Source organism: Lepisma saccharinum, chromosome 1 (assembly GCF_977018435.1).
Source record: "Lepisma saccharinum chromosome 1, izLepSacc3.1, whole genome shotgun sequence".
NCBI lineage: Eukaryota > Metazoa > Arthropoda > Insecta > Zygentoma > Lepismatidae > Lepisma > Lepisma saccharinum.
The window spans coordinates 98,850,518-98,915,044 of NC_139229.1; the positions used below are offsets into that span (position 1 = coordinate 98,850,518).

At 36.6% G+C, this 64,527-nt stretch overlaps 1 protein-coding gene across 2 annotated transcripts; it reads right to left on the bottom strand.

Annotated features, from left to right (window-relative positions):
• Positions 1-4,472: 4,472 nt before the first annotated feature.
• On the bottom strand, positions 4,473-55,827 carry LOC145998608 (adhesion G protein-coupled receptor A2-like). Of its 2 annotated transcripts, XM_083135063.1 has the most exons (18): positions 55,671-55,827; positions 51,505-51,594; positions 48,135-48,437; positions 46,960-47,031; positions 46,216-46,287; positions 44,941-45,012; positions 43,723-43,794; positions 36,942-37,319; positions 36,208-36,344; positions 35,130-35,344; positions 30,019-30,174; positions 28,209-28,355; positions 26,510-26,659; positions 22,526-22,718; positions 20,846-21,089; positions 18,123-18,311; positions 16,340-16,444; positions 4,473-14,286 (listed from the first exon to the last, which is right to left on the bottom strand). In XM_083135063.1, the coding sequence occupies exons 3-18, from the start codon at positions 48,356-48,358 to the stop codon at positions 12,273-12,275; spliced, it is 4,440 nt and encodes a 1,479-aa protein (XP_082991189.1). In that variant the 5' UTR covers positions 48,359-48,437; positions 51,505-51,594; positions 55,671-55,827; the 3' UTR covers positions 4,473-12,272. The 2 variants fall into 2 exon arrangements, with proteins under 2 accessions (XP_082991189.1, XP_082991197.1); XM_083135071.1 differs by lacking the exon at positions 51,505-51,594.
• Positions 55,828-64,527: the final 8,700 nt, after the last annotated feature.

Consider the following 64,527-nt stretch of genomic DNA (forward strand, 5'->3'; position numbering starts at 1 on the left):
AGGACGGAGGGTTTGTCGTCCGAAACTCACCCCTTAGGCGAAACTGGCCTTCTCTCTGGAGAACGGTAAACAATGAAGAGTTGCCAGAAGCAACGAAGTTAACAGAAGATAGAAAATTACCAACAGTTGAAAAAAATCATTCTGTATTCCATAATCTTATTCTCTTATGACATAAGAGTAGAGAAATAAATAACGCAATTTCCAAGGAGGAAAGAAAATATCGGTAACTGAAAATGTACAGACTCTTGCTTGATTTTTGTTATTTACCGTCGCTTTCTGCTACTTTTCGGTAATCACGACGATGAGGATGAACGATGATATAATGAAATTGATGGAAGAGCACTCACAAAGAACACACATACCCATGCCGGGATTCGAACCCAGGAGCCCTGGCTTTGTAATGCGGTATGCTAGCCACGGAAGTCGGCTATAGATTCTTGTTACACGCAAAATTATCGTATAAATGTGTTGTATTTTTTCTGAGTTTAGTGAAAAGTACATTTGGATTACAATGATGTGGAGTACATCATGTAGATTTAATTACATGTTTTGATTAGCACGTTTGAAAAAAATCCCGATAATGTGACAAAGTTCTCCAATTTATTTTCAAGGCGGATGTTAAATAAATTAGAAACTCGTCATCTAAACTCACCAAGAGCCGCTACAGGAACCTGTGAACTACAAATTTCTGAAAATTTGGCAAAATTGCCTGGCAACCCCGAAGCAATAAAACGACGGGATGGTTGGGAAGACTATAGTATTGACACTTGTTGTTTTTCGTTTTCCATGGAAAAGTGAAGCTTTTTCGGTAGTTGTGTTCTGTAGTTGTGTATTTGTCGCGATGAACAGTGTGGAGAAATTGTTGGTGCGAAGTTTTTCTACCAGTCTGGATGCAAAAATAAACATAAAAAATCTAGTCCGAATTTGAATCTAGAACAAGCGTCAAAGAAGGGAGGTCGTGAGTTCACTCGCAAATTTCGCGTTGAAGGACAGAAGGATGAATTTCAGTTACAAGCATGACTGAAGATTTCTGGTAAGTTTGAAGTTTTTACTTTAGAGCTTCTGGTAACGCAGATATCACCTTTCCAGTGAGATATTTATTTTGGTGCCCTATTTCACACATCAATTAGTAATGTTGGACAGGAAACTTTTTCTGTGTAACTTTTTTACTAGAACTTTTCACGATCAATGCACGTAAATATTCGTAATTGTGCTTATCAAGTTGTGTAAAAATTAATATCCTTTCTTCTGAATTTTCCCCTCTGTTAAACGACTAAATCTGTTAGAATTCTATTTCTTCTTCCATCTTCTTCGCATTACTGTTAAATAATTATTAATTTATTATAATATGTGCAAACGTGTAAAACATGATATTCGGTAAACACGAACGTATCAGTTTCTTATCACGTTGGCTGTTATACGAAATTCACCATTTAAACTCACATTACTAGTAGAGCAAATTTGTGTCGGCCCCCGTGGCTGAGTGGAGTCGACCTCCGTGGCGGAGTGCTTAGCAGAGCGCGCTACAACGCCAGGGGTTCCAGGTTAGAGTCCCGGGTAAGGCATGGGTATTTGTGTTTGTCTAGATGATAAGAAACTGAGAAACTGTAACAATTGAAAAGTGTAAAGGAGAGAAAAAGTGTAAATGGTGGGGGATACCTCCGTGTAAGGGGTATTTCCTTTTTTTTTTTTTAAAAAAAAAAAAAAGTGGTTAGCACATCGCGCTACGACGCCGGGGGTCTCGGGTTCGAATCCTGCCTGGGTATGGATGTTTGTGAGTACCCATTCATCAATTTCATCATATCACACATCCCCATCTTCGCAAATTAGCCAAATGTAGCACAAAAGGCAAAGTAAAATAAAGCAAATCAATAGAGCAAATTTGTGAGTTATCGCCCCTCCACTTTGGTTCACCACGAGCCGCCACTGTAGTTTCAGCCCATAATCATCTATTCATTTTCATACATTGCCATGTGTTGAAAAGATGGGACTAAATTACATTTAACATGAAAATGATGACTATATAGTGCTAGGACCACGTGTGAAACATAAAGTTATAGCAGTGCGTTATGTGGATGTCAGGATTATAATGGTGAAACTTCAAGGAAAGAAGAAAGACTTAGTGTTAATTCAAGTGTATATGCCACATAGTGGGTTGTCAGAAGAAGTGGAGGAAAACTATGAGAAGATAGAGGAATTGATGGAAAAAGAGAGAAAGGGTTCGTGCATTATCGTAATGGGTGATTGGAATGCTGTAGTAGGAGAAAGGCAGGATGGAAGTACAGTAGGAAGATATGGATTAGGCGAGAGAAATGAGAGAGGGGAAAGCCTGGTAAATTTCTGTAAAAGAAACTCCCTAATTGTTGGAAACACACTGTTCCAGCAACATAAGAGAAGGAGGTACACCTGGATATGTCCAAGAGATTGTAAAAGATACCAGATAGATTACATACTGGTACAAGAAAGATTTCGAAATTGTTTGAAAAATGCGAAGACATTGCCAGGAGCTGACATTAATTCAGACCACATCTTGCTAATAGGAGAAATCAATCTTACATTGAAGAAGATAACCCAAAACCAGGTGAGCAAGAAACCCCACTTAGAGAAGCTAAGGGAAGAAGAAGAAAGACAAAAATTTGCAGAACATTTCCAAGGAAACTTTAATAAGTTTAAAGCTAGTTGTAACAATAAGGATGAGATGTGGGATGGAATAAAAAGCTGCTTACAGAAGGCAGTGGATGAAACAATAGGCTACAGGGAAAGGAAAAGTGCAAACAAACCATGGATTACTGAAAGTATGCTGGAAAAAATGGAGGAACGGAGAAAATGGAAGAATGTAAATACAGAAGAGGGAAGACAATTACAAGATACTGAATAACCAGCTAAGAAGAGAAACTGACAGGGCAAAAGAACAATGGATGAAACAAAAATGTGAAGAAATTGAAGAACTGGAAAACAATGTGGATGATAGAAGACGAGGAAGGATGTGAAATCACAGACAAAAAAGGAATATCGAATGTGTGGGGAAAGTACGTTGAAGAGCTCTACCAGAAAGAGAATCGCCCAGACAGTCTGAATGTAGAAAATGAAGACGACGTGCCTGACGATGAGAAAGGATACTATATCCTGAATGAAGAATTTGAGCAAGCACTCAAAGAAATGAGGAATGAGAAAGCAACGGGCACTGATGAAATTCCTGTTGAACTTATCAAATGCCTGGGAGATGGAAAAAGAGAAATACTGCACTTATGCAATGAAATCTATGAGAAAGGGGATTGGCCACAAGATTTCACGGAGACTGTTTTGGTACCTCTGCAGAAGAAAAGCAATGCCACAAAATGTTCTGAGTACAGGACAATCAGCTTGATATCTCACTCGGCAAAAATTCTTCTAAGAATTCTGAACAGACGCCTATACTCGAAGGTCAGTGGCGAGTTAGAGGAAGAACAGTTTGGTTTCAGGAAAGGAAGAGGTACAAGGGATGCAATTGGTTTACTGAGGACCATTGGGGAAAGATATTTAGAGAAAGGAAAGGAGGTGTTTGTAGTATTTGTAGACCTGGAGAAAGCCTTTGATAGAGTGAATTGGGTTAAACTTTTAGAAATTCTGAAGAAAATTGGTGTAGATTGGAAAGAGAGAAAACTTCTAAGCAACTTATACACGAATCAACGAGTTAAAGTGAGAACAGGAGACGAAATGACAGAAGGCTGTGAAATTGGAAGAGGAGTACGACAAGGATGCTGCCTATCGCCTACTTTGTTTAATATTTATTTAGAAGATATAGTGAAAACTTGTTTCCAGGGCACAGGAGGTGTCAAATTAGGAGGAAGAAGAATAAACTGCATAAGATTTGCTGATGACATGGCATTATTCGCCAAGGATGAAATAACCATAAATAGTATGTTAGAAGAGTTAAACAGCAGCTGTGAGCAGTATGGGATGAAGATTAATGTAAAGAAGACAAAGGCAATGGTTATAGGACGGAAACCAAGGAATATTAATGTGAGAGCAAACAGTGAAAGAATCCAGCAAGTGGATAGCTTCAAGTACCTCGGATGCACTATAAGCAGTGACATGAGCTGCAACCAAGAAGTGAAAATGAGAATCGCAATAGCAAAAGAAGCTTTCAATAGAAGAAAAAATGTTTTTTGTGGACCCATGGACATAGGTCTAAGGAAGAGATTAGTGAAATGTTTCGTGTGGAGTGTAGCACTATATGGTGCAGAAACCTGGACGTTGAGAAGAAATGAAGAGAAACGACTCGAAGCTTTTGAAATGTGGACATGGCGAAAAATGGAGCGTGTAAAATGGACGGACAAGGTAAGAAACGAAGCCGTACTGAAAAGAGTTGGTGAAAAAAGATCTATACTGGAGACCATCAAGAAGAGGAAAAGAAACTGGTTAGGACACTGTCTAAGAAGAAACTGCCTGCTAAGAGATGCCTTGGAGGGAATGGTTGAAGGAAGAAAAGTCCGTGGAAGAAAGAGATATCAGCTTATGGATGATATTAAATTAACTGGGTCGTATGCTATTACGAAGCGTAAGGCAGAGAACAGGGAAAGCTGGAGATTGCAGTGAAAAACCTGCCAATTAGGCAGAAAACAATGAATGAATGAATTCACTTCAGTTTCAAATTCACTGCATCTTTCACTTCACGATCCATGTTTGAAGGGCCAATACTACAGAAAAATTATGGTTACACGTGAACTACTGGGTTTCGAGTGTATACCGATCGTTTTGCCTGTTCGAGCGAAATTCGCTGGTGATCAAAGCTGTCAGTTCCTAACGCTATTTAGTGTCATCCGTTCAAACTATTTGCCAGTTGAGCAAAAAACCCACGTTCCATCACTCTAGTGTGCACATACATATACATACTTTATGCTGTTTCAACATGTCAAAAAAATCTGCATATTACATTTCCAGTGTTACATCTTATTGTATGCTTGTAGCATATTATGTGCCCCTCCCAGGAAAAAATCTAGATCCGCCTATGATTCAAACCATACATGTACAATGCATTTTAATGAGATATGGGAAGAGCACAGGCATAATCATCTTTACATGTTCTGTAATCTTTATTTGCAGTTTAATTCCAGGTAGCACCCACGTATGCAACACACATGATTTATATTTTTACAAAGTATATGTTAATGCACATCACATTAACATTCCTTCAGTAAACAATTGCACACACTGACAAAAATATACATATAAACATACCAAGTTAATTTCACAAAATGTAACTGTAACAAAAATATTTCATTTAATGTATTGTATATTACTGTTCATCTCATCAAAAAGACAATTTCATATAAAAAATTCCAAGTGAAAGTTTTGACATCAATTCACAAACTTGCATAGCTCATTATAATGAACTCTTTCCTTCAAATATATTAGAAGCACCTGATCAAATTCATACCTAACACGTCCGTTGCAACAATTAAAATTTAATTTTGAAATATTAAGAGTTACTGTTAGTAACAAAGAAAGAAAGTTTTTTGAGGAAGCCAGTCATACAGCAGTTTGCTATTTTCTCAAATGTCCAATTTTTGATTCAATCTTTGCTTTTAATCAGGTAAAAGAAAATACAGAAGTGTACATGCTATACAACTTATGACATTTGACAATCCATAATTGTGTGTGGTCGGACTAATATACAGTTTCTGTACATTTAATTTTTCAAGACGCAGCGAAAAAGATAAAATAGACAGGCATATGCTGGGACAGAGATAAAGCCCCCTGCCCCCTCTTCCATATTAACCAGCTGGAAATGTTTGTGTGTAATTGAAGGAAGTTTTCCTACCAACTGACTCTACAGGGTGTACCCCATTACAGGAATAGCATAACAGATCCTTAAAGTGGTGAAAATATGTCTTCACACTGAAAAGACTGAGAGGAATATAAAGATCAAGTTTCTTTATGTCTGTCCCAAAATTTATAAATCACATTTTGAAAATTGAATTAGCATATGCTTTGTTATATTAGTTTTAAAAAGAGAGATTATAAGCAATAATGCTTAGCATGCTATATGCCCTTCTGCATTAAGAATGATTGTTGGTGATTTGTAAAAATACTTTGAAGTTGAGAACTAAATGCATATTTTTTCCTGTGTACAGCTGAGAAGATCGCTTGCAGAAGAAAAGTGATGTAGCGGTAGAGGACTTCACTGTTTGGGAGGGGAGTGTGCTGTGTGAAATACACACACTGGGTTCACTGGTGTTTGCATTCTTCCAATTTATTTCAGCGCAGGGCCAGGTCTCCCCGATGGCATAGTAGTAATGTTGTTGCCTTCTAATCAAGGTTTGATACCTGGTAAAACACAGTGGTTCAGATCCCAATTTAAACTATAGGTCCAGTCCCGATTAGCTTTTCTGTGCATAAAGTGGACTAAAAACGAAAACTCAATACAGGCCCAAAACATATGGATGTTTCATGCGAAAGTTTGGTGTTTCCGCATTGCATATGAAACAGGAATGGGACAGATTAATCCGTACTCTATCACTATCGGCCGATATAGGTGTATTAGTTTATCGGTAAAATTACCGATCCAATATATCTATAAATATCTTATAATTTAGTGCAAAATTCTGCCATTTTGATATAATTTTTTATGGATGATCTCCATGCCCTACTTTTTAAAAAACTAAATGTCTAAATATGTAACTTCTTTTGCACTGCAGTCACCTCAAAACATGCCTTTATTAAGGTCGTCAATGATTCCTTCAGGATCTGCAAGGACCGTTTAGAATTTGATATCGGATTGGTACAATATCGGCTATTGGTAAATTTTATATCAAACTGTATCGGTATCGGCCCATCCCTAATATAAAATATTAAAACCACGTTTACAGCATCCTCATGAATATGGACATAATCTTCTGTACACTGCACGAAGCAGGTTCTGTGGAAGAAAACCAAAATCACCTGAATGTAATTCCACTTGCTTTTAATGACCAATGATCTGGCAGACAACATTTCATGCTACCCCTAAAATATGAAAATGAATCTGACCTTGCTTTCTCTTGGTACACCATCCCTTCCACCAGGGATCAACTTGCAACATGACAGCTGTAGTTTTACAGTATCTACCATGAATGGTGGCTAATGTCCTAAGAACTGACTCAACATGTACACATACAGCCAGAAATGCATCGTTATTGAGTTAAGTGATGGAAAAATACTGGTAATTGTTCAGAACAGTGCCAGAATGCTAGTAAATTACAAAGAAATAGGTACAACATAGAATCTAAAATTTGATAATGTTTTTATATGGCACAAAAATGTCTCTTGACAGATCCTCAATTATATATATTTTTTTAGGGTAGTGGCCAAAACAATGTGGAAAATGTAAAATTGCTGCATCACTGTATTCTTTCATTTCTGGATGGCCCTAACAAGCTTTACTTAGCAGTACTCCCCCAAAGAATGTAATAATATGATGATGCAGTTTCTGAAATAACATTTTGATTACCACCATGTTAAAACAGTAACCAACCATTATTTAGGGCAGTCTATATAATAAACAACTGTCATTTAAATTGCTGCCTTCATCTTCTACAAAAACTGATACGTATTAATACCAACAGAATAGAAGATTGAAAGCATTTTAATATAATGTAAGCAAGGTCTATTCTATTTACATTTGAAATTTACATGTCTATTATAAGCTGACTGAAAAAGTATGCTTTTCAGTAGTAATAGTATAAATAAGAAAAAGGAGAAAGTACCACCTGGTGCTGGTCATAGATATAGGAAAATTCAGTATAGTTTATAATTTATATTGTTAACAACTGTATGAAATTTAGCCATTCACATCAAATAGTATGTGATGCCTACCACTATATTTTAATACAGTACTTACTTTACATTAGATTACAATGACTTGTATGAAACGAATAGTACATTTTTATAAATACAAATATATATGTAGATATATACTTGTTTACAGCATGCAAATTTTAACTTCTTTTCATCCTTTACATATACAATGTGCAACTTGTAAACAAGGGGGGGGGGGGGGTTGAAGGGGAATTCCTCTGGTTGCTAATTTTTGGCTATTGGGGAGAAACTACATAAATGATTTATATAGAATCCAGGTGCTTCAAGAGTAGCTACTGGATCCATTTTCAAATTCTACACTGCTTGTACATGATATAAATGAAACCTATTTGTTACTTGCATATTTATAAAGCTTTTCCCTGCAAGAATTCAGGACCGTCTATGACAAGAGAGTTATTATTTGTTTGCATATTATTTTCATCATATAAATATAAAGCTGCCTATAAAAAATGATAGGAAACAAAAGTATGGTGATTTGTCAAATTAATCTATAAATTCAAGAAGAATATTCTCTCTAGAAATAATTTTTGTCAGGATAGGTTTCAACCTATTTCCTACATAAACAATCACTATGAACATGTATCCATACTCATATCCTTTTTGATACATCATTAAATGGTCGTGTGAGAACCAGAGGAGGGATAACTCCAATTTATCAAATTTACTGAAGAGGAAATAATACAGGGTCTCCTAGAATGAATGGTGGGGTTTCGTGACGTGTCTGTGAAGTATCGGCACAACTGCTGAATTTGGAGCTCTGAAAATCCACATGTGACACCAAACACATTTGAGATTCTCCTAAGGTCAATGTCTGGTGTGGCCTAATGCACAACAAGATTTTTGGGCCACTGCATACAAGGACATGCTACAGAACTTTGTGTTTCCTCAAATCGAGAAAATGGAAATTGAAGACGCCAAGTTGCAGATCCTCTTTCAACAAGATGGAGCACCACCCCAGTACCTTTGCTAATCATGTGCGAGAAAAGTTGAATCGTCGATTTCCAGAATGGTGGATTGGCAGAAGTGGACCCATCCTATGGCCCATAAAAGTCCTGCTCTTACTCCATTAGACATCTTCCCCTGGGGTTAAGTCAAAAATGACGTTTACAGAGAAAGAATTGATAATCTTGACCACCTAAAGGAATGAATTAGACAAGCAATTGCAAGCGTTACTCTAGATGTTCTTACCAGTGTGTGGATCAAAACTGAATATCACTATGACGTGTGTTGTGCTGTTAATGGTACACATATTGAAACTTACTAATGTTGTTTGTAATAGATTTGAGCGACTGAATAAATTAAAAGCACTTTCAATCCATTACACACAATACTATACTTCACAGAGACCTCAGGAAACCCCATTCATTCATTCTTGGAGACCCTGTACATTCTTAGGAATATGTCTTAAAAAGAGTCAGTAAATTGGAGATATGTGACTCCATCTCACTGCTATCTACATGACACCTACATTAGATAAAACTGGAAACCACATTCTTTTTTGGAGTTATGTTCCTCTGGTTTTCATATAATGAAATATAATCACTGAAAAAAATTAAAATTCTTTTTTTTTGTACTGAATCCAATCGGCATTTTCAACTTAGTGACACTTTAATTACATGTTTTTTTCTGAAGCATTTCTCCAGTAATTTGAATACCATCGATTTAATATTTTACATTAACATATGCTATATACAGATTATGCTACTACTATCTATCACATGTACTTATTCAAAATAATAAGAGAGCATGTTGCCAGCCAATAGTGGCAAACATATATACATATGTACACATGAAAATCAATATCTAAAAATATCATACACGTGAAGAGGAAATACTGAATAAGGTATGTACTGTGTTTTGTATGTTTTGATTGCATAATTTGTACATACTTTATATTGCACACTGTGTCCTTAGTGAGTTATAAGAAAGAAACTTAATTGTTAAGCTGTTACAAAGTTTTCCAGAAGTATATCTGGGTTTAGAGTGAACTTCAAAAAAACTGTCACAATCATATAATGAATCCAGAAATGTGTGTATTAAATGTATTGTTTCATATATATACTGTTTGTTACATCAGTCACCATGCCTAACATTTTCAGGCTTCATTTTTGCACAATTTTCTTCTATTTTTATGAACAGAAACTACAATGCACACTAATTTTCTTCCGAATGATCTAGGAGGAACTCAAAATATTATTTTTTCTGTATTTTGAATCAGGGTTCCAACTGAAGAGGCATGGTATACTCCAGCTAGCAGAATTTTCGCAAAGCATCCTCCTCCAGCTAACCCCAAGGCTCAACCAAACATCCTCCCCAGCTAACATTTTTCATTTCAAGCACCGTTTAGAATACTGTATGCAATTCTAAATGAACTTAATGAATTTTAGGAGAAAATTGGATCTCCACCAGTGATGAAAGCAAGCCAACCTTTAGCCTCCCCACAATCCCTCAACTTAGATCCCTGGGTAACTCAAAATGTCCATTCCAGATATACTACAACTTCCCATTGAACACCATTGCACATGTGAACACTAATGCCATCTCTCTGCAAGTGAGGGAACTTATTTCACTGAACTAGCTACAAAAAAATATGGCACACACAGGATATTGCAGGTTGGTCTAAGTAGTTGGGGAAGCCAGATGATGGCTTGGTTATGGCACGGAATTCTAGTTGAGTCAGAATTTTCATGATTAAAAATTACCTTATGTAAAAGCATCTTCATAATTTAATGCTGCATCTTTAATCACAATAGAGCCATAATGAAATGTGCTTGTATTAGGCGACCTCTGTGGTGCAGTGGTTAGCACAGTAGTCCCAGGTTCGAATCCCAGCCTGGGGGTGGGCATTCTTTGTGAGTGTCCATCAATTTCATCATGTCATCACTCATCCTCATCTTCGCTATTAGCCAAAAGTGACAGAAAAGCAAAGTAAAATAAAAATGAATTAATCAAGGCCAATGATAGGTAACGGTACATGTACTAAAGCTATCAAACTTGTAAACTGAAGTAAAATTTAACAGTGGTTAATTTTTTTATATATACAAGAAATAATTAATGTGTGTTGGTAATATGACACTTTTAGAAATTTGAGAAGCTAAATAAAAATGATTAATTTTACACTATTCCAGACACACGATAATAGAATAATAGGAGCCAAAGTGCAACAATACACACTAGCCTCGGGGAAATACTGTATTAAAGCTGTCAACTTCACTTTCTTCCCTGAAAACAAGAGACATGGCACGGCAACCCAGAAATAAACACGAATCTACAGAGGAACATTATGTCTCTCCTGTAGATCGTTTTAACTTTAACTATTAAAATACCATAGCATCAGTACCTATGTTTATACAGATACTCGTACAATGTAATTTTGGTTAAGCCCTGGTAAGATATTGATTTAAAAAAAAATCATGCCATGTGATATCATAAGTAGGTGATGTTAAATATCTGGAACACAACACATACACACACACCTGCACAACTAGCAACATGTCCTGTTATATCTTGTTACAATCTAAACATAACCAAATATTTCATTCTTTAGTTATAAATCCTTTCCAACCAGCTGCATAATGGATGCAAAGTTCTTACAGTAATGTACGGTACCATATATTCATGAACAAAAGGCACTACGTATGTGAAAGTTATAAAAGTTTAGCAAGTGATCAACACAATAATAGATAAAAATTTTCAGTTTTGCTATTTCTCTTTGTTCAACGTGTTCTTCAGCCTTCAACAAACGTCTGGTCTCACAAAAAAAAAAAAAAACATTCTTATGAATATTCACAATCAATGCAAATAAAAACTCAACTCTAGCAGATACAAATCACTCTCCTTTTGTCTATAATTTTAAAAACCACTGTGTTCCAAACATGTCACAGAGGATGTTAACAAACTTCAATCCATAATTAACATTGAGTTCAAAGATATGTTACAGTGTTTTTTTTTATTTTTTATGCTTACTAACACTACACTACACACACACATACAAATACACCATACTCGTTAATGCTTGAAATACTCTTTCCTACACAGGAAACCAATGCATAGTTCACACATCATTGTCATGTGTTATTTCATTGCATAAAATTTGACTAGGGTTTAAGAAAATGAGGTAAGTAGATGTCAACTGTATATCGTGTGAATATAACCTTAATATCAGATTCACTCTTTAAAACTGCAAGTTATAACTACACAATAAACATTCAACAGCAAGCTAACATTAACAAAAAAGGCAATAATGTATTGCATATAAATTCAACTCTCAATAAAAAATACGTACAAAATTACAAAGAAAAATCGTGGAATGAGTAATAAATAAATATCTGAGCATCTTGTGATGTTACATACATACAATATAACTTCTATTTACCTTGGCTACAAATTTCATATATACTTTACTAAAAATGACTTTTTACAAAATACATAGTTCATACACTTGTTTCTTTTTTTGATGCTTTGCCGTGCTTTTCTTTGGACGATGTCTCACGGTCTATACTGAACCTACCTATTTCACAATTATCTTCGTTACCGTTCGGCAAAGAATCCACGTCTGCAGCAAAATCATCCTTTGATTTCTGCTGAAAGTGGTCACCATTGTGCTTACTTGAGTAATGCAACCTGTCCTTGTGCTCACGTCTGTGGTGTTTCCGATTTTGGGGAGAACGAAAAGAGTGCTTATTTCGAAGACTTGCCGACTTATGCTTATCTTCCGTCTTTTTGCACGGAGGAGGGTCATAGAGTATGTCCGACTTCTCTGTTTCAGAATCTAACACTGGAACATTAAGCCATGGAACTTTCTTCTTGTCTCCGCCATCCAACTGAAGTGGCCGTGGCATGGGCAGAGGAACTTCAACTTCGCTTGGTTCTGAAATCTCACAGTCTAGAGTACGGCAACATATTTCCGGAACATTCTCACGCATTCTTTTGGTTATGGGTTCTATTACTGCACACTGGTAATCCCATTCACTGTAGTCACAATTTTCTGAGGTCACACAACTAACTGTGTCGGGAAATGTATCTCGATGTTCACTAATATCACTGGGTATCTGAGTGCCTATTTCGCATACAATACTGCTGTGGTCGTTTTTATCAGAACATGTGTTGCTGTCAATATTTTCAGATATTACACTAGGAACGGAACCTCTACGAACAGGTAGTTCTACATTTGTCTTGTGACGGTACGGTAAAGTACAGTATTTTCGCTCTGCGCCAATCACCATTCTGCCTCCTGTTCCGCTTCCCTTCGAAAACCTTAATTCTTCCAAACCGTGATGTTTCGAACGTGACTTCTTGGCCTCCTGCATATTTTGGCTTCCAACATGATTCTGAGCAGCATTAGTCAAACCTTCCACGTCAGGCGGAGAGAAAATGTTCATCTGAACATTAGATGGTAAGGAAACATTATCGCTGTCAACATGAGCATTTCGGCACGGCAAGCTGTTTTGCTTTAGCTGTCTCTGCTTGCGGAAAAACTTTCGTGCGACGCCGCTCTGGTGAGGGTTGTAGAATATATCGGCACCACTTACGGAACCTTCGGTAATACTGTTTGACTGCATGAACACTAGGTTAATATTTGAAATTTTGCCTCCGGAATCTGTTTTCGATGTAGGACCACTCTTCTGCGTTGTGCTGTTAGACTTATTGGTGTGGGCTGAGTTTATGCTGTTGGAACTGGCCATAATCTGTATGTTAGGATGTGCCAAATTCATTACAGGAAGTGGATGAGTATCCGAAATACTACGACTCCGACAGCAACGACCTCTTTTCTCGCACTTAAACTTACTCCATGCAACACGCACATCGTTCCTTGAAATACAGAAGAAGAGAAGCACAAAAATACCAAGTGCTATGGAAAATAGGCAGTAGAGAACACCGAAAATTGCTTCTTCATATGGCACATAATCTCGCAAAGGGCATGAGGTTGCCATGGCTGCGGAGATCCAAGTAAGAAGAAATAAAACTAGAGTAACGATATGGGCTTTTAACTGTGATGCAGGTGGATGTTCTTGGTCTTCTTCATCACTGGAGAGTGACTGAACACTTCTAATGCTCGCTCGCTCGGCATTGGACGGGTTCGTCTCCAGAAGCTCCAAATCGACATTCTCCGTAACTTGCGTACCTTCCGAAAACTGTCCGTTTTCCTCGATATTGTGCAATACACATTTTATAAGGAGAAAGAATATCAGCAGGAAAGACAGCACCATACCGATAGGTATGTACACTGCACTTATGCTCGGTCCAAAAGTAAGGAAGCAGTACGAGTACCCTCCGTACTCGGTCATGTTAACAGCCCCAGATATTCCACATACTATGAGAGCAATTCCCCAACCAACTAAATAAAACCCAAGCATTGGCTGCTGAGGTATAGGTTGATCTGGTAAAGGCTCGTCATCTGGGGTAGCTTCCAGAACATCTGGTTTTGTCAACTTCTTATACAAGTTACTGAAATGGATACCAAATGAACAACTTTACACAGTGTAAGATGACTACATGAAAAAACTTAAGTCTAAGTACAACAAGCAGTAACTGTTCTCATAGTAGACAAATATATTGTATTGTATATGAGAAAAACTAGGGACCAATATGAAATTTTTGTCGATAGTGATAGTAAGGATATATAATTTACGAATACTAATAACCAATATTCTATCCATCCAATGTACAAAAGCAAATGTTTCGTGATGAACAAAAAAATGGTTCCATTATTTCCTTAATTAATGAATGTAACTACACTTCTGCTGCCGTACTGACCAGTGTGCAATCACAGCGCAGAACGGTTATTTTGACAAAATCCTGTTTTCCTACTGGCTGCTCTGGGGAGGGGGACTTTTAACGTTGTTGGTTCTTGCAGAACCACTAGGCCTAATTGTTTGTTTGACTGCGAGCTCCTTCGTAGGGAAACGCAGCAACAGAGGGTCACTGCCGTAAAGGAGGTTACCGTGCCGGATATAAGGACGGCATGCCTGTAGTAAACTAGCAACAGGTTTTCCTTTTAGAAAAAAAAATAAGTTTAGAAATTTACATTACAGTAAAACCTAATTAATCCAGACTAATGGGGGGATAAGTTGAGCAGTTTAACGAAAGTCCAGATTAACTGAAATAATCTAAAAGAACAGTAGAAAGTGCATTAAAACTCCATTTATAGCAACAAAACAAGTTTATTATGATGTATTCAAAGGGCATAGGCCTAAATACCTTATACAGTAATATAATATTACTGTAATATTTGTAATATTTCATCAGTGGTTGACTGCCTTTTCTTTGGGAAGTTCTCTTGTTGACTTCTAGCCATATTTAAAACCTTGCATTCTGTTGTTTTTTTTTTTGTTGTTTTTTTTTTGTCCAGATTAAGCGAAGTCTGGCTTAGCAGGGTATGGATTAAAGAGGATGACAATATCACATGATATCAGATTAGTAAAATTGATATCAGATACAATATTTCTTAGCGCACACAGATTAATTAATGTAGAGATGTAGTGAAAAAGTGCAGACTGACCATGACTCAGACCCAGGTGTCTGGCATACTGTGTCATACCTCTACAATCTGTGTTGGCTTGGTAGCTCAGTTGGTAGAGAGACACCACCTTGAACTGACACCCATACCTAAAGGCACATATTTTTGTTAATAAAAAAGCAAAATTTCGGTACAAAAACAGTCAATTTCGGGTTAACAAGCGGTAAATAAAATTAAAATTTGCTGTTATAGCTGTGAAAAAGTGCCATATAAAATGACATTTTGGTTTTAAAAAATGTGAATATAATCCCAAATTTAATTTAAAAACTGCACTATTACACAAAATACACATATCCCTTCTAATAGCACATTAAATCATTACCAGAATATAAAGTTTATTCCTGTATAAAGGGGTCCATTTTTGCTTCTCAAATATTACAGCAGAATTAATCAATTTTCCGTGAATTGCATGACTCACAGGATAATTCAGACTTCAGAAAGTGTCACGTCTGTATATAAATGATAAATTTCGTGTTTAAAAATCTATTTCGCATCATTTCGTGACAAAACAGGGCAGGAAAATGCACCTCACACCTTTCAAAAACATAAAAAATTAACATTAGAATGTGTTATTTCAAGTTTCGTGTTTTCGTCAAAAACTAAATATGCATGCCTCTACCCATACCGATATTGATACTTATTCCAATTCCCACAGATACCAATAATGATGCTTGAAAACTGTATTAATTAAAAGTTGTCTTAATATTGATTAATATTATTTTATAAGCATTCCACTCCAATGATATGCCTTAAATTCCTTCCATTTACCAAGAGTTTTGCTTTAAAATATTCAAAAATACATCAGAATACGAAATTGGTACAAAATAAAAAGGATCTTTGAATTTTGCATAATTCCCATTGCCACATGGCACTTTGGAGACAAAAACTTATTTTACCAGGCAATGAAACCAAGCATGCAATTTAGAAAGACAATTACAGAAAATTTCAAAAATTAACCTTAATGCTGTAAAAAATACCCACCTAGTAGTTATAGCCATCCAAAGAAGAGAGCACAGACTCAGATAATGCAACATCAATCCAACTCCTTGGCAAATTTTTGGATTTTCTGTTTGGTATATGCCTAAGCTAAGTGTTCATAAAAGAGAGGAAACAAAGGAAACACTACAGTTAACTACAGTAGTTTTATGGTTGCAAAATATGTTATCTTTGAAATATGCATATTCTTCAAATAAAAGATTTACCTACAACAAATACAGTAGAGCATCGATTGTACGTTTTTCAGGGAACCAAGATGAAAAAACTTTAGAAATGTAAAATCTGGGAAAATTTTATTAAGTTTACTCTCTTGGGAAGATAAAAGATGAATGAGAATATAAAATTCAGAAGCATACACACTTCTTACAAATGTAAAAATAAAAAATCATATTTTACAGTCTTATAAATAATAATTTGCAGGCTGCAAGATGTAACAGTTTAAAATTACTACAGTGCTTCAATGTACAGGACTAGGGCATAATTCTTCAAACAATAAGAAACACAGTTGAATACGTATGTCAAGGTGAAGAGAAAATAATATGTATAACTGAGAAACATTTACAAATCAGATTTAGATACCATGTCATATCATTAAAATATTGTAATTGTATATATTTTGGAGAACAAGATATATGCAATACAGGTTATTTCTGTCAAAGTGGTAAATCAACGAATCTAAAAGTTTGATTCTTAAATACATTACACTTGCCACTTTATTAGTGAACACTTTGACACTGAAATACTACAGTAGACACTATAGTTTCATAGTTTTACTACCCAATTCTAAAAAATCATCTAAATTAACATTTCTTTTACTAATGAATGTGCAAAGTGTGGTATAAGCGATGTGTAATTCTGCAGCTATTTCAGTTTTAGTTTTATGTGGATTGCATCCACTTCCACTATAAATTTCAGTCTCTGGTCAAGCATTTAACTTTTCCTCTTTCTGTTCTCCATGACCGATCAGTAGCAAGTGCAAACTGTCACATCTGTGACATTATTGTAACTTGGTTACATACAAATCAACTGTATTTTATGAAAATTATTATAACACCGAATTACGTATAAATGCATTACGTACAAATAAGGTTTAATTAACAAGTTTTTAAATTATATTTTGCTGGGACCTACAGTAATTTACGTATAAAACAGAATTATGCAGAACTGAGTTAAAAACAGAATTATGCAGAACTGAGTTACGTATAAAGCAGTCTCAACTGTACTATAACTTACGGGAAAAAGGCACGAAATTGTGATTCCACCAGGAAATACCAAGGAACCTAGTTTGATAGCACCTTTCTTTCTAAAGTGAGCAAATAGTCAGGCCATGAAATACTGAAATCTTAATTTTGTATGGTAAGTATTTGAGGTTTTCTTCCATTTTGAATTATGCCAATTTCAACATAAAGTTTACCATTGCCAACCAATGACATTCTACCAATATGATATAAAATTGCAAAATGTTCCACGAAGAACATGAACAGTTTGTTAAGCTCCTTAATGATAGGTTTTGCTTCTAAAACAACTTGCATAATTTCAACATTTACTTTACAAAATTAAGGATTAATATGTTTTCATCCATCAAAATAACAATTCAGCACTATTTTGCACTAAATAACAGGCTATTTAGAAATATGATAGATCGGTAAAGATGAGAAAGTTCTCAAACTGGAAGGAAATTTCTTTACAGAAAATACTTTTAAAATTAGAATTATGGCAATATCTGTAATAAATTACTGCAGGCAGGCAATTTGGTTGGATCACCTACCTGAACATGAAGTAAAGAAGTGCAATGGCTGTCCACGTATTCACCAATGAGTGCTTTGCTTTCCTTGACATCTGAATAGATGCATGGCAGATAATGTAGGTTATAACAGTCACTAGCATGCAAAATACTCCAACAATGCTCCCAACATACACAGCAGGATGAGAGAAACGAAATTCAGCTCCACCAATTCTGCAAAAACAAAATCTTCAATTAGTAGGGTATTGATTGGTAATGAAAAGGTAAAATATTTATTTTCCCCTCTCAATTCAATACACTGTAACTTACAAATTCACATGATAATGTAAACGAGAAGTTTATGGAAGAGTAACTGCTATAAAATAATGTAGATGTGGTTTATAGTATATACGTAGTAAATAATTTAGGACACTGATTGATGGACTGAATTGAAAATTTTTGGGTGGATCAGCAGACTGTGTGTACCATCACATTTGTACCAAACCCTTTACTGTAACTAAAATCAACGTACATGTCTCAGAGGACAAAAATATCCTTACCTAGTTAAAAGCCGAGGCTGTAAAGGGGGCTCAGTACATGTAAGGACACAACACAGGACCCTATGGAGGATTATAATGGCAGCAGATCCAGATGCCAGAGCCCCTTACACATCAATAATTTAAGATGTTCTGTTCTTTTTGCAGGAAAAAAATACAACAGAGAAAAAATTATGCTTGCAACATCAAGTTTCAATTCTTCTTTGTAGCTGATCAGCGGTGATTCATTCATTTTAAGTTTTGGACTTTTAACCACTGTGTTAATTTTAAAATATCAATGTTTCGGAGGCCAAATCTGCTTCCGTCTTCAGGGTAGTGTGTGATCTACTAAATCATACTACCCTGAAGACGGAGGCAGATTCGGCCTCCGAAACGTTGGTATTTTAAAATTAACACAGTGGTTAAAAGTCCAAAACTAAAAATAAAATTTCAAGTAATTTAATCATCACACTCAACTTCTGCTACTATTATTATTATTAGAGATAGGATAACCTAATTTTACAAAGAATAGGAAGATGATCATTCTGGTGCAGCCCTATGATCCAAGACCTATCGCCTGACCAGAGTCTGCTACAGCTTTTCTTCCAGTAGCTCCCCCAATCGCTCTCATGAAGCTGGGTCAACACCAAAATTTTGAGCCTTCACCCAGGACCACTCATACCGAAGACAAGAGTGCTAATCATTTGCTGCTTTATATGAATTCGATACTTTTGTAAGCAATTTGCCAACAAGTGTGAAATTCTTGTATTCTATTATTTATTACTATCCTCAACGATTTTTAATTGCTACAACATTCAAAAATCAGTAATGGCAGTGCTTGATAGTGATACTAGTACTTTTCACTTGTATTTGCACTTTTGTTATTTTACATCTCATTTTTGCACTGTTGGCTAATCGCAACGATGTGGATCAGTAACAATTAGATGAAATTGATGAAAGGACAATCGCAAAGAACACCCATGGCCACGTCAGGATTCAAACCTGGGAATTTTGGAGGCAAAATTGAAAGTTATTCGCTAGAGCCAGATATTTATGGTACAAAAACTGGGCACATTTTGGGAACAAGAGTGGGTCATTTCATGTCAAATCAACAGATAAAAAAAATATTTTTGAACCTTTAGGATTCAGATTTTTTTGTTTATTCATTGTATCTATCAAGAGGACAAAAACTCAAATTTCAGAGATTTGGGCAGTTAGTTTTTGAGTTATTGACTTTCAAAATATAAAAAATCCCAAAATTTGACAACATTTTGAAATCTTTAAACAGATGTAGATCGAAAACTATTTGACCTAGGGATATCATATAGGTGAATTTGAATTTTGGAATTTTTAAAAAACTCAAAAGAATGTTTTCTTGAAAATCTCAAAAACAGCCATTATTTTTTTAAATATATATTTTGAAGACATCATTTTACTAGTTGTGTGCAAAATTTCATAATGGGACAGCAATGTGGAAATTAATTTTTTTGTATTGTAATGTGAGTGAAATTTGATAAATTTGTTGGCTTCTATGTTAAAACCATAAGCTTAGTGGTTGATGTTCAAGTCTTCATATTAATCTATTTATAGTTTTTGTCAACTTTACTGGTACCACCACTGTACCAAAAATTATGAATTACTGAAAAATCAAGGTTCAGATCATTGGTTGATTTGACATGGAATGACCTGTGTGGTATATAAAATTGCATTTTAGGGTTACAATGGTGAACATAACCCTAAATTTGATTAAAAAACTATACTTATTACACAAAATAAACTTTCCTCTTCCATGAGCACATTTATGTAGTTATCCGAGTATTAAGTTTATATATGTGTAAAGGAGTCCATTTTTTGCTTCTCAAATATTTACAGTAGAATTAATAAATTTCCATGATTTGCATAACTGCAGGATAATTCAGACTTCAGAAAGTATTACGTCGGTAAATAAACTCTGAATTTCATGTTTAAGAGTTCATTTCACACTTTTCAGTTCATTTCGTGACAAATCATGGTAGGAAAATGGATCTTCCACCTTCCAAAAACATGAATAATGAATATTAGTGTGTTATTTCACATTTCATGTTTCAATCAAAAACTAAATATGCATGCCTCTATCAATCCCTTAACATTCTCAGCTACTCATGGCTAGTATTGTGTCCGCCATCATCATTTGCAACAAAATAAACAAGAATTTTCTACAAATTAAACAAAACATTAACGAGGGAAACAAACCTTCCTCGATATTCCTGCAGATGAGTTACATCTTGAAGTAGCCCAAAATATCCCAAACGGTCACAATGGAAGACCAGAAGGTCAGGGAGCATATGCAACAACTTGCACCCATCCTGGTTCCAACCACCAATCCCACCATGCATTTCAGGATCCCACCACACCGGTGAGCTAGTCATTCCAGTACCCACAGATGTCCGCAACATAACAAACACAGGTTCAGTGAGATTTTGAACATTAATGTCAACTGTAATAAAGAGAAATGTAAGAAATATCAATCAAGAAAAATGATTATATTTGACAATTGAAACAGGCTCATAACAATGTCACATTTTGCCAAAAATGAATTTTTACGTAGGAAATAAATGTTCTTTGTCACTCTTGTTCTGGGTTTGGAGGTGGGCTCCAAAATTTCCCCTGATGGACTTAGAAACAACAATGCATGCCTGAGTAAGGTAAGTAGGTAAAGTTTCCAATGAATATAGCACCGTACAATGAAGGCACATTTAGGGGATGTGTGGGAGTAGGGCCCCCCACATTCTCAATCTTGGCCATTTTGGAGGTCGTGATCAGCACCATGCTTTGACCACCTTACCCATTGATGTGAGTCCCAGAGCCGCTTTATGTGGGGACAAAGCAGGAAAAATACCAGTGAATCGAACCTGGCTCTCTCAGGTGGCAGTTATATGCCCTACCGACTAGACCACCACAGCTCATAACTAATGGTCTAATGAAATATATGCAAAATGTACTATTATGGGTTAAACTGTTGTTTCCTTACATTCTTTTTTTATCTGTTTTGAAAATGACAATCTGTTGAATTTCTTCCCTTTCTTGTAATAAGTAAAAAAACAAATATCACTCTTACTAGAATACTAGACTATTACGATCATCATTTTTTTTACTTGTAAGTTCAACAGGGTGGGTGACCTTTTGATCTAAATAGCTACCACCTTCTGGCAGTCCCAGACCAGCCTTGCTAAGAAAGGTGTATATTTATTTAGTAGTGTTGAATCATAAGCATTTTTTTACACTCATATCAATTACATCACTTCTGTTATCAATCTTGATCAGTATTGTTTTGATTGATTGGGTTATTTTACTTTGCATCTGTCAAGTTCGGCTAATCACGAAGATGAGGATGAGTGATGATGTGATGAAGTGACACTCACAAAGAACACTCGTCCGCAAGCTGGGATTCGAACCTGGGACCCCTGGCATCATAGCATTTTGTGCTAACCACTCCACCATAGAGGCCAGCTTGATCAGTGTTGTGAAGAAGGTACCAGTGACTAAATGCACATCTGCCTGGGCATATGCTTATGTACCTCATTGCACTGCAAAGTTGTGTTATTTACAAGAACCGTGCTAGTTAGTTATGTGTACTAAGGGTATCTTCATTTATTGAGCTATCCTGTTATACACTGGTAATGGAATTGTGTCTTATTAGTCACTGTCTGGTGCAATGTACAGTGCAAAAAGTGGTATTAATAGTGAACCCAAGCACCTAGCCATTTGTAATGTTCCTCCATTAATGCAAGATGAACAAATCAATCTTTTAACAGGTGGAGGTGAGGAAAAAGGGATGTATATAAAGTAATCTACCTTTTCAATTGTTTATAATTTTATTCGACTTCCTGAATAGTCACATTAGATCAGATGGAAAACCTTGCTACTGCTTACCTAATTTGCTTCCTATTACACAAGAGGTCACATCTCTTCTATCTTGTTCAAGAGGATCAAGAAATATTCTTGGGAAAAACTTGTTGTTCTTGTAGACAGAAACTAAAAGCTGACTTGTAGCAGATACAGATATTCCCTGCATTTCAAGTTGATAAAACAATGACCCAGGTACTTGGATGGATGCCTCTATCATCTAAAATTAAATAAATTTAAAAATGACATTAATATATGTATATAATATCAGTGCTTGAAAAATTTTCTTCAAAATTAGGTGCCAGCTCTGGAAATCAGATACCAGGAAACTACCTACTAGCAATTGTGCATACTACAGAGTGTTTCAAAAGTCGCACAACCCAAACTTTGAAAATATATATCATGAAAACCGTAAGAGGTATTTTACACCAGTTTTTTTGCACTAAACTATCACTGGGTTAATAAATGTATGTTAGCATGTATCCAAATAAAAGCAATTACATTATTTTAAAAAAATATTGTTAATTTGCTGAAAACATCTGAGAATTGATTTTCAACAATATATACCAACATAGAAATTTTCAGCAAAAAATGCAGTTTCGACCACGATTCGAACACGCGTCTCTGTTATACCGTGCCATTGCTCTAACCACTGAGCTACTGAGCCGGCCTGGCATCGCCTGATTTTTTGCTGTCGCTGTTTTACCTGCGTGGAATCTTCTCTGCCAGTGCTACCGCAACGGGATCTGTTGCCTTTGAAATACAGGGTTATTATAAATGATGGACCCATTTTCAAAACATCATATTTATTGAGGTACAAATCCAAAGTGAACAAGCTATATACCAATGGAAAGAGGAAGGTTCAAAGTTTGTTACCACAATGTTTGTAACTGTTATAAATGTTCAATGTGGCCACCATTGGCTGCATGGCAAACATCGACGCGGTAGCCAAACTCGTTCCACACACGCGTAAGCATATCTGCTGACAGAGACGGTCCTCTCGCGAACTCTACCGGCCGCTTCCGCAACCACCACAGCCCGCCGGCCGCTGCCCGCCAGAAACTTTGAACCTTCCTCTTTCCATTGGTATATAGCTTGTTCAATTTGTATCTGTACTTCCCTACCTATGACGTTTTGAAAATGGGTCCATCATTTATAATAACCCTGTACAGTAGACTTCGACGTTGCCTGGTTCCTCCCAGCGTAGAGATGTTAATATTGAAGATCAGGCACACACACAGGAAATGTACTACGTAGAAATTTTCGACGCGGTAGCCAAACTCGTTCCACACACGCATAAGCATATCTGCTGACAGAGACGGTCCTCTCGCGAACTCTACCGGCCGCTTCCGCAACCACCACAGCCCGCCGGCCGCTGCCCGCCAGAAACTTTGAACCTTCCTCTTTCCATTGGTATATAGCTTGTTCAATTTGGATCTCTACTTCCCTACCTATGACGTTTTGAAAATGGGTCCATCATTTATAATAACCCTGTACAGTAGACTTCGACGTTGCCTGGTTCCTCCCAGCGTAGAGATGTTAATATTGAAGATCAGGCACACACACAGGAAATGTACTACGTAGAAATTTTCAGCGAAAAATGCATTAACATCTCTACTCTGGGAGGAAACAGGCAATGTCGAAGTCTACTGTGTTTCAAAGGCACATCCCGTTGCGGTAGCACTGGCAGAGACGATTCCACACAGGTAAAACAGCGACAGCAAGAAATCAGGCGAGGCCAGGCTGGCTCAGTGGTTAGAGAAATCGTACGGTATACCAGACACCCGGGTTCGAGTCCTGGTCGAGCTTGCATTTTTCGCTGAAAATTTCTACGTAGTACATCTTCTGTGTATGCCTAATCAATAATAATAATACCAACTCTTAACAATTTGTGGGATCATTTGTTGGGTGTTTGACTAGTCGTAAAAAGTTGCTTTGTGAGGTACAGCAGAAGCAGGGGATTTTTCTTGGAAAACCTCTTGCACATGAGTGTAAGAATGAGTAGTAAAATACTCTTCAGCAATGCACGCGAGCTGCTCCAAAGAATACGCCATCCTGAATCAATTAAAAGAACAGGCACAGTAACATCGAAAGTGAGCGAAGAGAATTCAGTGTAACCAGAGGCAGACTAGGATTCTCTCAAGGGTCCAATTTCGGCACAAAATCTTTGTTTATGATTTTTCACGTAAATGTATAGCCAATACTTAGGCAAATGTGGTGTGCGTCTGTTGACAATATTTCGACCTGCTAGCATTGCCATATATGTCCCAAAAATGGCACTTTTTCACTCAACCCATAAAATCGCCAATAAAAAATCCATCAAATGTTGCACATGACCAATATTGGTCGCAAATGATAGATTGACATGTCATTAGACATCTAATTATGACCCTTCGATAATTTCTTACGTATTTTTCTCATTCAAAAGTGCATTTCTGGAAAAATTTTAAAGCTGCCTTCCACCAGTTATTAATTTACCTAAATTTTCTGTACGGAGAAAACTGATAATTTTAAGCATTGAAAAATATCTCAATGGATGAGACTTTATAATACAGAAAACCCGGTGTAAATATCTCTTACGGTTTTCATGATATACATTTTCAAAGTTTGGGTTGTGCAAATTTTGAAACACTCTGTATAAGAGCCTGAGCATCACGGTATTCAAAACATCGCTAAATCATTCGAGAAAACAGGAAATGGGGTGTTGGGGGACAAAGAGTAAGAAATTATTACTGATTCTCTGGAATGTTCACAACGTTGATTTTTAAAAAAATCATTTGCTAACTTACGATGTACTGCAATTTGAACTTAGAATCATCAAAATTTCATACATATTACAGCATAAGATCACAGTCGCCAGGCTGAAATTTTTAGTCGCCATGGCGACCAGGATTTTTCGAGCCCTGTATAATATAATATATTAATATATATTTTGTTGTTAATAACAACAACCTTAATATTAGGGATGGGTCATTATTATTATTATTGCATGATAAAGGCATATCAGTAAAATTCCAATAATTTTACAGATTGATATTTCTATAAATATTGCACCAACATAATTACTATAATGAATATTTATATGTATACAGAACTTTTTGCATATGATTTCCACACTGTGTTCATTTATTATTTTTGGCACATATTATTTTGTTTTAGACAAGCTATAAAGGAGTTAAAATAAACTTGTAGCCTATGATAAATAGACCCTAGTTTAATAAATTGATGATGCCTGTTTGATACAGTTGAAATAAAGTGTAAACAGAAATATGTGCCAGATATATAGATCAAATACAGTAAATGTTCACATATTAGGGATATGACTGGACTAACTGGTACTTTTATCATTATAACATGATATAACAATACCATAACAATACCAGTGGATTCAATATAAATAGAATGTAATTTAGTGCAGATTCTGTTACTGTTTTTTATCCACATAAGTATAATTCATGTACCTTGTCTAAATATACAGGGTAAGGAGACCAGGAAAAGTCTACTGTTCTCACTTGGTTATATACATTAATTAAGCAGGTGAACAAACCATTGTAGTTCAGATCGGATCAGCAGAAATCAGTTACTGGTAAATTTTATATCAGTACCAAATTGGTATTGGCAAAAACTTCATACTATATGAAATATATATGTGTATATTTCATATAGACATTTACTCCCTAGCTATTAAGGAAATGAAACGAGTGCTAGAGTTTACACACTACTTAGATTACTGAAAGAAAAAGCTTGAGCTGTTCTTAAATGAAGATATGCTGTAGTCACACCCCCTCTACTTAGAATTTCAGAGTTTCTTCATGTACAAAAGAATTCATACTGCTGGTCAAACAAGGTAATAGATTCAATTTCTATGACCTGCGATTTATAGTTTTTCTTCTCCTCCTCCTGTACACTGGAAAATGTAAAATTGAGGTTTCACTGTATTTGGAAACAATACTGCAAATATCTAAGCTCGCATAATATTTACACAAGAATAGAATTGTTGGAATTACTAACCCTATCTTGGCTTCCTGCTAGAGTGCTCCGGTTGCTGGTAAAGCAATGGAAGAGTCTGCCTGAATCAACATCTACTTGGGAATACCACGTGCAAGTAATTCCTGTAAAGCTTTCTTTCTTGAATCTGAATTCTTCCACTGCCATGTTGATCTGAAAGTAATGATTTTTAAAAAAGGAATCTGGACATGCAAAATGGGACTTGTATGTACAAATTCAAAGAAAGAAAACATAAAAGATAAGACACAACTTGAAGAAATTTCGAAAAACTATCTAATTAAATCAGTTGTGAAGCAAACAACTTGATAGAAACAATAACAATTTACGTATATACAATTCCACAAAAGGTTCTGCATCAAATGGCATTTTTGTGAATATAATTAACTGAACTGCAAGATATGGTAATATAAAAACGTGAATCTTCATCTGAAGAAGACCCTGTTAGAGGGTGGAAACGTTACATTTTTAGTGTATATTTTTTATACAATAAATTTTGCCTTGGTTAACATTTTAATGTTTTATTAACATGGAAACAAGGCTCAACAGTGTTACCAATGGTAATATGATTCTTAACACACTAAGGCTGGGCTAATACTAGTGTACAGTTCAAGCTTCGTAAAATATCAGTTCAATTTGATCAATGATACTGGTCGACACATTTCTGGAGTTAGAGTATCTTACAAAGATGTGCAAAATGCCACACATCTTTTGCAGGGGCCAAATTACCCATAAAATTGTGCAAAATGAAGAATTTTCATTAATATTCACCCACACTTAATCGCAAAAGCCCATGGATGACTATTACAATTAAGAATCTATGTTTAAATCAATTGGGTATAGGAAGTAATGTCCTGCCTTTAGCACATACCTATTATTGTCCTGTAGTCTTCACATCATACAGTTTCATTAAGAGGCTGGGCAAGATTATTCAACTTGAAAACACATTTAAATGAGTTTAAGAAAGAGGTGAAAATAGATCCAGGTAAAACAAGAAAGAAGTTCTCCAATCTCCAGGTGAAACCACATGGTGCAGTGAACGGTAGAGGGCAATAATACACATAAGCCAACAACACGTAAGAAATAAGTTCATCTTTGTGTAAAATATTCGCCACTGATTTTGTAACATGCATTGTGTTTATGAATGTTTCGTTACAGTTGTTTTGAATGAAGTCTTTGTAGAGAAACTTTTTAATGTGCATGAGCAACATTTTCACAGAAAACAAACTCAATCGTCTAGTGTTTAGGGAACTTCTTATGACTCAACATCCATTAAAAAAAGTAGGAACGGAACAGACTAATTGGTGCTGTCAGTATCAGCTGATATAGGCATACATGCGTACCAGTTTCAAATTTTACTGATCAGATATATCTATAAATATCTAATATTCAGTGCAATATTCTGTCATTTTGCTATATTTTTTATGGATATAAACATATAATCTCCATTCCATACTTTTTAAAAGTAAACGTCCAAATATGTAGCTTATTTTGCATTGCAGTCATCTGGTAACATATATTTATTAATGAGTCATTGAATTATTCAAGTTCATCAAGAACAATTTAGAATTTTGTATTGGATCGGTAGAATATTGGTTATCCATATCGGTAAATTATATATTGGTACTTTATTGGTATCGGCCAAAAAATCATATTGGGCCATCCATACAAAAAGTATTAGTAATTCAGTTGTGTCAATATTTACCTTGTGAGAAGATGGAATGTGCTGCGCTACTGTCTCAACAGAATTCACAAGCCTGGAACAGGAAGTATCTTCTAACTGTGCTGACACCAACAAGTTGCTTGGTAACCCCATCCCAGTACTAACTATATCCATCACAACTGATCCAAGCTGAAAGATGATACATAAACAGTGTGTTTAAAATGCTGTTTTAAAACTGAAGCAGTAAAAACACTAATTTCACAGATTGTAATTCACTTCTTCCTAGCATGCATTTACAGTGGAATCTCGATATTACGTTTTGCAGGAGACCAAGCTGAGAAACATTAAAATGAGGGAAAATGTAAAATCTGGAAATGTAAATCGGGGTTCCACTGATATTTCATCACAGATCTGACGCAGGTTCAATCCTCACTGCTGACAAAAAAGAAATTTGTTCATCTGAAGATGAGAGGAGAGGTGCTCTCTTGAAATACAATCTAAGAATAAGTATAGTTAAAAGCACCAGACAGTGGACAATGTGCAATTAGTAGTATTGCATCTAAACAGTGTAATTTCACACATGAGTTAAATATGTGAAAAAGGGAATACAAAAGCAATACAGAACAAAATCTTACATCTTGTAACTATTTCTTTAATTATTGAATAAATAGGTGGAAAATGAACTTTGAATTGCTTCATTCTGTGCTATTCACAATCTTTTATGCCAGCTTCAAATCCAGACATGAGAACAATTTTCCTCTTGCTTGTTATTCATTGTACTGGTAATTACATACATTAAATAAGGTTGTGAATAATCATTCAGGTTTTCATGGAACATTTTCTTGCATATCTGATGAGTAGATATCAGCTATTAGTCAGTATTGGTAATTTTTGTATCACCATTTTACTGGTATCTGTAGTTTTTATATTGGTCTATCCCTAGTGTCAAAGGGATGAGATAGATTAATTGATGCTCTTAGGTATTGGCATATAATATAGGTGCATACATATTTTCAGTTCCAATGTCTTTTTATAAGCAACCTGTAATTTAGTGCAAAATCCTGCTATTTTGTTATCATTATGTACATACAGCATAATTAATGTATCTTAGTTTTGCAATCTAAAATTCTGAATAACAAGTTTGTTTTTTTAAGGAAACAAACATACCTTACTTTCATGCTTTGCCTTACTAAGAATGTTAACAATTCATGTTTCGGGAATAAAAGACTCAGTTGAAAATAATTAGACATCAGCAAGTTCATAACTTTTTCCGCGAAACTTACTTGTAAATGTTATATCAACATCTATGAAACTTACTTGTAAATGTTATATCAACATCTATGAAACTTACTTGTAAATGTTATATCAACATCTATCTGAACATCAACAGCGGTCGGGTTCAACACATTTGGCTCCTGCTACTTTAAAAACTTCTTCTCAGTGCACACAGCAGATGAACTGGCTACACTAGCACTCCTAGTGACACAGGGAAACGACAGGAATAAGAAGCCAGCCCGGCAGGGAAGCAACGAGTTTCCAAGCGGATGATGGCAGAGGCCACCGACATTAATAGAACCTCTACAAGTATGTTTCTCGGAAAACGTAGTAACTCACGTCTAATTATGATGTTAACACACTATTAATATTTTACATGGAATATCTATCATTTAATATTGGATTGGTAGAATATTGATTACAACCAGTATCAGCAAATTTTATACAAGCATTTATTTTATGTCAGTCTAAGTTTCATATTGAATCATCCCTAAAGTTTGTACACATAGACTTCATACAATTGGCAGATAATATCTAGTAATGAATCATACCCAAAGAATCCTCGCCAAACACTTACCTCCTTTTCTTTTGTAAGATACTCCAAATAGTTCTCAATTGTCTGTGATATAAACACTACATCCATTTTGTCTTTAACACGACTAAGATTGGCTGTATAATTTCTCAGCCTTTTTGCATTTTCCAAAACAGTAGTTTTTAATACACTAGGATCAATCTGAAAATTTTAAAAGAAAGAATTTCAATTAAATTGAACAAAATATATTGGAATCATAATCACGCATATTATTATGGGCATATGGAAAAAAAATTGTGGGAGCACTAAAAAAAAGTAAAAGTAACGTGCTCCCCTGTGTTTTGCACCATGCCATGAAGGCGTATAGGGGTGTGGGGTTAGGGCCCCACACTTTCTTGATCACGGCTGAAGGTGAGGGTGATGTGATCAGCACCATGCTCCTGGCCACCTTTACTCCCCAGAGTTTCCTCGAGGTACCCACTTTATACGACTCTGGGTGGGCACCGGAGCCACTTGAACAGGTGGAAAATATCCAGGTTTTCCCCCGCCAGGGATCGAACCTGGGTCTCTCGCATGGTAGCAAAGTGCAGAAAATAAAATATACTGTGAAAATGCAACATCAGGATCCTACAGTTGAAAATTCCAAATCTTGACAAGGATCTCTAGTAATTAACTTCACCAGTTAAAGAATGATATAGGGGAGTGGGGGAATAAGAAATACATGGGGTAATAAGAAACATGAAAAATTAGCATAGCCAACAATTTTAAATTTCTAGCTTTGATAATTTTTTCTTGCATAGTTGGTTACCCAATGTACCCAGAAAAAATAATGAACTCAATTCTGCAATAAAAAGAGCACACAAAAATTATAAAATAATTGACATTTTTTTAACCTTATTACTTCAATAGGGGTAATAAGAAACAAGCTGTGTATTTTATGCATTCTATCTATTAAACTGGCTGGAGTAAAAAGATACACTCAAAATGTGTATCTTATTTACCCACAAAATTTTGCTGCATATTTTTTAATATTTTTTTACTACAAAGGAATGAAAATGCTAGAAAATAAATGTAATGGCAAAAATTTTTATACAGCTCTATATTTTCAAAGCAAAATCAACTGACATCTTCAAATGATTATTTCCAATAGGTAAAAAAGGTAAAGTGCTCCCCTGTGCATAGCACCACGCCATGAAGGTTTTATGGTAAATGAACAAAGACTAAACAAGAAAAACATATTTGTGACTTTATAAGGTCCTTCTTCTTCTCTGCATATAGAGTTTTGATTCAAACTAGGTCTGAGCGACTTAAAGTAAATGGTCTGTTTCCGTTTAAAGATATAGGGCCACACAAGATAAAGTCTTTATATGGATGGCTCAGTGCCACAGGTGACTAAGTGCCATTAACCAAGTTTCGAGAAAACGAAGGGTAAAGTTAAGATGAAATTTAAAATTCGGTGTGCTTTCAGCGAAGTAGATTAATATGTATTTACCTTCCAAGAGGTCATCTCGCTCTTAACACGGAATCTTTCAAAAATTATTGTTATCTAGTAGTATGAGTAAATTGTTTTTGAAATCACTGAAAAATCATAGTCATATGTGGCACAATATAACTTTTCATATATAAGCACATACGCAGTTGTTAGTCATGTGTGGAGCACAAAACTATGAAAGAACAAAAAACACAGACATCAGTTATTATACAATAGTCAACATTATTAAAAAAATTACTGTGAAGCAGATTCTCATGGAAACATTTATTACATCTTAAGTGCTAAATACGTGAAAACGATATTAAGTAAAGTATCTGAACAGGTTGCACAACTACTATGATTATTAATGATGCGTTATGGACATAGTTGCTTAATAGTTCATTGATAGTAATACCGACACAAGGCTGTCTGAAAATGAAACCGTACAAAGAGCCACCACGTTTCTTGTGACCCTGGTTAGATATCTGTGCTATCTTCATCCTCTTCTGTTGCTGCAGCCGCTGTTGCAAGGTGTCTGTCAAATTCATGATACACTGGAGGTATGTACTTCAAGAGCTGCAACAGATCCTTCTTTTTTTCAGATGTAATCTTGCACCCTTGAGGGTACAAGAGTGGTGTAGTTCCCTTAAATCCACTTGGACGGCCAACTTTCGTCTTCCAGAGATAAACAAGCATGGGATTCACTTTTTGGAAGTTATAGCATGCAGTGAACATCAGTGGACTGTCTTTGCTGAGAATGATGTGATGCATTTGCACTTTTGTTCCTGCGCTACATATTTTCCTGTTTTTCCAGCTTTCTTCCGATGTCTTCGAACAGGGGTTACCATGATTGATTCCATAATGAAAGCATTTTTAGCGACCATTCCAAAGAGTAAAACTGGCGATAAATGTCCAGACGTCTTTCCCCAAGGTATCCAAGTGTTATAGTTCTTTGAACAGCAGCATTTCTTATCTGCTATTTCCTTAGCTTTAACAAGCTTTCCTCTTGAGGACATATAACGCCACTCCACATTCTCTCAGTTTTTCCTAATAATTTTTTATGACTACCAGGGTTTCTTCTCAGTTTTCGTCCACTGCGTATTTGAATTCCATCTCGAACGCCAAAGATAAAGAGTAATCAGTACTACTTCTCTGTACCAGTTAAAACACAAAATAAAGTGGAATCCACACCCAATTATGTTCCTACGTCACATAAGAATAATGTCCTGACGTCATGGTTAAGAGAAGTCAGTTGTCTACATTATGTCTACTCCTCCCCCAAAAAAATATGTCCAAAATGTAACACAGCATAGCTCTTATTACTCTTTGCTTCTTGTGTAGCTACTAACAGTGTTGGCAGCAGAGTAGACTATGGTCCCATACTAACTATTTACAAAAACTGCATACCTGGATTTTTCTAACCACCAGCACCAAATTTTAAATCACTGCAGAAAACAGACATACCTGAAACAGTACTAGAACTTTCTCCTTCCGGCTGATAAGTTTTATCGACGTCACTAGCACCAGAAATGTCTTGAGTCTGACAAGTGTATATCCATCACAGACTCCATCTTAACTCACAATAGTCATGTCTGGCGCACGACGGAAAGTGTTTGTTGTAGTGCCACACTTGCTCGGTGGTGGCAGCACGTTGCAGATAAAGTATGGTCCTTGGTCATGTTTGGCACACACAGAATATGTAATTCTCCACCAATTTCACTTCATAACTCAAAATATCCCTCGGTGGCGCTTAGTCACCTGTGGCACTGAGCCATCCATATACACTTTGTATGTCGTGGCGAGGAGGCCAATTAAAAGTACCCGAAGGTTCTTTGAGGAACTTGATTATGCAGCTGTCTTCTTGCACTTTAGTAAATCGTCCCACATACCAGCTGATGTCATAGTAAATGGCATGGTATCGTTCTGGCATAATAGTATCTGTTTCACTATCTTCTCGATCTTCACGAGATGACTGTTCTGCTTGCCATGATGAGAAATCAAAGTTGACATAATCATCCTCATCATCATTCAGAAGATTAGGGTCTAATACATCAGTATCTTATTACCCCATTTGCTTCACAATAATCACTCTTTATTTTTGTGACAGAAAATTAACAAAATACACCAGAAAGTCCTATCTTTTGTCCACAGAATCACGTAAAAATATCAAGAATGTATACTCTGTAGTTACTATAGAAAATAATATTTGTGTGAAAACGCTACTTTCCCATGGAAAAGTTTCACACAAGCATAAACAAATGATGGTAAAGGTAAAGTGCTCCCCTGTGCTTAGCACTACGCCATGAAGGCGTATAGGGGGTGTGGGAGTAACGCCCCACACTTTCTTCATCCAGTTGTGAGTGGGGGTGATGTGATCACCATCATGCCCCTGACCGCCTTTACCCCCCAGGGTTTCCCCCAGGTACCCATGTCATTCGACGCTGGGTGGGCACCAGGGCCGCTTCCGTTCCCGGATTTGAACCGGCCGGGGATCGAACCCGGGACCTTTAGCATGGTAGTCAGACACGTTACCGACTGAGCCACCGCGGCTATTAATCTTAAATATAACCACAATCTTCTTGATTATTTCTTTTACAGTGATAGACAATTAATGGGGCTAGCTTGTGAATTTTTTTCAAATTTTTACTTTCAAAAATAATGAAAAGAAAAAATAAGTTTCTTAATACCCCTGTTTCTTATTCCCCCACTCTCCCCTATTTATTCTTCAAAATCAATGAACAAAAAATCTGTCTTGAAAATCAATGAACAATAAATCAGTGTTATACAAAATATCTCCCATCAAGAAAAAAGTTAAATATAATTTCATCCCTCCTGCGAAGCACTAAAATCACTTTGTTTTCCCATCCTTTTCCTGATTTTTAGAATGTGTTTACAAAACTTCAATGATTTGGCCAAGATTTTTCACCCATAAATTGATTTCCAAGATATTTCCAGGACTTCATGTTTATAAGTTTCACAGCATGTCTAATAAACAATACGTTTGAAAACTCTTTTTGAAAATGAAATATACAGTGTTGTACAAAAGAATAAATCAAAGACGATAACATCTCCTCCCTCCCTCTTTTTCTCTCTATCTTCACCCTACCTCTTTCTCTCTCTATAGTTTATTTTAAATTAAGTGACACTGCAGAGGATGACAGAAGGCCAAAATTTTGTTTAATGAAACTTCCATTTTCTAGGAGCATACAATGCTTAACAACTATTTTTAGAGAACACATTTCACATGTTATGGGGAATATTTGCATGCAAATGAATATTGCCTGTGCATTGCATCATTCCATGAAGGTACACAGAGCCCCATGCTTTCTCGATATCAGCCACAGAGGAGGTGGTGAGATCAGCACCATGCCCCAGCATCCTTTACCCCAGATGTCCACTCATTAGATGCTGGGAGAGGTCCAGGGCCACTATGCAAGGATTTTGCCATAAGGCCAAGAATCAAACCTGGGTCTCCAGCATGGCAGTCAGATGCCCTACCGATATAGTAACCAAGATGGGTTGTACAATTTAAAAGGGAATGTGAACCATTGTGCAGCATGGCTCAAACATTTAACCTGTTAATTACAAGGTGACAAATATTACCACTATGCCACCTGAGCACTGCAGCAAAGTGGGGGGAAAAACAACTAAATAGCTATAAACTCTCTCACAAAAAATAGCCTACCTTAGCAAATTGTTCCAACGCTCTGGTGGTCTCACTTATGTACAAGCAGTTTGTTGTATTGAGAGCCATCCACGATCCTGTCTCTCCACACCTCTGATAAGCAACAAACTGCTGGCTGTCCGTAATACTTGGTGCAGGAGCTTCACAGGATAACTCTACAGTTGTACCAACAATTGTTTTGGGCCACACATATGTTCCCTTGTTGGTGGACGTTACTAAAAATTAAGAGCAGCAAGAAATGTGTGTAAAATATGTGCAATGGGTTCATACTATTTATAGAATTAAGGGACTCTTATAGGTCTGAGCAATTGTTCCTCCAGCCAATGTGGAGCTTATGGGGTAATTTATGGAGACCATTATCTCAAAATCCGGAAATTACAGTATTTTCAGATCACCTACTTTTCTAAATGATCAAGGTTTCTTTTTAAAGACAAATACAAAAAAATTAATAGAATTTTTAATTAATTAAACATTTCAAAATTAAATTTGTCCAAAAAAATTACTACAAAGGTGATTCTGTGAAAACATCATGCTTTTTTAAGCACGCAGACTGGTGTACTGCACAGGTACAAAGCTAATTTCTTTTATTCAGATTACTGCATTAAAAAAGAAATGTTAAAAATGAAACTGCAAGACCAAAAGAATATAACTTTTCTTTCTTTGAAGAAAAGCATAAAACATGTCTCATTACTGTATAGATTTTAGCAAGTAATGACTTTGAAAATGTAACAAATGTGTTGTTACCAATGAGGGTAAAATAGCATAACTCACCACTGAATTATTAGGAAAGGCTGAAATGTATCTGTTGCAATTTTATCACTTGCAAGATAAAGCTGCTGCCGCAATTTTTATGGAGTAATCTACATAGAAGAAAGTATCTATGCACCCATGCACTTAATATAGCAATGAAATTTTGCAGACAACACACCTAAAATAATATATATTTTTTTTTTTTACTTTAACACAGAAAACTTCTCCACAGCTTCTCATTCTAAATCTAAAAGCTGAAAAGTGATCAAATAAATACTAAATTAACAACAGCATTTATAAACCAAAGTAAAATGAATGAGATAATTACCTGTCTGTGCACAGTATTTAGTTTTCTCAGAAATAACAATGATGGACACTGATTTACTTTCATTGCCTCGATCAGTATAAACAAGACAATTCCATACTCCAGCATGATCTTCAAGAAGATGTCCAATGTTTACAGAACTGAAATAATAATAATAATAAAAAAATTCAGCTTATGTGACGAAAGAAGTACACAATTCATGATTATGCTTTCATGCTTGGTTAACTTGTACAAATCATGTTATTTACAATACAGTGGTACAACAATATGAAGAAAAATGTACTTATGGTGTCCTCCTAATTCACTATAATCACATTTTTATTAATATTATTAGATCTACTATAAATGTAGCTAAATGAATATGCAAATATTTATATTTTTTACTATATTAAAATCTGCATGACCAAAGCACAAACTTGGAATTCTATTTTTGCCTCTTGCACTGGAATCAAGGGAGTCACATGAAGCCTTGAACCAATCAGGTTGGTCCAGTGGCCACGGTGATGGGAAATTCTTGTGGTTTACTGCATTGCCAAATTTATGCCTTGGAGCAACATTTCAGGGTCCAAGGTGCAGCTACGACAGCAAAAGTGTCATGTAAGCTAGACAAAAACCAGACACGTGGAAATACTGCTTTTTGAACTTCAAGACTCCCACCCCTAGTGACGAAAATAAAATTCCATCCCTTCATTTCACTGCTCTAAAAACTTATAGTAGAGGATTTGGCAATAACATACCTCTCCAAAAGTCCCTTCTCGGGATTGTATTGCCTATCGACAGAGATTCTATTCTGGTTATCTGTGCTAACTTCAGCACCATGCCACAACCATGTTATCCTCACGTTCTGCTCTATGCTTGAAACCCTGCAGAAAAGCCGCAGGGAATCGCCTGCAAACACCACTTGGCTTACGGCCGGCTGTAATTCAAACGTAGGCAACTGAGGTGGCCAATTGCAGTGCAAATCTCCAGATTCTAGTTTCCTGATAGGTTTCCCCTTAAGAGCAGGTGGGTGCTGGCACTGTGATGTAGGAGACAGCTTGACGGAGCTATTCTGAATCCAGTCCAAGATCCACGATAACTGGCAGTCACATATAATAGGATTCATTGACAAGTCACTGAAACGTAAATAAAATATACAATGCATTACACACAAAAGAATTATCATTTTCATAAAACTGCAACGACATGATCCATGCATGTTTTACTTAGTAAATGAAACACCTTACTATGCAACACATGTTATTTAGAAGACTGGTGTTTTATAGCATTTTTAATACCCCATTCGGAGCCTTTTCCCCAAGCATAATACGTGTATGGTAAAAAAAAATTGTTTATTTCAGCACACCTGGTTAACCAAGGAAATCTTTCATTTCACGAAAACTGAAAACTCTAAATGCAGTTTTTATCAACTTGTTTGACAAAAACTGTGTCTGCCTTTTAGTTTTTCATGCACATCACTGTTTGTGTGATAAATTGGCACAAAGAAGTTGTCATTAAGAAACCGTACATTTGAGATGCCTGCCCGATGGCAAAGCGGATAGCGGTAATGTCGTCATCACTTTCTACCAAGAGGTCCCGGGGTTCGATCCCCAGTGGTTCAGATCTCACTTTAAACTGTAGGTTGAGTCTTGGAAAGTTATGTCGGTCATATCATGTATTGACACCACACAGCATTAAGAACCATGTTATAATTCCACAATGTCTACTCTGCCAGAAGGCTGGGTCACATGAATCCTAGAACCAATCAGGTTGCCCCAGTTGCCATGATGTGGGAAAATTCACAGCAAATGCCAATGTACATGCAAGTGAGCCTCTAGTACGTACTGCAGTGTGTCAAGCTTCTTAGAAAACCACAACTATCATGCCTTGTACAGTCATGGGCACTTCCAGGTTTCTATTATCCAATTGATGCTAAATGAAATTGTTATGACATAGAAGTGTCCGTAACTGTGCAACATTCCTCGCTATATGACAGGGGTCTTGTATGACAACATTAGAAACAAGTAGATACAGCTGTTAGTGGAGTGTTGCAGGTGAACTTAGATAAATAGCTATTACGTATAATACCATGTAGCTCATATGTACAGTCTTAGAAAAAAATACCTGGGCCACGGGACGTAGAATTTCGTAACGTCTTAAAGCCTGTTGTTTATGCAACCCAAATAACAAAATATTCGCTTAAGTTTGCCTGGTGATTCTGAGTTCTCGGGAAGGATTGAGCTTTGATAGCATGAGTCACATGACTCGTGCCCCAGCCACAACAAACAGCTGGGTGCTACGATGCCTCCAGAAGAAAATTTCAGGAACTGGTTTCTTGACAAGACCTACTCGTAAAGAAATACTATTCTTTCAAGTGATATTAGAGTCATTGTCAAGAGGTTCGCTGAAATGATGGTTCTCATCACAGACCACATGCCACACGTTAATTGTTTAAGTCCAGTTCATGCACTGGACCTACAGATTAAAATGGGATCCGAACCAAATGCCTCTCTATTTGGTATTGAATTCGGAAGCCTTTCATTACATGGCGAAGACGTTACCACTACGACATCAGAGAGGCAATGGAACCCCTTGAGAAAGAGATAAGCGAAAATTGCTACGTGACAAACCATATTTGCCCGTAAATTTTAAAAATAAGACAATATTTTGTACTGACAGTTTCGAACCGTGGGAGAGGCATATATTTTTTTGTACCATCGTCCATTTCACGAGTTTATAATTCTTCCTCACCGACACGAGTAACGCGAGTGGTAGAAGAAAAGCGAAGTAAAATAACTGAAACAGAAATAAAAGGAAAAAGCGAAATAAATTTTATTCATAATATTCTGCAGTCACTTGAGTTGTATTCACGGGATGCTATCTTTAAAGAAAGCCGTGGTCTCTTCCTTGTCTTTTTTGCTTTCTTTGTGCTCTTGCTTCCCCCGTCACGATTGGTCTAAAACTAATTAATGCGACGTTAATTAAACAATCCAAACAACGAAACAATGCACAATCAACTGCACAAAACAACATTCCAAATGTTTTCGAATCGGAAAACAATTGAGATGCTGTAAAATGACTTAAGATGCAGTAATAAAGTGGGAATTCGGTACCGTATAGAATTAAATCGGTAGAGATGTTCGATTTGATTGGATGTTTGTTATTTAGATTTGCTATTCTTTCACTTTTGGCAAATAGCGACGATGAAGATGAGTGATGCTATGATGAAATTGATGAAGGGACACTTACCAAGGACACCCACGCCCAAGTCGAGATTCTAACCAGGGACCCATGGCATCGTAGCGCGCTGTGCTAACCACTCCTCCATGGAGTGGACATTATAGCATATTTTGTGTGCTCAATTGGGATCAATCAATGGAATGAATAGGCATATTATATGATTAATAAATTCATATCATAATACCACGTCATATTATTCGGCACGAAGTAACATCAGAGACATTCAATCTTGCATTTTTGCCTTTCAACTAATTCTTTGAATTCAGGTTAATCACAACAATAAGATAAATTATGAAGCAAATGATAGTGAATGTGGGATATTATTACGAATTACCTGACAGAAACAACATTAAGCAGGCTCGGTGTTCAAGCTCATTAAGTGATTGACATTCGATATCGTCGCCAAAGTTCCCGGGTTTGAGTACCGTCCTTGTCGGGGGTGTTTGACTATTTCGTCATCAATTTTATGTAATGGTCACTCGTCCTTATCGTCGCGATCATCGAACAGGGAATAAAAATTATAAAAATAAATACGATGGAAGAGTACTTATTTCATCTCTCACGAAATCTCCTACAAAACCGGAATATATAAAATACATGTATATTCATTCACATACATTTTCGATTTCTATATTTAACTAATCGAGACCGAGAACGGGAGAGCAATTTTCAATTCGACAAACCGAGAGACGGAGAAACTGTCAAGTCTCATTTCTTCTTGGCACCTCCGTAATCGAGTTGTTCTGTTTGTCATTGGCTTTGTATTGGCAATTATTGCCAGTATTCTTCCCCTGCAGGTAAACCATAACGATGAATTATGATGAAATGAAGCAGATAAAAGGGCAAGAACAAGAAAGTCATGCCTGTTCGGGACTCCAACCCAGAACCTTATGTAAAGAGATTTGAAATTCTGGAGAAGGCGTCCGTGTTTCGCTTGGTTTTCTCTTTCCTCTACTTCTCTTATATTATCATACATGTATAATAAAAATGGATCTGATACGATATGTTGCGATTCATAATTGTGCTGGTTAGATGCTACAGATGTGAACTCCAAACTGCAATATATTATTCCCTTGTGTTTCGTATGTGGTTGAACATGAAATTTTCTTACACTGTGACAATTTCTTTCTTAGTTTTGGTTTGGTGCACAGATATGCTAATCTGGACTCGACCTTCAGTTTAAAGTGGGATACTAACCACTATGTGCATCCACCGTGTATCAAACCCGGGATCCACTGATTACAAGGCGACGACGTTATCACTACGCCATCGAGGAGACCCCATGACAAAATGTTATTCACTCGATCTCTACCATAATTTATTTCAGCATTTACATTTTCGATTTCTTCTTCTTTTTTCCTTTTGTTAACTACTCTTATACAACTCTTTTTGCGTCTTCGAATTTCTTCTTGTTTCAGGAAAAAATAATACATGCAGGCTCTATAAAAATCCCCCGTTCAAATAGATAAAACGTTCACTCTCGAGAACTAATTTACATGTTTATCACTAAAGTAACCATTAGGAAGGAAACTATTGAAATGGTAACTGATATAACTGCAGATGAAACAATACTTACAGCCACTAACGAAATATCTATTCTTGTGTAGCCTCACAGACAAGTATATGGTGAGTCATTCACTCTTGCTGACTACGGGCGAAGGTCACTGAACTAAAGGGTGGTGGCAAGCAAGCAGGCTTCTGCTCTACCAAAGACGAGGTCACGTGTTCCAGTTATCAATGGCGTACGAAATAAGGAGGAACACAGCTATCTGCCGTATGTTTTGGTCCCGTCATTGCACTTTATCGTCGTGGCCTTGAAGTTCCCTCAGGGCACTCCTACGTAAAGGCTTCTCAGCTAGAAGGATATCTTCCCCATTGAGTGGAGGAAAAGTGGGTGCGTATAGAGGTCCTTCAACTTTCGTATTCTTTTTCATTTCAGAACCCGTGCTGTATCGTCGACTTAATCCAATCTATCCGATGTAGGTTTTAGGTTCTGTTTCTGTTCGGTTATTTCACGTTGTCTTCCTGCTTATGTTATTCGCGACGAAGGTTCTGGATTCGATAATCTGGACAATAACGGGATTGTGTTAGTTGCTTGATTTGGTGTCTTAAGTCGACTTTATGTCCTGTTAGGCTAATCGTGAATAGACCTATAATTTAAAGGGGGGATCCGAACCACTATGTTCCTCCACCGAGTATCGAACCCGGGATCCCTTAATTACAAGGTGCCCACGATCCCACTGCGCCATCGGGGATTGTGTTCGAAACGAATGAATCAAATTTGAGTGATATGATATGCAACCATTGGAAGACTATTGAAAGAAAAGCTATGGGAACCTGCCAGTTTTTCTACTGCAGACAGGAAACCATAAACATGGAAGAGAAGCTTATATTCTATGAAACCTGACGCTATGTGCTCGAATACTGGCTAAATATAATCCATAGAGGCATAGCAACGTTAAACAACCTCTTATATGATACATATAGGTTTAAAAAGGTCAAAATACAAAGATTGTGTGCGCCTCACTGATGGCGTAGTGGTAAGGCCATGTAATCAAGGGGTCTGGGGTACGATACCAGGTGATCGCACATAGTGGTTCGGATCCCACTTTAAACTGTATGCACTTCAGATTAGTCTATCTGTGCCGGTGACTCAGTCGGTAACGCGTCTGACTACCATGCTATAGGTCCCGGGTTCGATTCCCGGCCGGTTCAAGCCCGGGAACTTTTCTAACGTTGGAAGCGGCCCCAGCGCCCACCCAGCGTCGAATGACATGGGTACCTGGGGGAAACCCTGGTGGTAAAGGCGGTCAGGGGCGTGATGCTGATCACATCACCCCCACTCACGAACGAATCAAGAAAGTGTGGGGCGTTACCCCCACACCCCCTATACGCCTTCATGGCGTAGCGCCAAGCACAGGTGAGAACTTTACCTTTTTTTTTTTTTTTGCATACAGTGGACTTACAACAAAATTTCAACTTGCGATAAAGATTATGATAAGGTATTAAAGAATTGGGTCTAACACATTTTTTTATTGTTTACCAATGACATTATTAACTAATATTCTTAATTTCAGTTTCAAGATGAAATCGGCTACGAAATAAAAGGAGTGGGTTCATATTTCTGTTACGAAATTCCACTTTTGTAGTAGACCTGTGCCACACTAAGTTGTGACAATAAACAAATCTGAGACACTTTCAAAGTATTAAATTTCTATCTACGTATTTGGGAAAAATCTTTCAATATAATACTTTTTTTGGACGCGTCAAATCATAGTATTTAATTCCTGTTTTAGCAGCTTTAAGAAACCTGATTTTTTTGGGAGGGGGGTTACAAATGCCCTTTCTGCTCCCGTCAAGTTACGCCTATGACAAACAGCAATTCAAAGTAAAAGACTGTCCCGACTAAATCGGGAGACACGTCTGATAGATTTACAATTGGGAAAATCATAATTAAGCGTGTAGTTGAAAACAACCTATTTTCATATATTGCATGCAGCTCTACTTTTTCTGCAATGTGGATCAAGAACTGGGGACGTGGAGAAGCACAACACTCCACGTAACCAATAGTCACGTGACCCTCTTTGCTTTCCTGTCATGTTGACCTTCGCGTGGAACACATTTCTCGGTGTTAAGACAGGCAAAATCACCCGATCATCGAAGGGTGCAATATGTGTTGCCTACCCTTCTGCATTACTTGCTCCTATTAAAGCCTTATGGGGAAGAACTTTTTTCCATGACTGTACATACATATAGGTAAGGTAAAGGGAACTGTGCCATGAAGTCACATATAGAGGATGTGGTGCCACAAATTCTCGAATTCAGCCATTTTGGAGGTGATGTGATCAGCACCATGTTCAAGCTGCCTTTACCCCCCAGGATTGTCCCCACACACCCATTGATTTGAGGCTGGGTAAACCCCAGAGCCCCTAAATCTGGGAAAGAAGGCCGGTAAAAGTTCAACCTTAGATCACCGAACCCTGGAATCGAAACCGGATCTCTTGCATGGCAGTCAGAAGCCCTACTGACTAGACCACTGCATTTCTCTCATTGATACACAAACAATTAGTAATGTTTTACTTTTTACTTACAGTATGCATGCATTTTTAATTTTTTTATTATAAATCAGTGAACAGCAAGAATATGAGCATTCTAAAACAGTACACCACTGTTATTATCTTACATAACAAAGCCAGTTTCAAACAGTTGAAAAACTGTGTTACAACCAAATATGTCCCAGAAAAAATACGTGTGAAAATAACTTCTATTATTTATTTATAAGTAAACTGTTTTACTTACAGCTGTTTTAATGATACTAAGGGAACCAAAGAAGCTTCCTTGAGCCTGCTCAGAATATTTTGGTTGATTTTTCTGCAAAATGTAAAAAAATATCAAGAACATATTTTAAATACAGTAGCATATAGTTAATAATTTAAATTTCTGTGAACATTCTATTTTTCCCCAATTTTCCAAGGATTATGTTAAACTGTCCATTATTCAATTTCATAATTTAACAGCAAAAAAGGTAAAGGTAAAGGTAAAGTGTTCCCCTGTGCATAGCACCACGCCATGAAGGCGTATAGGGGGTGTGGGGGTAACGCCCCACACTTTCTTGATCCGGTCGTGAGTGGGGGTGATGTGATCAGCATCACGCCCCTGACCGCCTTTACCCCCCAGGGTTTCCCCCAGGTACCCATGTTATTCGACGCTGGGTAGGCGCCGGGGCCGCTTCCACCGTTAGAAAAGTTCCCGGATTTGAACCGGCCGGGGATCGAACCCGGGACCTTGAGCATGGTAGTCAGACGCGTTACCGACTGAGCCACCGCGGCCACACAGCATGTAAAGAAAATTAAGTATCATTGTTACACGATGTTTTTCAAAATCAAATAATCACAATATATACATGAATTTTAATTGTTCCATTATGTATAACTAGCTAATTACCAGGCGTTGAATGGGAATTCTAACTATAGTGTAAAATGTAACTAATTTTAAATGTGATCGTGAATGTCACCAATTAGCTTAGCGACTCCGAAAACTATGGATTCGACACTAATATAGATCATTTGTGGCATTTTATTTTTCACGCCCTCTCACCCCTTAGATGATGAACTTGAATTTGAACCCCATTAGGAGTGTCATGAAAACTATGGATTTCATTCGCAACACAGCCTGAATGTTAGACAACCCGAGAAACACTACTGTTGGGCGGATTGCATTGAGTCACGGATTTCTGTTTGTGCGGAATTTAATATCGGTCGATCTAGATTAATTTTACATGTCAACCCTTCCCACCCTACCCCTACGGGTGCCAGGGGTGTCTTACAGCAAAAATATTCTTTCTAGATTGCAAGTGATACGTGTACCAAGTTTGGTTGAAATTGCTCCAGGCGTTCGAGAGTTATGCCGGAACAAACAAATATACACACCCACACACACACAACATACATCCATTTTTATATATATAGAAGATAGATTATAAACCACTGTATGTTACTAAAAAAAAGAGATACTTACAATCTTTCTAAACTCTCTAAGCCTTCAAATGTTGTTGCATTCAAAATTCCTATTCTGTTTCCTGACAAGTCCCTAAAGAAAAAGAAAGTAAATCACAAGATGTTAATACTCTACTCTCTATAACTGTCAAGAGCACATAAGATAAAATAAAACAACAGTGTCACAGCAGCAACAATGCTTGAAATAGTTCCACAAGTGCATAAAGCATTCACATCAATTCCAAGGTTTCTACATGTTTAAGGTTACCAGATTTTTAGAACAACAAAACTGAACATTTTTCATATTTTCCTGAATAAAAAAAAGAGAAAACTGTTTTGTCATAAATATTTATGTTTGAAAACTAATTAAATAAATAAATACTGAGTAAATAATTTACATAATATGGTAATATGCATTGCACTCCAACCGAGCAGTCCCTTAGAATTAATAGTCATTCATTGATATTTTGCCTATGAATATTCTGTTCAAATAACATTTTGAAAAAGTTTACACACGAGTAATTAAAGTTCACCTAATTAATCAACATAGTTTTCAAAGTTTTTACATTCTAGTTATTTGTCCACAAACCATTCATGTACAAATAGTAGGTGAATTAGTTTCAGATAAACAGAGAAGAAACTCCAATATTTTAAGAAAATTGGAATATGGCACATTGTTGATAATGAAATGTGAAAAAATTCTAATCAACAATGCTATAGTTCATAGTAATAGTAGAGAAGGTGTCTTGTTGCAGTAATCCAATGCCAATAAGTCATTGTCACAAAAAAGGGACTGCCCAGCTAATACAGGAGATCTGGTAGCCTTATAGATGTTCTAAAAGCAACATAATAGGCGTAAGAAGAATGTAGGCATCCAGTGCTGAATTATGAATATTATTCATAATTCAAAAAATATGGTAAAAGGATAGGTTTAATGAAACTTGATATAAGGGTAGGTTTCCAAGTAAAACAAGCAAATCTGTGATGGAATAAAAGAATAATCCAAATATTAATTCTAATAATAGATTAGGGAAACAAATATAACTACTATCCACCAAGAAGAAAAAAACCCTCTGGCGATGTCATTGAATTTTCAACTCTGTATCATCTTAAAGGGAATTTCTTTTAACAATGAGGCAATGGTTATATATATATATATGATATATATATATATATATATATATATATATATATATCATCTTTGGTGACGGCAAGAAGGGTAAAAAATTATGTCCGGTTGGTATTTCTCTTCTTGGTACTAGTGAAAAGAATCTTGAGTACTGTAAAACTGACTTACAAGCGCTTAAGATGAGTGAGATTCGTGAATGCTTCATCCTCTATGATGCTTATCTTGTTGTTCTTCAAGTCCCTAAATAAAATAACAAATTTTAATAATAAAAAAAAAGTGTAAACATGGGTCTGCAAATGAACTGTTGTATGGGATGTGTGAATGTATTGTTAGGCTGCTAGAGTGTTCTGATGTTTACTGGATTGATAACATTATTGGCAAAAAAAAATATATAAAAATTACATAAAATCAAATAGAGCTATAATGTTTAATCCTCAGTTCATAATGACTGTTCTAATAACAATACACAGAAGAATAACAAACCACTGATTTTGTACATAGGGTTAAAAATATGTCATTTCATTTTGGCAAAACAAATTCCCAGACTTTTCTAGGCAAATTTAAAATAAAATTAGAGAACATTCTGTGTTGCCTTAACATGTTAATAACCAACTTTTTAAGTGTTAAATTGAACTCATTATTCAACCATTCAAGAAAAAAAGTTTATTCAACACTTAAAAATAAATGTACAAAAATTAATAACACAACATTGTTTTGAGTATCTCCCATCTAAAAGCTGGTTCAATAATAATAATAATAATAATAATAAAGGGATTTATTTTCATATGCAAATCCTGACATGTACATGCTGTTGAAGATATATAAATAATTAAATATCTCTAATATTATGTATGAACATTAACCAACAAACCAAAACCAAAGAACACTTACTAATTAACAAAAATTACTCACAGCTTTTCTAGTAATGTGAAGTCAATAAACGATCCTCTTGGTATAGTGGTTATGGCATTTCCAGACAGATCTCTGTAATGGGGGAACAGTTTTTATTACTAATAGAATACATATTCAGAACAATGCTAATATGGAGCATACTATTTACTATACATCTACTATATGCTTCATTCTTAACACCTAGCATTAAATTATGTAACATATTATATTGATCCAAACTGCGACTTGTGCAAAGTTACATTTTCATATGTGCTACTGTGCGTGGCTAAGTTGGTATATTCGTTTACTTCTATCTACTAACTTGCACTATCTTTTTTATTATTATTTAATGGATGAATTGTGAGAATGTCATTGTTACACATTACAACAAAGCAAATTCACACCATGTTTTTTGTGTCTGTGATCATGACAATGATCCGGCATCAAGAGGCATTTTATGAAGCACATTGCTGATTTTGTGGCTAGGTAATCTCCTCACCAGAAGTTCTGAGTTTGAGTCCTGGATTGGGTGTTTCATCGTGAGTGTCCCTTTGTCATTTTCATCTAATCATTTATCTTCATTGCTTTCATTTACAAAGTACATAAAGCAGTCAAGAGATAGTTACGGACTATTTCCAAATTAATGTATTAGGTGGGTGACACAAAATACCTAAATAGAGCTTCCCAATGGTAAAGAGGTAATGTCATCACCTTGTAATCGAGGGGTCTTGGGCTCGATATCCCATTGGATCCCACTGTCAACTGTAGATCCTTTCTGGCCTATTTCTGCATAAAGTGGACTTAAAATACATAAATATGGAAAAATAAATTTCCGAATTTTGTGGATTTCTATATTTTGTTCACTTGGATGGCAAGGACTGACTACTAATACAACTACACTAAACCTCTTACTTGCAATATCACCCCTCCTTATAAAAACACTGTACATGTCTCTGATCAAGTAAGAATCTTTAACACATGAACTTATGACTCTTTTTGGACAATTATTACCCTAAGCAACCTTTTTTTATCATGCCATATCTTGCATTTTAACAAAATCGCTAAAATAAAATGCCACTCTATTATGTAGCATTACAACAAAGGAAATTTTATAAGCATAGCATTTGATTAAATGTCGCATCAAAAACTACATTTTCAGCAATTTTTCATGAAAAAAAATATCTTCCATTACTTACAAATGAACAACATTTGGAGGAGCTCTCTGAAAATCAATCCTTCCAAGGGAAGAAATTTTACTGTCTGCACTGCTGCATTTCACCTTGACTCCTTCCCCAAAACCTTGAGAACGGACCTTCGGGCAAATGCATCCAAAGGGACATGGGTCTTGCCCCGTAACCACCCAAAAACTCAGGCCAAGCAATGCAGCAAATAGAGGCCTCTTTCTCTCTAACTGTGTCATTGTGTTTGTTTAACATTCAATTCCTTTCTTATCATTTTAATTCTCAGCCATTGTCCCAATTAAATGAAAGAGCTGGTCACTGGAAAAGAGAAAACTGTATTAACGCACATATGACATGGATAATTTTAACAATTATTTGTACCGACATGTATATTTGTAACACATTACGCATATATAGTAGCACATGTATATAGCATCTTCAACATGAAAAGAATGCTTCACACAGTAGTGACTTAGAAGCATGGTCATTTGCAGAACCTACATTTCATGACCTAATTTCTCACAAATTAATACTTTCTGCATCTTTAAAATGCATAAATTAGTTTCTCCAGACTTCAAACTAACTTCCACCACTATATGCAGTATTCTAAACACAAACTTCTAGGATGACTATGATTCAGAAATTAGAGGAAAACCATATGTTCGAAAAAAACCTTTTCAATCTTTGGTGGACAACATGAATAGCCATTTGAAGACAGGTTTCTTTTCACATGTAGTCCTATTAAATGCACATACATTACATTTAGATAATTGTGAGCACGTGTTTTATGGTGAAATGTCAGGTATAAAAGCATATGTGCATCACTAGTTTAAGATTTTCACATCTACAAAAATTATCCAATACATATTTCCACTTCATTCAAAGATTATGTGAGTTTAATCGAAATTGTACAAATATCTACAGGTGAATGTGAATCTAACCTTTACTAGTCAGAGAAATAATTTAGAAGGTGCAACACTGGACCTTCAAATGTTCAGGTTAGAGTGCTGCATCGAGCCTTTTTTGCTCAATCATCTAAGAGTTCGCACAGATGATGCTAGATGGCTTACGGAATCAACTGTTTCTTCACTCGAGCGAATAACGTTCAAACAGGAAAATGATCGGTATAAGCTCGAAGTCTAGTAGTTCACGTACAACCGTAATTTGTCTGAGGTAGTGGACCTTCAAATATACTTCGTGAAGTGAAAGATGCAGTGAAATTGAAACTAAAGTGAACATAGTCATCATCTCTATGTTAAAATTTAATTTAGTCTAACTTACCAATACACAGCAATATATGAAAATGAATAGATGATTAAGCCTCTCCGATGGCGCAGTGGTAGCATTGTCACCTTATAATCAAGGGGTCCCAGGTTCAATACCCGGTGGAGGGTTCGGATCCAACTTTAAACTGTAGGTCTAGTCCCGATTAGCCTTACTGTGCATAATGTAGACTTAAAACAATAAACTAAATCAATCAATGAGTACATGATTATGGGCTGGAACTATTCGGACGAATTCTTACACATATATTTGTACGATTATTGTCACACTGAAATGATATTTGATATTCTATATGGAGATTTGATCGAGGTTGAGCAAGCGAAAGTGGCCCAATGCAGTACTCTATATTTCAAATCACAAACCCTGACACCTTCTGTAAACCAAACCACCTGCATGCAGAAAGCATTGCAAACTCATAGAAGTAAAATAATCCACACGAAAATCCAGCGTTGTTACAGGATTCATTACGTAAGGTAAAACAATGGCCAATTTGTAGTATGGGATACGCTGCCGCAAATGACGTCTCACTTTAAACCCAATGCTCTTCCTTTTTTTACTTATTGCTTCACCTTTATGGTTAACTCTTTTCACCAGTAATCATTTCCCATAAATTTGGCTTCTTTCTTTGAATATATTTTACTTGCATTTTTTAGACAAAATGATATAACATGGTAATGTATATTTCTAAGGTTTGATATAGATAGGAGTGTATTTGAAATTTGTTTGTACATTTTATGTAAATTGTATCTTATGTAAATAAAATATATAATGGGCATAAACAGCCATATGCATTGCTGTAAGTCCAATAAATATATTGATGATCAAAACAAGACAAAAAGTTCGTAAATTTATTGCGGTTGGAAACTTTGACAAGCATCCTAATAACGATTTTTGTTCCGCCAAATATAGTGCACTTGGTAAAATAACTTGGTGACATGGCAAGGCAAGATAAGTGTGAACATTTTGTAGTAATATAACTTTCAATGAGCTTAGAGATTTGTGTACATAATGATATTTTATAACATTGGTTATTTTCTAAAAATAATCATGTGAACAGCAAGGAAGTAGTGCAGCTTAGTAATATTGCCCGACTTAGCCTTAGAAAAATAACATGCCGAGTTCTATGCGTGAGGGAAAGTCTCCGTTTACTCCAAGCTTGTTTTCAAAACACCAGCAAGGACAGCCTTTGAAAAGGGGTAAGTTGGTATCCCAGTGCAGTGGTGTGTCAGTGTCTGCAGTTTTAAGGGTTATGAAAGAGAGAATGACTGGGAGAGTAACAATGTATGCGGCTGCATATTCGTCTGATGTTTTGAGAACGGGTTCTCACATTCAGAGGCTCTTATATAAAATGAATAGGTGCGGCGAACTATGAGTGTAACAACAGATGATTGCGGTCATGGATCAGCTGACGCGGAGTGATACATCGAATCGGTGAGACCGTTTGTTTACAGAAGGTCTCAGGGATGGTGATTTAGACCTTAGTTCCGGTTTATTACAATTTTCAAGTTAATGGTACTTTTGCTAACCTCCTGAGACCTGAGGGGCAAAGTAATGAGCAACTTTTCATTTTTTGAAAAAAAAAAACTTCTTTATTCTCCTCCACCCCCCCCCCCCCCCCCAAAGTTAGGTCCCAACTTATGCCCATCCAAGACACATGTATCTCTTCATGTCCCATAAGCTATATATTGAAGCAACAAACTTCAATCCATTGTTCTCTTGTCATTCAAAGAGGAACTGCAAAGTTGCTATTGTATTGCAAGCAATCTCCTTTTAATATTAAAAAAAAATGTTGTTGAAAGGCAACAATTTTACCAACACTAGACACTCCATATTGTTACAATGTTGTTTACTACCACTGTAGTGATTTTAAATCTCTGCTTCGAGCATACAATACATACAGGGGTGCCCACAGGGGGTTTCATGATGCGCCTGCATTATGTAATTATTTTTTTTGGGGGGGGGGGGCAAAATTTTATACCAATTCTATATAGCCTACGATTCTATATTCTCGTATCTTCACACAAAAATGGGGGATTGTATCGTTTGATTTACTTGTTATTGATTTTTAATTTTGGTTATTATGTATAGTTTTTCTACCTACCTGTGGGTGATCGCAGCGATAGGGTTGAAATGAAACACCACCTCTTATGCCTTTAGAATCTGTTTGGATTGCAGTGTGCCATACAGACTCCTGTTAAAATACGGTATTTAAAATAGGGTTATGATGTAAGAAGTTATTTCAACGCTAGAATACATTCGCATTAATACAAGGTTAGTCGAGCAGACAAACTGTGCAGAATAAGGTTGACTAACAATGGCAGTGAGCCTAAAGTATCTAAAGTAAACATATATTGCTTAAATATGTTTGTATTATTCAGTGACGCAACCACAGGGGGGGCAGAAGGTCATTGCTCCCCCCCACCAAATCTTTGATGGAAGTCAATTCTAGGGGGAAAGAGAGAACAAACATTGACAGCCAAGGGCACTTGCAGGGGAGCACAGAAAAGCAATTACCCCCTTCAATTTCAAATTTTATGCAAATAAAAATATGTTTTCTAAAATTTTGCCCATTTTGGTTTAGTGATTTAATGACTTTGTCTTACATACACCAGCATACAAAGTAACATGAACAAGGAATTAATTTAAAATAAAAGTGACCATCAAAAAGAACTGTCTACTAGGTCCAAGTTCTGATGTTTAAATCCGAATTCATCATTGTGCATAGCATTTACTACATGGTTTGATTTCTAATTGTGTTTTTAACTCATACTGCAGATTATTAGCGATTATGTAGTGCAAATTTTCTGGAGAATGATATTTTTTTCTTCCATACACTACGGTATTAGTCTTTCTGTGTGAACAGCCATTCATTTACTGTCGTCTTGGATATGGACTGTTGCTGCCATCTACTTCACATGCATGGGGTGCAAATGGGGACCCCCAAGTTCCCACTGTTTAATTCCAAATTTATCATGGTGCATAGGTATTTTTTGCATACTTTGATATCTGATTATATCTATTAAAACATACTTCAGAAACTTACTAATTACTGCACATTTTCCAGAGAACAAATTTCCCTTCCAGTTTGTAACCAGCCATTTGGTAATGTCGTCTTGGATACAGACTGTCCGGGTCTGAAGGGATATTTCACTGCTAAAAGCTTTCATAGTTACGTTAGACTGTTTATGTTTAGGGCTCTTAGCATTAAAATAACAGCTCTAAACACCTGATCACGTATTATCTGGCTTTGAGCATAAAACTCTGCATAAGTCTCATTAACATTTCGGTAACCACCAAACGTCTCTAATTCCCTTATTTTCGTATTTTTCACATTGATACTTACATATTCTGCATTCGTAAGGATTCTTCTATTTCGCGTTTCGTTTTTTGCAGGCAAATAATCTCAATTTTCGAAATATGGAGTATTTTTATTTTCTTCGCTTTTGCTTGCGTTACACGCGATATGGCGGAGAAATCTTGACTAGCGTAGTCCATGATCAGTGGTTATGCAGTGTTGCGACCTTCTTCATAGCAAAATATCTAGGTACTAGTATGGAGAATACGTAAGTATGAATGTGGAAAATACGAAAATAAGGGAATTAGAGACGTTTGGTGGTTACTGAAATTTTAATGATATGGATAACAACATAGGCCTTTAGCCTAAAAATAAACTTCAGTCTGCTGACGTCAGAACGCAAGGTAGCAAGAGTGTTGTGCGATAAGTGATTGAAATAAAACAAAGCAACTGAAACCATTGGCGCGTGGATAGGTTAGTAGGGCCACGCAAAGGTTTCAATAGTGAAAAAGATAGCCCCACGAACCATTGGCGCGTGGATAGGTTAGTAGGGCCACGCAAAGGTTTCAATAGTGAAAAAGATAGCCCCACGAACCATTGGCGCTAGTCCCACGAACCATTGGCGCGTGGATAGGTTAGTAGGGCCACGCAAAGGTTTCAATAGTTAAAAATATAGCCCCACGAACCATTGGCGCGTGGATAGGTTAGTAGGGCCACGCAAAGGTTTCAATAGTGAAAAAGATAGCCCCACGAACCATTGGCGCTAGTCCCACGAACCATTGGCGCGTGGATAGGTTAGTAGGGCCACGCAAAGGTTTCAATAGTTAAAAATATAGCCCCACGAACCATTGGCGCGTGGATAGGTTAGTAGGGCCACGCAAAGGTTTCAATAGTTAAAAATATAGCCCCACGAACCATTGGCGCGTGGATAGGTTAGTAGGGCCACGCAAAGGTTTCAATAGTTAAAAATATAGCCCCACGAACCATTGGCACGTGGATAGGTTAGTAGGGCCACGCAAAGGTTTCAATAGTGAAAAAGATAGCCGCACGAACCATTCGCGCTAGCCCCACGAACCATTGGCGCTAGCCCCACGAACGATTGGCGCGTGGATAGGTTAGTAGGGCCACGCAAAGGTTTCAATAGTTAAAAATATAGCCCCACGAACCATTGGCGCTAGCCCCACGAACCATTGGCGCGTGGATAGGTTAGTAGGGCCACGCAAAGGTTTCAATAGTTAAAAATATAGCCCCACGAACCATTGGCGCTAGCCCCACAAACCACTGGCGCGTGGATAGGTTAGTAGGGCCACGCAAAGGTTTCAATAGTGAAAAAGATAGCCCCACGAACCATTGGCGCTAGTCCCACGAACCATTGGCGCGTGGATAGGTTAGTAGGGCCACGCAAAGGTTTCAATAGTTAAAAATATAGCCCCACGAACCATTGGCGCGTGGATAGGTTAGTAGGGCCACGCAAAGGTTTCAATAGTGAAAAAGATAGCCCCACGAACCATTGGCGCTAGTCCCACGAACCATTGGCGCGTGGATAGGTTAGTAGGGCCACGCAAAGGTTTCAATAGTTAAAAATATAGCCCCACGAACCATTACCGCGTGGATAGGTTAGTAGGGCCACGCAAAGGTTTCAATAGTGAAAAAGAGCCCCATGAACCATTCACAGATAGCCCCACGAACCATTCACTGATAGCCCCACGAACCATACATAAATAGCCCACGAACCATTCATAAATAGCCTTAGAGATACTGGGCGAAAGGGGGGGGGTTATCACCCCCATCAACCTCACATTGAGCACGCCACTGATCCTGTGCACGTTATGTTGTCGCAAGTTCGTAATCAGAAATGATGAACAGTAACTCGCGTTTATTTACGTTCTAGAACTGTTACACAGTTACAAAACCGCGCGTTTGGAAACACTGACCGGTTGTTACGTCATGAGACGCTCGCAAATATTTGGTTCACGTAGTAGACGGACATCAAGGGAACAGCTTTCATGCATCGGAGCGACATTAATGTCGAAAATTACATGATTTATCGGCAAAAAAAATTCAACGAGTTGAAAGCAAACTTCCAAGACCTTCCTAAAGTATAAATAAACGCATTTCGGTAAGTAATTTCTCCTGTAAAATTGAAAAAAGACGTTTTGGGGAAACGTAAATTTTACCTAAGTCTCGCATAAAAATCCATAGAAACTCATGCCCGAATCGGGCAGAAACCAAGAATGGCATCTCGAGATTATGCTAATTAGATTCTCCAAGCTTTGAACTTACTCCCACAATAATATCCACTATATTCTACTTCCTTATATTCCTTTACAACTTGCGAAAAATCATTAAACATCTGGAACAGTTACCGTCTACTATACTACAAATGTATTTGGTTAAATGCCTTGCCTCCCTTTCATTATCAGAAACTGAAGACGAAACCTGCATATATTAATTATATGAATTATTTTAGAATAATGTTAAATCATGTAGATATACTAAAATCTTGTACTTATTGAATACCACATAATGAGTTTCGTTGTAGGTTATCAAACTGTGACATACAGAAAAAATAAAAGTCCTTCCCCTACGATTTCAGTATATCTCTAAAGTTCTTTCTTGAGTAGTTATGACAGTTAAAGAAAGTTGTTTCTTGTCTTCCTACAACGTCTCCTTAGCACGCGTAATAGTTTGATAATTTTGCCACTGCTCAGTGTACAAAACCGTCGCTCCTACAGGCGGAAAGTAGAAGTTTGCACATATCTTTACAAAGCAAAACAAGACATTTGCAACACAATCTGTGCTCTTCAGACTAAGAATTTCGTTAATATTCCAATATACAATGTTTAGATATTTAAAAAACTTGATCATTGATTGTTAAGGGTCACTGCAGTGGCTAATAAATTTATTATATTTTGTAACTGAAACTACCAGCCATGTTGACATAAAGAGAAAGCATATAAGCATTATAATACCTTCCCACTCGCTTCACATAATTTTCCTCATGTAACACACTTCACACAAATAAAGCATACACTTCAGATCCTCCATCGACCTGTCAAATTACGCTTCCGCCATATTGAAATCACACACGAGAATATACAGAAGAAAATAAATGCGGCTATTGGTTAATCAAAGGGAGGGTGTGACTAAAACTTCTGTCTGACATCTCGTTGGATAGTGAAAAGACCGGAAGCCAACAAAAGCGTTCCATCCGGTCGGTTTCGATAATTAAAGTTAGGATGCATCACACGCAATTCTTGATCATTTTTTTAATTTCGTTTTCCATCATAATTGATCAACCATGTATTTTGATGAGAGCGCTCCTTCATTACATCCTTAGATTTCTTGATAATAGTTTCATGTTCCTGGGTTTTCGCTTTAAAGATAAAAATATCGTGTAAAGATCAGTTTGAGTATTTTTTAATTTTCCGTCTACTTGAATGATGTTTGTACAAACTTTCACAAATAATAAAATTATCAGAAAATGAATAATATAACTGGTATATGGTATCATATCAATGATCATAGGCTGAGTCTGCTGCCACGCACGTGTCAGCAGTAAGAATAAGCGTCAAATTTGCTGCTGCCACGTAATTCGTCTGCTAAGAGGATGTTACAAATCTTAAGAACAGATTAAGGCGAGATAAATGCAAGTTTATGATTAGTGGGAATGAATGTGCAGGTAATTTAGAACCTTTTTCTTTAGAAAGCATTTAGCGATATTATTTTAATGCTAACAGAACCTAACCTAACTACGAGAGCACTTAGGTTTATATTAAAAGAATGCTAAGGGACATAATCTTAAAACATTTTTTGTGAAAGTAATCGCTACAACTTCACAATATGTGTTACAGACGTAATTGCATACATAGCATGATGAAATCATGATAAGACAAAGACCGAGTCTGCTGCGCCACGCGCATCTTTTTTGAGGTTCGAGCAGAAAAAGAACGTGGCAGCAGACACTGCCATGATCATATCAGACACTTTTACAAGAAATCGAATAATTACTTTACTAGTAAACTTCAATTCTCCCGTTTGCACCAGCGTCGATTCTATTTACGCATAGATTTACTTGCGAGTAAAATGAGGATCAACTTTACCCTCCAAGATCGGGCAAATTATTTCCCCAAGTCTGGATTTGGATTGGTAAAGGATATTTTGTTTGGCAGTGTCTGCTGCCACGTTCTTTTTCTGCTGGAACCTCAAAAAAGATGCGCGTGGCAGTAGATTCGGTCTTTGTTTTATCGTGATTTCATCATGCTATGTATGCAATTACGTCTGTAACACATATTGTGAGGTTGTAGCGATTACTTTCACAAAAACGTTTTAAGATTAGGTCCCTCAGCATTCTTCTAATAATAAACCTAAATGCTCTCGTAGTTAGGTTAAGTTCTGTTCGCATTAAAATAATATCGCTAAATGCTTTCTAAAGAATAAGGTTCTAAATTACCTGTACATTCATTCCCACTAATCATAAACTTGCATTTCTCTCGGCTTAATCTGTTCTTAAGATTTGTAACATCTTCTTAGCAGACGAATTACGTGGCAGCAGCAAATTTGACGCTTATTCTTGCTGCTGACACGTGCGTGGCAGCAGACTCGGCCATTTTGTTTCTACTCCCGCGGTAACGACTTTTTGCGGGATCCCGAAGTAACGCAGTGTGAGAAATTCTGGCAAGAAAGAGTGAAAACATTATCATTTTTGATGATACGAATTTGGAATACAACAAAAATATGTGTTGAAACAATAAATTATTTCAACCTTAATTCGTGCTCTCTTTATTATAATCCTTATTTCATTTATTAGTGATAATATGCTACGGTGATAAGGATAGAGAGATACAAATTTCGATTTTGAACAATTAGCAACGCAACCTGATATTTTGTATCATTCGTGTATTCCAATTTGTCCACTATCCCAGCGACCTAACCAAAATATTTGTTCTGTTGTGATTTTAATGTAACGGCATCAGTTTATTTACTTATGTGAAGTGTAACAGTAATAGTGGGATCATGATACGGTGGTTGACAGTATGTAGATTATACCCACTTCTACGCAAAGAACTTGAACTTTACCGACCAGGTCCGTACAGTGGATCAGGCGTGTCGAAAAATAGAACTTACCGAAATGTAAGTGTTCCTTCTACATACAAACAAACTCCCAAGTATCAAACACAAGTAAATCGATCATGTTGCAGCAAGACCTCTAACATTGTTGATGATCCAGTTCCATCTAATTCTTCAGATCAAGCAAATGGTATACCACTCGGAAAATTGCAAGGGAAGTTGAAGTTATGCTTCACCTGCAAACCATGCTCCACAAGGAATTCCAAATTTATATCTAAGGCAGCATACAATAAAGGCGTCGTGATAATTCGTTGCTCTGGTTGTAACAAACTGCATCTTATTGCTGATAATTTGAATTGGTTTCCTGACCTTGAAGGCAAGAAAAACATAGAAGAAATTTTGGCTGAAAAGGGTGAAAAAGTGACTAAGATATCTGTGTCTTCTGATGCATTAGAAGTCGCGCATTTGGAGGATAAAGATAACGTTTAGTGCTTTTAAAGTTCTTGTCCACAGGGAATTTGTGTGTATTTTCATGTATTTTGAAATAAACCATTAATTGACTTTCCACTTTTCAAATGTATTCACATAGGTGTTATGCCAGAAGTATAATTCATCTAATACACTGCATTGATATGCAAAAAACTAGTATATTCAATTCAGTGCAGTGGTGTAGTACAGTCGTCTATGCCCCTCTCCCCCCCAAGTAAAATATTGGGGGCCCCTCAGCAAAAAAATTAAACGAGAATACTATAACGTATATAACATTGACAAAACTAGAGGGATGGATGCATAGATGTTAGCTAGTCCCCCCAGGCCCGTAGCCAGGAATTCTTTGTAGGGGGGGCAAAGTCAATCCTAGACGGGGCAAATTTTTAATATATTGTGTCGCATTGGCAGATATAACAGGGTACACGGAGGCACTTGCCCCCTCCCCAAAAAGAGATAAGTAACAGAAAAGGGATGATATCTTGAAACTGCAACGAACAAACGAACTTCGAGCAACATCAAATAGCAAAATTTCGATAATGACCATTCCAGATTGCCAAAGAATATGAAGTTTAATATAAATACCTAGGTAGGCTAATAAGGACAGTATCTACTTGATATTTACAGGTCAATAATGTTAATAGATTATTAATATGCACCAACAACTTTGGGCCTCTCTGCAGAACTGATTAAGTGAGCCCTTTATAAATCATGCTTCATAATGATTCCCTCTAGTTTCTAGTATGCAAGATTTTTACACACAAAGAAATCTAACGAGAATCCAACAACACCATTGTGTTGTGTTATGCAAGAAAATAGAATTAATTAAATATTGATGGTTACATATTATCTATACTTTGATGAATTGTGTAAACATTTGTAGCTAATACATTTTTTTTTGTACTTGCTAAAACATTAAAACATGGGTCCCTTAGTTCACCACGGACTTTATTTCTTTCAAAGGGGAGACTCTTGCATCACTACAGACAACGTTTGCCTACTGGTTACGTTAACCATTTTGCAAAATATTGTGTGAATTGTAGTATAATTGAAATACATGTTTTGACACCTGACAAACAAATAGGAATCCCTTGATTGATCAATGACTTATTGGATTACAGTGTCATCAGTAATATTTCATATTAAGTTTCATAGAAAGAAATTGTTTTAATAGGGTGCAATAATTTTACGGGGCACCATGACATTCTGTTTAACATTTTTTTTTCATATAGATCGTTTGGCTTCCAGAGCCGACTCCTGCCGCCCCATAGCTATGGCTCTGAACTTGGACTGTAAGAATAGTAGATAATGCGAGCGAAGCGAGCAAGAAAATTTTACGAAATGTTTTTTTATTTGTATAAAATTTGAAATCGAGGGGGGCAATTACCCCTCTGTGCCCCTTGCAAGTGCCCTTGGCCGTCTGGTAGAAAAATGCAAGGAACACGTAAAAATTAATTTCATCATGAGTATGCAATTGTCCTGCTATTCTTAGATTCTCCTAGTCTTGTTTTTTTACTTCAATGTTTGCTTTCCCTAGAATGGATTTCCGTCCAAAGTCGGGGAGGGACAATGCCCTCTGCCCCCTGTAGTTGCGGCACTGTTTATGAGTGTCTCTTCATCAATTTCACGTCATCCTTCATTGTTGCGATTAGCTAGAAGTGACAGAAAAGCAACGCAAAGTAACAAATATCCACTCTCTCTCTCTACCACACTATTACCAAAAGATAGACTTGGGAAACAAAAATTTAAGCAGTTCCAAGTTCATAGCAAGACATCCAAGAAAAACATACAAACACATTAGGCACCTTTAATACAATACTACTCAAAATGTCACAACTGTTCTTGATACTGAAAATTGTGAAATCATTTCCCGAAGTCTAATCTGGAAGGAATCCCCCCCCCCAATCCTGATACAACATTATACGGAATCCCATACACCCTAATAAATCTCAAAATCAATAAGTGTCTTTGTAATGTTGCTAGAGTAACACATGATATAATTGTAAAGATTAGTGAGAATTCCAAGTAGGAATGTGTTCTGTATTTTTCACAGGGGGGGCAGAGCAGGCTCTCAGGGGGGGCAGTCGCCCCCCCTGCCCCCCCTCTAGCTACGGGCCTGAGTCCCCCCCACACACACACAGTTGTACAGCCAACAGCAAAGATAATAATAGGCAAATTGTCCATCCCTATTTTCATTATTTTTTGATTCCAAGCAGGTGTTGACCTCTACTTCTTGACTTTTTTTATTTCAATTCATTATCATTGCGGTCTGGAGAACAAAGTGAATGTAAATAGTGATGGACAATTTACCTATTTGTTTCCCTTGTACAAGATATTCATTTTGTCCCAAATACCCTGCCTTCCTCCTTTTTATCGACATATACATCAATGTAGTAATAAGTAGCTTCTGGAAACTAAATCAGGATATCGATCTCTGATAAATAACTAGGGGAGAATATTGAAAATATTTGCTTTTACTTCAACACAGTGGCGCAGACAGGATTCTTTCTTGGAGGAGAAGGGGGACTTCACGTATTTTTCACTTGATAAATAACAAATAGGTTACACATATACACACAGATATTTAAAAAAACACTTTTGTGGAATTGTTTAAATGACACTGGGGAACAAAATTGAACTTTTTTTGGCACACGAGGAAAAAAAGCTGATCTTAACAGAACTTTTCACACTGATTTCAAATATGTAAGTAGTTTATCTCCATCACCCACAGTTTTTTTTGTGATGCCCAGGTTAAGTGTGAAACATTCTTGTGCATATACATACATACATGGCACTATTCAACTCAACTAAAATTAAATTAACTCCACGCTGATCTTTCAACTTCGCCTAACAGACCTTCAAATTCTTTATTCGTTATCAAAGTTCTAATTTGGGTCACACAAAAAATCCCTTCCCTTATTCTAGTGTACTTACACATGGAAATTTTTCCTTCAAATAATGAAAGCAACACAATTTTTCTTCGTCGTCTTAACAAAGTTTAGACAATCTTCTAAACAATTGGCGGTACTTAGATTTCAACTCACAGACAAGATGAACAAAACTAATAGCTGCTGTTTATGTTATGTGAACAAAATAATATATGCTGTATACATTTTCACTCTTCACCTCAAAGAAATTTAGAATACAAAATAGTTTTACCTAATGTCAAGGGGGCTGGTGCCCCTCCCTGGCTACGGGCCTGCATTCATCTCTATAGTTAGATATGCAGGGGGTGGTGGTACAAGTACTGGCCTCAGAGCAGATGTCAAATTTGGGTACTTTACTGTATATTTGAATTTACTAGTTATTCCTTTTATCTTTGTGATACATAAATAACAGTCTGATGAATGATCTCGTGGTTCAAGCCACACCATTCCCATTACCACTGAAGTCGCATCATCTATGAGGTTCATTCGCCCCTTTTCAATGCAATTCAGCCCTCCCCCGAAATAAAACCGTGTGTGCGTCATTGTGCATTCGTACAGGTTAAATTGTTTGTGCCCAAATTTTGGTCGAAATCATTTAAAAACTGTTTTACATACATTATTTATCACAGAGAACATTTTTGCTCAATAATGTTTGCATGGCTATCAATTGTCGGTGGGATAAAAGAAGGGGGGGTATTTTTGTTCTGTACTAAGAAAAGACTGCACCTTTCTTCCTTCGTTATTTCCATATCTTGCCATCGACAATATGAACTATCCGTTGTGCTAAAGCTATGAATTAAAATTGTGAAATAACCGATTATGTGCGAGAGAATTACAAAATTATACAGAAATATGTCTTATTACAACAAAATTGAAGAAATATGTTGTAAAAATGCGAAATTGGTGAAATATGTCAAAATATGCTTTGTCAAGTTTGTCTATTTCGGCTGATTTTCATCAGATATGTAAAGATCTCACCCCAATAATAGATCCGAAGCCAATTGAAAACAAATGTTATAACAAAGTCCCGGACCCTACTTATCACAGAAAAAATACCTAAAATTCCGAACAAGCACTACTTAAAAAATGTCATTGTACAAAAACTGTGGGTGATAGAAAAATTCTGAGTGCATATTTGAATTCAGTGTAACATTTTACATTAGAAACCAAATATATGGCAAAAACTGTGTTCCCCAGTGTGATAGTAAACACACACAATTTGGATTTTGAAATAGGTATGGCTGCAGCACCAAAAGCCATCCTTGGCTTCGCCAGCTCAAGATAGAGTGGAAAAGTCGCTCAGTTGCCATCACAAGGTCACTCAATGAAAAGCAGAGTGGAAGGACTTGCCTCCTAAAATATGGTTGCCACACAAACATGGAGTTTCATTTTAATGTTAGTGCACTTCAATATCATTAATCATCATATTTTTAACAATAGCAGTGAACATACGTTTCTTAGACTTTTCCAATAAACAAGACCTATTTTTAAAATAGATCATTCTTGATCGAAGTGAGGAGATACTATTCCCCAGTTAAGAAAACTTTCATAAAGCATCCCCCCAGCTGGGATAATTTGCACAAGCATTCCCCACCTACTGCATTGTCTCCAAGTTGATCCTTCGTTCGTCACATACTCCCAGCTAGGAATTTGCACTTTGAGCACTGTAGATCATCATAAAATCAACACACTGGAGAAGAATCGGTTCGACAGAAATGTCCACAAACATTTCATTGAATTGTTGTTTTAAGTCCACTTTGTGCACAGATAGAGGCTAATCTGGACTAGCCCTACATAGGGGTTTATCCAGGATTTTTCCCTTGGGGGGGTGTTGGAAATTTTGGGGGGGTGTAAGTTTGTGGAAGTTAAGTGCATATTTTGGACCGTTTTAAAAATGTTTTTCTCTAATTCAATTTGTTCATGGATGTTTCTAGAGATTAAATCCCCCCTCCCCCTTCCTTACAAAACTTTGGAAAATATGCTTGGTGCTTTTGACAGTTTATCTTATACTAAATGAGAGACTCTAGGGAATTAGGAGTCACGTGCCTCTTTGCCTTAAAGAAAATGAAATAACATGTGCAAATATACACATGGCATGTTAACTGCAAAAGGAAGGCAAGGAATTTTCACTTCTAGGTTGAGGAAATGCTTTATTTTCAATTATTTAAAAATTGAATAGCATTTATTTCACTATCCAACACAAAGAGCACAATGAACCAAACAAATTTTCTCTCTCCACGTTTTCCAGCAGGCAGTGGCAAGCGCCGTCGTGCCCTCACTGGTGCGCCTATGGTCAGATATAAATTTGGGACTTAATGTAAATTAAATTTATTTTATGTTTAATTCCTTACACTCAGGCCCGTAGCCAGGAATTCATTGTGGGGGGGAGGGGTAAAGTCAATCCTAGAGGGGGCAAATTTTTAATATATTGTGTCGCATTGGCAGATATAGCAGGGTACACAGAGGTACTTGACCCCTCCCCCAAAAGAGATAAGTAACAGAAATGGGATGATATCTTGAAACTGTAACGGACAAGAAAACAACTTCGAGCAACATCAAATGGCATTTTTTCGATAATGACCTTTACAGATTGCCAAAGATTATAAAGTTTAACATAAATAGGCTAATTGGGACTGTATCTACTTGATATTTACAGGTTGATAATGTTAAGATTAATGGGCCTCTCTGCAGAACTGAATAAGAGAGCCCTTTATAAATCATGCTTCATAATGATTTCCTCTAGTTTCCAGTATGCAAGATTTTTCCGCACGAGGAATCTAACGAGAATCCAACAACACCATTGCGTTGTGTTATGCAAGAATAATAATGGTTACATATTATCTACACTTTGATGAATTGTTTAAAAATTTGTAATACATTTTTTTTGTACTTGCTAAAACATGGGTCCCTTAGTCCACCACGGACTCTATTTCCTTCAAAGGGGCGACTCTTGCATCACTACAGACAATGTTTGCCTACTGGTTACATTAACCATTTCACAAAATATTGTGTGAATTGTATTATATGATAGTTGAATACATGTTTTGACACCTGCCAAACAATAGGGCCTCCCCGATGGCGCAGTGGTAGCGTCGTCGCCTTGTAATCAAGATGTCTCGGGTTCGATACCCGGTGGAGGCACATAGTGGTTCGGATCCAACTTTAAACTGTAGGTCCAGTCCCAATTAGCCTTACTGTGCATAAGGTGGACTTAAAACACCAAATCAATCAATCAATCAAACCTGCCAAACAAATAGGAATACCTTGATTGTTCAATGACTTCTTGGATTATAGTGTCATCACTAATATTTCATATTAAGTTTCATAGAAAGAAATTGTTTTAATA

What these genes read in the sequence shown, in the direction of transcription:
- LOC145998608 (XM_083135071.1), bottom strand. Translation starts at nt 48,358, where the DNA reads ATGACACAGTTAGAGAGAAAGAGGCCTCTATTTGCTGCATTGCTTGGC. An exon ending in CGTTGGAACAATTTGCTAAG is followed by an intron (nt 30,175 to 35,129) that starts GTAGGCTATTTT and finishes TAAAATTTTCAG; the next exon opens with ATTGATCCTAGTGTATTAAA. An exon ending in ATCTTACAAAAGAAAAGGAG is followed by an intron (nt 28,356 to 30,018) that starts GTAAGTGTTTGG and finishes ATCATCTTTCAG; the next exon opens with CTTGGATCAGTTGTGATGGA.